This window comes from Triticum urartu, chromosome 7, assembly GCF_003073215.2.
Source record: "Triticum urartu cultivar G1812 chromosome 7, Tu2.1, whole genome shotgun sequence".
Taxonomy (NCBI): Eukaryota; Viridiplantae; Streptophyta; class Magnoliopsida; order Poales; family Poaceae; genus Triticum; species Triticum urartu.
In genome coordinates this window covers 501,948,940-502,021,028 of record NC_053028.1, presented here as the reverse complement: position 1 = coordinate 502,021,028, position 72,089 = coordinate 501,948,940, and the positions used below count along the sequence as shown (strand labels likewise).

At 45.1% G+C, this 72,089-nt stretch overlaps 2 protein-coding genes and 1 pseudogene across 2 annotated transcripts; 1 reads left to right on the top strand and 2 right to left on the bottom strand.

The window, feature by feature from the left end:
* The first annotated feature begins 31,708 nt into the window (after positions 1-31,708).
* LOC125522153 (protein trichome birefringence-like 23) lies at positions 31,709-34,990 on the top strand. Its single transcript, XM_048687232.1, has 3 exons — positions 31,709-32,178; positions 33,054-33,337; positions 34,164-34,990. The coding sequence occupies exons 1-3, from the start codon at positions 31,938-31,940 to the stop codon at positions 34,941-34,943; spliced, it is 1,305 nt and encodes a 434-aa protein (XP_048543189.1). The 5' UTR covers positions 31,709-31,937; the 3' UTR covers positions 34,944-34,990.
* Positions 34,991-37,997: 3,007 nt separating this feature from the next.
* LOC125520622 lies at positions 37,998-43,907 on the bottom strand. Its single transcript, XM_048685586.1, has 2 exons — positions 43,337-43,907; positions 37,998-38,262 (listed from the first exon to the last, which is right to left on the bottom strand). The coding sequence occupies exon 1, from the start codon at positions 43,688-43,690 to the stop codon at positions 43,340-43,342; it is 351 nt and encodes a 116-aa protein (XP_048541543.1). The 5' UTR covers positions 43,691-43,907; the 3' UTR covers positions 37,998-38,262; positions 43,337-43,339.
* A 19,053-nt stretch (positions 43,908-62,960) lies between these two features.
* LOC125523496 lies at positions 62,961-64,186 on the bottom strand (annotated as a pseudogene).
* Between the last annotated feature and the right edge of the window lie 7,903 nt (positions 64,187-72,089).

The window sequence follows — 72,089 nt, the reverse complement described above, 5'->3', positions numbered from 1 at the left end:
CCATAAATGTTGAAACCAATATTATTGAAACCGTAACCCCGGAGGAATACATAATGGACACTTTCCGGAGCGTTTCAGACTCCGAAAAGGAATAGGTATGTGGTACGGTAAGTAAACCGACTCCAAAACAATTTTAAGGCAATATTTCTCCGTTTTGGAATATTTAGAAAAATAGAAAAATAAGTAGCAGTCCGGGAAGGACGCGAGGGCCCCACGAAGGTGGTGGGAGCGCCCTACCCCTCTAGGTGCGCCCCTACCTCGTGAGCACCTCGTGTGCCTTCCGGACTCTATTTTCTTGCACATTACGTATTTTGGTCGGTAAAAATTCATTATATAACCTCCCGAAAGTTTTGACTCCCGTATCACGCAAACCTCCTCTGTTCTTGTTTCGAGCTGTTTTTCTGACAGATCTAGGTTATCATGACGGCCCCAAGCGCCTCCAAGGACAAGTTCTTCGAGAAGGTCATCAACCCTTACCTCGCGGAGGTGTTGCGACACCCTCAAACCATTGAGTTGCGTGATGGGTTGCTGCACATCCACGATGAAGAGGGACCAAAGGGGACCGGAAGCATGGAGACGAGGCTCGAAGCAGTGGAGCAACAAGTTTTCAAATGCCAAGGGATGGTGGAACGTGGACCCAACTCTAACCACGTGATGATCGCGGAGTTCACTAGCAACCACAAGTTGGATGCTGACAACATCGGGGAGACTATCTTCAAGCTTCATGAGAAGATCGAGCACCTCCAAGCCCAAATCTATGGCCTGCAAAACCTATGAATATAGATTCAAAAGGATGAGTTTGGCTGCAGATTTGAGGATCCCGGAGACTCGATCATCTTTCTATGATGGAGAACCTATGCCTTGGAAGGTGGACGCAAGGCCCGCATCATCTACAACACCTCCACCTTCTTCACCGACAAAGGAGACATAATCACATGGGTATGGGCACTCCCCTTGGCAACTGCCAAGCTTGGGGGAGGTGCCCCGGTATCGTATCACAATCACAACTCCTATCTTTATCATTTTTCTTAGTTCGATCCTATTAGTAGTATCTTGATCTAGTAGAATAAAGTTTATGGCATGATCTAGTTTTGAGTTTGCTTTATGATCTTTCTTTGTAATCGAGACCGTGAGCTATATATAATAAAGATTAGTGTTGAGTCAAGGGCTTGATTATTTTGCCATGATCTTGGGTGAATAAAACAAAAGAGAAAAAGAATAAAAAAACAAAAAGTTCATATTGATCTTATTGAGAGTAATGACTTCACATAGAAAGAGTATGATGATTAAAAGTTGTTGGGAGTTGGCAGACATAGCTTTGGTCATTGTTGCAATTAATAGGAAGTAATAAGGAAATAGAGGTTTCACATATAGATATATTATCATTGACATCTTTTATGATTGGGAGCACTCATTAAAATATGACATGCTAAAGAGTTGATGTTGGACAAGGAAGACAACGTAATGAGTTATGTCTTTCTTATATCCGAGATAAAGTATGTTATCATGGATCCTCTAACTTGTTGAGCTTGCCTTTCCCCCTCATGCTAGCCAAATTCTCAGCACCAAGTAGAAATACTACTTGTGCTCCCAAATACCCTTAAACCAGTTTTGCCATGAGAGTCCACCATATCTACCTATGGATTGAGTAAGATCCTTCAAGTAAGTTGTCATTGGTGCAAAGCAATAAAAATTGCTCTAAATATGTATGATTGATTGGTGTGGGAGAAATAAGCTTTATACGATCTTGTGATGTGGAAGTAATAAAAGCGACAGACTGCATAATAAAGGTTCATATCACAAGGGGCAATATAAAGTGATGTTCTTTCGCATTGAGATTTTATGCATCCAACCATAAAAGTGCATGGCAACCTTTGCTTCCCTCTGCGAAGGGCCTATCTTTTATTATTATCTTCTACCTTATGCAAGAGTCATGGTGATCTTCACCTTTTCTTTTTCATTCTATCCTTTGGCAAGCTCAGCATGTTGGAAAGAACATGATATATATATCTAATTGGATGTAGGGGAGCATGAACCATTATTGTTGACATTACCCTTGAGGTAAAAGGTTGTGGGGCAAAACTATAAGCCCCTATCTTTCTCTGTGTCCGATTAAAACTTCGTAACCACAAGTATTGCGTGAGTGTTAGCAATTATGGAGGACTAAATGATAGTTGAGTATGTGGACTTGCTTTTTAGCTCTGACATAGACTCTTTCCGATATGATAAATTGCAATTGCTTTAATGACTAAGATTATAGTTTGTCGGAGCCCAATAGGGTTTATGATTTATACTTTTGCATTGTGAATAGATCATCACTTGAACATAAATAATCATATGACAAAATCTATATATGTTGTTGTTGTGAGAATAATCATGATGCCTTCATGTCCGTATTTTATTTTTATCACCACCTCTACCTCTAACATATTTATTGTTATCGGCTTTTCGCTTGAGGACAAGCGAGGTCTAAGCTTGGGGGAGTTGATACGTCCATTTTGCATCATGCTTTTATATCAATATTTATTGCATTATGGACTGTTATTTCACTTTATGTTACAATACTTATGGCTATTCTCTCTTATTTTACAAGGTTTACATAAGGAGGGAGAATGCCGGCAGCTGGAATTCTGGGCTGGAAAAGGAGCAAATATTAGAGACCTATTCTGCGCAACTCCAAAAGTCCTGAAACTCCATGGAACATCTTAAAATAAATAAAGAAAAATCCTCGCCAAAGATGAAGGTCAGGGGGCCCACACCCTGCTCACGATGGTTCACCCTACTCTATCGCTGGGTCTATATGATCGTTGTTTCTTCCGAGGCGGGATTTGGGGCGGCGCTTACGCCGCCGCTTTGACTGCTTCTCAAGGGAACAACCCTTCGCTGCGTCCTTCCGTTCCTCGTCGTCGTTTTCTTTGGGTGTGTCCACCATGTATACATCATATGATGAAGTGGGCGTCCAGTGCCCTGTGGGCAGTGGTTCCTGTTCGTCTCATGCATCATCGTCCATACCGTCGATGTCTTCGGAGTCAAAGTCGAGCATGTCGGTCAAATCATCGACAGTGGCTACTAAGTGGGTGGTGGGTGGGCAGCGAACTTCTTCGTCATCCGCATCCCAATCCTGCCGAACATAGTTCGGCCAGGACTCTCCAGACAGGGAGAGAGACCTTAGTGAGTTCAGTATGTCGCCAAAGGGCGAGTGCTGAAAGATACCTGCGGAGGTGAACTCCATGAACGGCGCCCAGTCGGATTCGATAGGCACGGGCGCAGGCGGTTCGGAGTCCGTGGCCGGGGAAGAATCCGGCAGTTTGGCGTCACGGCTCTCATGAAGGGTAAGGTCGATACTCGGCTCGATCACCGATGAGAGTGCGGCCTCCGCGGCGGGGTCTATCCACCCGTCACTGGATGGCGCAATTGGCTCTGATTTGAGGGTCGGAGCGGTCGCCGGTGCGATCTCCCGAACACTGTCCGATGGTGGAGCTAAGTCATGCTTATCGTGACCATGTGGCGCGCTCGGCAAGGGCTCGAATCCATCGAAGATCAAGTCTCCGTGGATGTCAATTGTGTAGTTCAAGTTTCCAAATCTAACCTGACAGCCAGGGGCGTGGCTCTTGATCTGCTCCAGATGGCCAAGCAAGTTGGCCCGCAGTGCGGAGCCGTCGAATACAAAGATCTGTCCGGGAAGAAAAGTCTCACCCAGGACTGCATCGCTATCGATGATCGAAGGAGCCATCAAGCCTAATGGTGACAACACAGAGGAACTCTCAATGAAAGCACCAATGTCGGTGTCAAAACCGGCGGATCTCGGGTAGGGGGTCCCGAATTGTGCGTCTAAGGCGGATGGTAACAGGAGGCAGGGGATACGATGTTTTACCCAGGTTCGGGCCCTCTTGATGGAGGTAAAACCCTACGTCCTGCTTGATTATTCCTGATAATATGAGTAGTACAAGAGTTGATCTACCACGAGATCAGAGAGGCTAAACCCTAGAAGCTAGCCTATGGTATGATTGTATGTTGTCCTACGGACAAAAACCCTCCGGTTTATATAGACACCGGAAGGGGCTAGGGTTACACAGAGTCGGTTACAAGGAAGGAGATCTACATATCCATATTGCCAAGCTTACCTTCCACGCCAAGGAGAGTCCCATCCGGACACGGGACGAAGTCTTCAATCTTGTATCTTCATAGTCCAACAGTCTGGCCAAAGGATATAATCCGGCTATCCGGATACCCCCTAATCCAGGACGCCCTCACCTGCGATATTGAGGTTACAAGACTTCTTATTAGTGAGCATGTAAAATTTATTGCCTTGATTTACTACAAGACTTTTCGATGGCCTTTCCAGTGGCCCATTTCTGGACTTGTACATCTGCCAATTATCCTGGTCATAAATAGGGAACATTCATACTTGAATACTTATATTGCTTCTGACAGCTGAAGCATAAGTAACTAACATCATATGATCATTTCATAATGGTTCCTTACACAATAAGATGTCCCTTTTATCGCCCTTAACTTTAATAGCAGGTGAGACAGAGTAGTAGTACATAATCCTGTTTTTCTTTCGTACTCTATTGATGTATGGCATAATAATAAGACTTATACTCCTTTTGGACCAATATCTTGATGAAAGGCAATACAAGAAAAGTATGAGGCATCACCAAGACTCATACTTCCATAAGTAGAAGATAGAAATTTCTTGGCTTGCCAAAAATATTCCATCTTCACAAGGTAGTGAGCTTACTCCCCCTCGACTTCTGGTATGAGTGTCCAATGCTTGTCTTATTTCATAATTGTATTTCTTTGAAAAACATGCCTCATGTCAACTTTATCTTCATAAAGAAACCATAGGGTTGAGTCACACATACATTTTTTAACTAAGCCAACACAAGAGCATGTTATAACAATAACACAAGTGTCACAACAACTCACTGAGAAAACTCTATTGAGTTATGTCATTAGATCTCATAACTTTCATCCTATATGGCAACGAGGAGCTATGATGATCACTCACACACATTATCAATCGCAGGGAAATTGTTAAGGCTCAACACTAAGCGTTGCATTAGGAATTTTTTTCCTCAAATTGCCTGATGCATATGAACAAAGGTCGAATGGAGTTATCCTTAGTATTCCTATTCATACGCTCCAGGTTCCCTGATAATCACTTTGGAAGATGGAAAACATAAATCCAAAATTTTGATGACAATCATCTTAGCTCTAAACCACAACACCGTTGGGCACAAGATGGAAAAGAACTTCATGAGTTGCCACACATGATTATAAAATGTTGTTGGTCATAAGTATAAACATGAGCCACATGATACCGATAAACTTGCCACTTCAATGAAGTGTGACACATGATTATAAATGACGTTGGTAAAAAATATAACCACGAGTCACATCATAATCAAAATTAGATTAGCAAGCTTGCCACTTTAATATTCACGTGTGCTTAAATAATTATCATAAGGGAGCAAGTGCATATAATTCTCATAAAAGGAGTGAGGACATTCATGTGATTTTGCATTCACTATAATCATTTATTCTCCAAAATAAGACTTCTCTTTGGTTCCATCCTACACGGAGAATTAATATATTCATCATTTCTCATATTCAATGAGACATTCCATTCTCTACCTCGAAAGGTGGTAAGTATGACCATAATTTCGACGAGGTCTCATTATTCACTTACATCTTAAGAGTGACATGTCACATATCATTATTACAAACAATTAATCATAAATATTCTCATTACATGGTAATACTATCATCGGAAGGTTGAATTAAGAAGAACAAAAGGTTCATATGAATAAACAAAATATCTTCTAATGCTTATTCTTTATTGTCCTCGTAGCAAAAACCCCTTAAATCTCATTTTCAATGGGGTAATACATCTTTAAAATGTTCCTCAATAGAGGCCAAGTACTCTGTGGCATATACGGAGTCGGGAATTGTTTTTTATCTCAGAGGAGATGGCATGCTTCGTCATAAGAAGTGAAATAGGGTTCAATTTCTCCCACTCAATTGCTTTTAGGTCATACTTTTCATTCCCGTCATTAGAGTTCACAATAGAAACTCTAGGAGCTTCTTCATATAGTCCGCAGTGAAGGTCTAAAATCTCTATCATGAAGAGATCCCTTTCCTTACATTTGTGAAGATCAACTCCATTGTTCAAAGAATGAACTCAACTATGTGGCCCATTGCTAAACAAGGACGACAATTTTATGAGCATCATTATTAAACGTCAAACAAAATACTTGAACGATCTCAATCAAAACAAGTTAACATGTTCAAATCCGTATCATCGTTGGGTTGAAAACGTAAAAAGAGCACTTTTGATCCAAAAATGGGACATGACAATGATCAACGTTGGTCAGAATACTGTCATATACCATAAGACATATGCTCATAAATGAAATCTCCAGCTAAAACTTCCTGTTTTGACTCTAGAAACTTCGAAACATATAATAATAAACAAACTTATTTGCTAAATTAATAGCCAACATTAACATAAAGCACCAATACATGATTCAATCCAATGTGTTATCAAACACATGGATTCATAATTTATCACTGATCATCTTGCATTGAACTTTAACATTATAATGTGAGTAACATCAATAGAATATGTCAAGGTTTATCATTAAAAACTTCAATGACATGATAACAAAATATCATTCATTTTGAACATTCTCATGATGTCATTTCATAGAGCAAACAATAGATTGACATCCTCTGTGTAATGACATCATAAACATTCTCCCAACAAAATTTAGATATTACACCTTGCTTTCATTGAATAATAACATTTGGTAAACTTTTAATATTTAATAAATGACAACTTATCACCATGATATGACAGTTAAATTCTCTAAATATTCTTGTTTAGTGAATCATCATGTTGAGCCTCCATCACCTTCTGTCAGTGCATGCCAAAAGACATAAAATGCACATGACATAATAATTTAGCATTATGATCATCATCATTAGACTGCGTAGTCCGGTGCGGAAAATCTGAACCACACGGTCACTAACATTCCTTAAGATGGCATCAACCAATTTTAGATGATCACAACATAAACTTCATGCTCAAATAGAATCTCCAAACAAGATGTCCAGAAACTTTAGAATGTTAAGCATAATCATGCTAAAAAACAACATCATCTCATAACATCCATAATTCAATATTAAATGGCATCAATAGTGATCTTATAGCACAATACCCCTTTTAAAATTCAGAAATTTTCTGATATAAAAAATTCATAAAACATTATTTAAAAAACTCCATAAATTGCACCTAAAGACCCTAGAGAAGTCTGAATACTTCATATTACAAATGGGCCACATCATTCTCATTTTAAATATGAATTTAAAATACAATTCTCGGTATTTAAATGATTTCAACATAACATATTTTTTTATCATCATTAACATTAAAATCACATAAGTTTTCCAAGTAAAATTTCTCGGTGGTTCCATTTTACTTAAAAAACTCAAAGATAACTTCTAACATGATTTTCAGGCAATTTTAAATTTATTTAATAGGGCAAATCATTTTCAAAATAAACATATTTTTATAGAGAATGCACTGAAAAATAAATAAAATAACCAAAAACTTTCTGGCCCAATAATTTACAGCAATCCGTTAACTTTCTAGCCCAGCAAGATGAAAATTTCTCCAAAAGAAAAATATTACTGGATGGCTACCTTAACTTGGGCCTAAGCCCATGACCAAGTATGACCCATTAGTGCCCGAAGGTGTGCCATCCATTCAACACAACTACTAGCCACATTGCTAGAAATAATCCTTTAGGATTAATAGGATCTTGATCTCTACATTAGAACACCTCTTATGCCAAAACTTAGGGACTGGCCTTAACTTGCAGAAAACATAGTGGATAGTCCTGGCTGGCTGCCGTGAGTCTCCAGCGATGTGGAATCTGCCAGAGGAGAAAAGTAGTAGCAGGGTGTGACGCCCCGAGACCAATGCTCGAGAAGACTTCCATATGTTCCGGGTTTCGCCGTGTGTTTCATTTGTGCCTGCCCTTTTATTTTTGCATTGCATCATGTCATCATGCCATCTTCTCATAAATCTTTTGCAACTCAACTAAATAAATTGCATAGATCTTTGATCTATTTAAATTAAGGGAACTCACCTGGTGATTTCTCTATATAAATTATCCTCCCAATATTTTAGGGAGATATTATAAAGTATTCCATTAATTTGGAATTATCCGCAACCCACTTGCTAGATAAATCCTTGACCTTTCCTTCTTCCGGTTTTCGACTCTCAACTTTGTCGATAATTCTTTTACCTTATTCCGGAGCTCCACCAAAAACCTCAACATTTTTGGACCTCCCTATCACCTACTTCCTATGCAAAACCATTTGAATTAAATTCAAATGAGTTCGTTTCAAACTTCACCCATGTGTTCATTTCCATTTTTCTTGGATCAGGCTCATTTTTGTGACTCTGAGAAAATTTACTTCATGTCCAAACTCCACTGCAATCCCTCTCGCCCTTTCTTCAAGTTTATATAGTTTAAAAAAATAAGGGAGAGAGAGAGCTTAGCCAGCATGCCTCTCTAGGCCCAATCCTCCACCCAATCGGGCCTCCCGCGCCGGCCCACCAAGGCCTCCCGCAGCCTAGCCACCGAACCCTAGCGCTCCCTCACCCGATTCCCACTCCCCTCGTTCTCTCGATCCCTCTCGTCCTCCCACACCGCCGCCACACGCACGCCCTCACGCACCGTGCCAGAAGGCCGTGCTCGATCCCCTTCTCTCCCTCGCGGCCTCGATCCTCTCACTCATGCCCGATCCCTTACCTCCTCCCGTCGACCCTCTCCCTCTCGTCTCCTAGCGCCGTGCATCACGCCCGATCCCTCCTCTCACTCGTGTCATTCTCCAGCCACGGGACAGCGTCGCCGTCCTACTGCAGGAATTCCTCCGCCGCCCCTTGTCTCGTCCACACGTCGCCCGGCGACCTCCGCCACCAGTCGCGCCTTCTTCTGTGGCGTCGCCTCGCCATGGCACTGTGCCTCGCCGCCTCGGCCTCGCCAACCTCGCCGAGACCCTGCCTCTGTCTCTAGTCGCCACCAGCGAGCAACATCGCTGGAGCCACGCTCCCAGCGCCACCACGAGCGCCCGCATCCATCGTCCTCCGCGTCCAACAGGAGCCCCAGCAACAATCGCCATCGTCCTCGCCCTGTCGACCAGCCGGCTCCGCTTCCTGCATGTGACGCCTCTTGCCGAGCTCTCCGTCACCTACATCATCTACATGCTGCTGCCCCGCTGCCTTTTTTTATCGTTGTCAAGGTCACCGAATCCAGGGACGCAAGGCCGCCTCCAGAGATCCCTTTCGCCAAGTACCACTACGGCCGGAGACCTCGGACATGCCAAGTACCCCTTCGTTTCGACGAGACCAGCAAGTTCGAAGAACGCCAAGTTCGACGATGCTCTCCGCCCGAACGACTACCGCCGATTCGTACCTCTCCGTCACCGTGGGTTTCGTCAAGTTCAACGGTGAACCCCGAAGCCCTCGGATTCGTCAAGTCCGAAGATGCAAGTACCACTCCGAACCATGTACGACGACCGTCGCCGAAGACCCGTGTACCGCGAACGTCAAGTTCGACTACCGTCGCGTGAACCACTACTTCCACTATGAACGTGAACGACTATCGTCGCGGAACAACTACTTCCTCTACTTCCCTCAACGAACTCGAACCATCCCGTTTGCACGCTTCGAAGGTATAACCTCGAGACAACGTCTGTGTACGAATGCTTGCGTTGTTTGAGATGCTCATGTTTGCACCTTGTCCAATTTGTCACTCATTTTCCTTGTCGCCAACTCGTGGGACACCCGGTATCCGGGAGCGCCCCACCATCTTCGGCACGCAACCGCACACTTCTCCTTTGCATCGGTATCTCAATCGAGTTACCGGAACCGGAACGCTGTCGTGGCACCGTTTTCGTTATCGTTGCCGTGGCACCTCTTTCCTTTCCACCACGGTGACAAATGCTTCATAATGCTCTTATCAAGTCTTAATAAAAATTGCTTAAACTTGTTCATGTCATCTGCATCATGATAACAACAATTAAAATGTTAAAATTGTTGTTGCAATAAATTACTAAGGCATATGGGGATTTACCGGATTCGTTATTTGTTATATTCGGCCCCATTTAAATTGTTTAGATGGTGTAGTTTTGGTATGCCTCACTTCTTGCCATGTTTAACAACATTTAATATTGTTGGGTCCCTAAACGAGAGAGAACCAAATAATTGATGTGGTGTTCCGTCAATATGCAACCCGTTGCATATTGAGCTCCACTTAACTTGTAGTTTTGTTTGTGCACTTTGCCATGCCATGCATATTTAAACCGGACATGCATCATACTTGGTTGTGCATCATGCCATGTTTATGTGATGGTTGATTACTATGTTGTTTGCTTCTTTCCGGTGTTGCTTCTTCGGGTTAGTTCCGATAACGTCGCGTTTGTGAGGATTCGTTCAACTTCGTCCGTTTGTCTTCTTCATGGACTCGTTCTTCTTCCTTGCGGGATCTTAGGCAAGATGACCATCCCCTCGAAATCACTTCTATCTTTGCTTGCTTAGTTGCTCGCTCTTTTGCTATGCCTATGCTGCGGTACCTACCACTTGCTTATCATGCCTCCCATATTGTTGAACCAAGCCTCTAACCCACCTTGCCCTAGCAAACCGTTGTTTGGCTATGTTACCGCTTTGCTCAGCCCCTCGTATAGCGTTGTTAGTTGCAGGTGAAGATTGAAGTTTGTTCCTTGTTGGAACATGGAGATGTTGTTCCTTGTTGGAACATGTTTACTTGTTGGGATATCACAATATCTCTTATTTAATTAATGCATCTATATACTTGGTAAAGGTGGAAGGCTCGGCCTTATGCCTGGTGTTTTGTTCCACTCTTGCCGCCCTAGTTTCCGTCATATCGGTGTTATGTTCCCGGATTTTGCGTTCCTTACGCGGTTGGGTTATAGTGGGAACCCCTTGACAGTTAGCTTTGAATAAAACTCCTCCAGCAAGGCCCAACATTGGTTTTACCATTTGCCACCTAGCCTTTTTTCCCTTGGGTTAGGCCAGCCCAAGGGTCATCTTTATTTTAAACCCCCCGGGCCAGTGCTTGTCTAAGTGTTGGTCCAAACTAAAGCCCCTTGCAGCGCCACCTCGGGGAAACTCGAGGGCTGGTTTTAGTTGTACGGATTGCTTATCCGGTGTTGCCCTGAGAACGAGATATGTGCAGCTCCTATCGGGATGTCGGCGCATCGGGTGGTCTTGCTGGACTTGTTTTACCATTGTCGAGGATGTCTTGTAACAGGGATTCCGAGTCTGATCGGGTCTTCCCGCTAGAAGGAATATCCTTCGTTGACCGTGAGAGCTTGTGATGGGCTAAGTTGGGACACCCCTGTAGGGATTTGAACTTTTGAAAGCCGTGCCCGCGGTTATGGGCAGATGGGAATTTGTTAACGTCCGGTTGTAGAAAACCTGAAGTTGACCTTAATTAAAATGCATCAACCGCGTGTGTTACCGTGATGGTCTCTTTCCGGTGGAGTCCGGGAAGTGAACACGGTGTTGGAGTAATGCTTGACGTAGGTTGTTCTAGGATCACTTCTTGATCATAGTTGTTCGACCGTGCTTTTGCCTTCTCTTCTCGCTCTCTTTTGCGTATGTTAGCCACCATATATGCTAGTCGCTTGCTGCAGCTCCACTTCATACCTTTTACCTTACCCATAAGCTTAAATAGTCTTGATCGCGAGGGTGCGAGATTGCTGAGTCCCCGTGGCTCACAGATACTTCCAAACCAGCTTGCAGGTGCCGATGAGTCTGTGCAGATGACGCAACTAAGCTTAGGAGGAGCTCAATGAAGATCTTGTCCTTTGTGTTGTTTCGTTCTAGTTGATCAGTAGTGGAGCCCAGTTGGGGTCGATCGGGGACCTTGTCGCATTTGGGGTTCTTCTTTTATTTGGGTTCCATAGTCGGACCCTGATGGTATTTGGATGATGTAATGCTTTATTCATGTATTTGTGTGAAGTGGCGATTGTAAGCCAACTATGTATCTCTTTCCCTTATGTACTACATGGGTTGTGTGAAGATTACCTCACTTGCGACATTGCTTTCAATGCGGTTATGCCTTTAAGTCGTGCTTCGACACATGGGAGATATAGCCGCATCGAGGGCGTTACAAGTTGGTATCAGAGCCTTCCCCGACCTTAGGAGCCCCATTGCTTGATCGTTTTTAGCGGCCGAGTTGTGTCTAGAAAAATGTTTTGAGTCATTTAGGAATTATATATCAGAGAGTTTAGGAATTCTTTTTACTTCCCAGTCTCCTCATCGCTCTGGTAAGGCATCCTGACGTAGAGTTTTGACTCTTCTCTTCTCAAATTTCACTAAAAAAATTTAGGATCACGCGGGTATCTTGGAATCGTTCCGATGGTTTTGTGACGAGAACATTGTCTTGGTGCCTCCTATCAGGGGTTTTGTGGAAGTGTCCCTGGGAGTTGAGCTCCGAGGTGTTGTCGTCATAATTTTATCGCTGCAGTTCTGGAATACATGAGTTTAGTACGCCGACATCGAAAATCTCTTTTGTGCAGTTCGTTGGTGAGATAACCTCGACGCCACCCAGTACTGGGGCGGGAGTTCGGGAGTATTGCCATAACTTGTATAACGGATGCTTTTCGAAGGTTGAGGTAGACGATTTCTGAAGGTTTCTTGGTTATGTGTTGAAGGATGGATAAAGCTGGATGTAGGTTTTGCTAGTTTTGGGTGAGATATTATGCTTCCCCTGTATCCCCAACACCTGATTGCATAACCGGAAAATTTCGGGAGTTTATAAGTGGGAATTCAAGTAGCTCTTAGGATATCTTTCCGACAGATGTATGATATGAAATTGGGGTTCGACGTCTAGTGGTCTGCCTATTCACGGTTGGTTTTACAGTGGTCTCATTGTGTCTTAAAGAGTCCTTGGCTATGCCGACTCGGGGACGCTTCGTATGTCATGTGCACTGCTTTGTACATGATGGTGATGTACGATCGAGCCCGTGTAGGCCCCACCACGAAAACTTTGGACGAAATCTCTATCATATGTTTGTTCCGGCTTATTCCGCAAGCCAATCCTTTGTTTTGTTTTGAGTTGTGGTATTCAAGTTGCTTCAATGTCAAGTGTTGATTCCATACCTTCCCCAAATAGTGTTCTCATACTCCGATGTGAATACTAATCCTTCTCGATCATCGAGTTTGTCATTTCAATTTCGTTTCACCGGTGTGTTTCTCTTCAAGTGAAACCGATCACGTCAACATCCGCAAGATCAATTATCAGTTCTTCTCAACGGTGTTTGTTTCATCTTTCCCAAGGTGCCTTTGTTTTCCCACCCTCCCCCCCTTGGTTCTTCAATGACTTGGATTTCCTTATCGAGTATCCATCTTATTGATGCGAGGCCTCTTCATTCCTTTTTCGTTCAATGTTCTTATCCGGTGATTCTCATGAAGATTTTAACGGAGCCTCAAGGTCATCACCCTTAATTCTTTTCTTCTCCGGTGGATTCAATTCAAGCTTTCGGTGTTGATCATATTCTTTTCTGTATTTCAAATGCTTTTATCGTGCCGGTGCACCTCATAATCATTCATTTCTCGCTATTCAATTGTTCTGGAGTGCTCAAGAAATCCCGAAGATTCGTGCTTACACTCTGCTTTCGTTCAAGCTCTTTCAAGGATGTTATCTCATTCAAGCCATTTAAATTCAACCGGTGCAATCTCTCTTTGAAATCGTTCTACGGTGTATCTTTTCAGTGGGCCCTAACCCACAGGTCTTTTCCCAGGATCTTACCTGACTCTTCTTATTTCCCGGAGATATCCTCAAATTTCTTGTCAAAGTTTGACGTAAGAATGAATTATCATAAGTCTTATGTTTTCTCCAAGATCTGTCGAATTCTTTTCATCGTTGGCTCAACCTATTCATTTTGATTCTTCCGGAGTGCAAAAATGAGTCATGATGGTATTTCTCATCGTCATTCTCAGATTTTGAAGACCGAAGAAGATTTTTTCTCCCAATCTTGTTCTTGTCTCTTCAAGACTCGTCATTCTAGCTTGTTGCCATCCTCTCATAGTTGTTTTTGGATTGTGAGAATTTTTTCACCTATCTGGAGCAATTCAAGATTCTTTTCAGTTTGTTTCTCCAGAGCCCATCATCTCAGAATTTATTCATTCTCAGCTTTCAGCTATGGTTCTCCAAATCTTACCGGTGCTTCGTTCAAGTGATCTCTAATCAGTTCGTGATCCCTTCGTTCTCATGTATCTAGTTTCTCTCGAGCATCTTCGTTCATTTGCAAATTCTTCCCGGTGATTCGTTATCTTTTATTCGTTCTTTTTCAATTCTTACGGTGGTTCATTCAAGATTCTTCTTCCTTCATTTATCATATCAATTTATTCGTTGTTTCAATTCTTACGGTGGTTCGTTGAAGATCTTCCCAAGTTTGTGCTATATCTATCTTAATCCTTTCTACGAGAATAAGTAGTGTGCCAAATCCATTGTTTACCATCAATTTAATTGATGAAGGACAAGCATAACATAATTCTTATTCTTGTTCATCCAAGTGATCAATTCCTTATTCCGGAGGTTCATTTAAAAAATTCTTGGTTTCTTTTGCTCATCTTTCTTTTCCGGAGTTCCAAGTTTCCACTTTATCTTGTCGCGAAGCTCCATTTAAATCATCGCAAGGCTTCACCTTGTGTTTTCAACCTCTTTTTTTCTTCCATCTTCATCATCCTTTTTGTTACCAGAGTTCTTCATGGAGGCTATACATGATGGTTCATCAAGGATTTATTTCCTTCTCGAAGCGTTCATCAAGATTCTTTTCTAAGGAGCTTAAGTTTCTTCATCTTAGCCAGCAGGCCTCTCTAGGCCCAATCCTCCACCCAATCGGGCCTCCCGTGCCAGCCCACCAAGGCCTCCCGCATCCTAGCCACCGAACCCTAGCGCTCCCTCACCCGATTCCCACTCCCCTCGTTCTCTCGATCCCTCTCGTCCTCCCACGCCGCCGCCACACGCACGCCCTCACGCACTATGCCAGAAGGCCGTGCTCGATCCCCTTCTCTCCCTCGCGGCCTCGATCCTCTCACTCGTGCCCGATCCCTTACCTCCTCCCGTCGACCCTCTCCCTCTCATCTCCTAGTGCCGCGCATCACGCCCAATCCCTCCTCTCACTCGTGTCGTTCTCCAGCCACGGGACAGCATCGCCGTCCTACTGTAGGAACTCCTCCGCCGTCCCTTGTCTCGTCCACACGTCGCCCGGCGACCTCCGCCACCAGTCGCGCCTTCTTCTGTGGCATCGCCTGACCATGGCACCGTGCCTCGCCGCCTCGGCCTCGCCAACCTCGCCGAGACCCTGCCTCTGTCTCTAGTCGCCACCAGCGAGCAACATCGCTGGAGCCACGCTCCCAGCGCCACCACGAGCGCCCGCATCCGTCGTCCTCCGCGTCCAACAGGAGCCCCAGCAACAATCGTCATCGTCCTCGCCCTGTCGACCAGCCGGCTCCGCTTCCTGCATGTGACGCCTCTTGCCGAGCTCTCCATCACCTACGTCATCTACATGCTGCTGCCCCGCTGCCTTTTTTTTATCGTTGTCAAGGTCACCGAATCCAGGGACGCAAGGCCGCCTCCAGAGATCCCTTTCACCAAGTACCACTACGGCCGGAGACCTCGGACATGCCAAGTACCCCTTCGTTTCGACGAGACCAGCAAGTCCGAAGAATGCCAAGTTCGACGACGCTCTCCGCCCGAACGATTACCGCCCATTCGTACCTCTCCGTCACCGTGGGTTTCGTCAAGTTCAACGGTGAACCCCGAAGCCCTCGGATTCGTCAAGTCCGAAGATGCAAGTACCACTCCGAACCATGTACGACGACCGTCGCCGAAGACCCGTGTACCGCGAACGTCAAGTTCGACTACCGTCGCGTGAACCACTACTTCCACTATGAATGTGAACGACTACCGTCGCGGAACAACTACTTCCTCTACTTCCCTCGACAAACTCAAACCGTCCCGTTTGCACGCTTCGAAGGTATAACCTCGAGACGACGTCCGTGTACGAATGCTTGCGATGTTTGAGATGCTCATGTTTGCACCTTGTCCAATTTGTCACTCGTTTTCCTTGTCGCCAACTCGTGGGACACCCGGTATCCAGGAGCGCCCCACCATCTTCGGCACGCAACCGCACACTTCTCCTTTGCATCGGTATCTCAATCGAGTTACCGGAACCGGAACGCTGCCGTGGCACCGTTTTTGTTATCGTTGCCGTGGCAGCCCTTTCCTTTCCACCACGGTGACAAATGCTTCATAATGCTCTTATCAAGTCTTAATAAAAATTGCTTAAACTTGTTCATGTCATCCGCATCATGATAACAACAATTAAAATGTTAAAATTGTTGTTGCAATAAATTACTAAGGCATACGGGGATTTACCGGATTCGTTATTTGTTATATTCGGCCCCATTTAAATTGTTTAGATGGTGTAGTTTTGGTATACCTCACTTCTTGCCATGTTTAACAACATTTAATATTGTTGGGTCCCTAAACGAGAGAGAACCAAATAATTGATGTGGTGTTCCGTCAATATGCAACCCGTTGCATATTGAGCTCCACTTAACTTGTAGTTTTGTTTGTGCACTTTGCCATGCCATGCATATTTAAACCGGACATGCATCATACTTGGTTGTGAATCATGCCATGTTTATGTGATGGTTGATTACTATGTTGTTTGCTTCTTTCCGGTGTTGCTTCTTCGGGTTAGTTCCGATTGTAGGGGAACGTAGTAATTTCAAAAAAATTCCTACGCACACGCAAGATCATGGTGATGCATAGCAACGAGAGGGGAGAGTATGATCTACGTACCCTTGTAGATCGCAACGAAAGAGTTGACACAACGTAGAGGAAGTAGTCGTACGTCTTCTTCCCGATCCGACCGATCCAAGCACCGTTACTCCGGCACCTCCGAGTTCTTAGCACAGGTACAGCTCGATGACGCTCCCCGGGCTCCGATCCAGCAAAGCTTCGGGGATGAGTTCCGTCAGCACAACGGCGTGGTGACGATGATGATGTTCCACCGACGCAGGGCTTCGCCTAAGCACTACAACGATATGACTGAGGTGGAATATGGTGGCAGGGGGCACCGCACACGGCTAAGGAACGATCACGAGGATCAACTTGTGTGTTCTAGGGTGCCCCCTGCCTCCGTATATAAGGATCCAAGGTGGGTGGTGCGCCGGCCTAGAGGAGGGCGCAGGAGGAGTCCTACTCCTACCGGGAGTAGGACTCCCCTCCCCGTTCCTTGTCCAACTAGGAGAGGTGGAGGGAGAATAAGAAAGGGGGGGCGCCGCCCCTCCCTCCTTGTCCAATTCGGACTAGGGGGAGAGGGGGCACGCGGCCTGCCCTGGCAGCCCCTTCCTCTTCTCCACATTAGGCCCATAAGGCCCATTAACCCCCCGGGGGGTTCCGGTAACCCCTTCGGTACTCCGGTTTTATCCGAAACTTCTCCGGAACCCTTCCGGCGTCCGAATATAGTCATCCAATATATCAATCTTTATGTCTCGATCATTCCGAGACTCCTCGTCATGTCCGTGATCACATCCGGGACTCTGAACTATCTTCGGTACATCAAAATGCATAAACTCATAATAACTGTCATCGTAACTTTATGCGTGCGGACCCTACGGTTCGAGAACAATGCAGACATGACTGAGACAAATCTCCGGTCAATAACCAATAGCGGGACCTGGATGCCCATATTGGCTCCTACATATTCTACGAAGATCTTTATCGGTCAGACCGCATAACAACATACATTGTTCCTTTTGTCATCGGTATGTTACTTGCCCGAGATTCGATCGTCGGTATCCAATACCTAGTTCAATCTCGTTACCGGCAAGTCTCTTTACTCATTCCGTAACACATCATCTCACAACTAACATATTAGTTGTAATGCTTGCAAGGATTATGTGATGTGCATTACCGAGAGGGCCCAGAGATACCTCTCCGACAATCGAAGTGACAAATCCTAATCTCGAAATACGCCAACCCAACATGTACCGTTGGAGACACCTGTAATGCTCCTTTATAATCACCCAGTTACGTTGTGACGTTTGGTAGCACCCAAAGTGTTCCTCCGGTAGACGGGAGTTGCATAATCTCATAGTTATAGGAACATGTATAAGTCATTAAGAAAGCAATAGCAACATACTAAACGATCGGGTGCTAAGCTAATGGAATGGGTCATGTCAATCAGATCATTCACTTAATGATGTGATCCCATTAATCAAATAACAACTTATTGTTCATGGTTAGGAAACATAACCATTTTAGATTAACGAGCTAGTCAAGTAGAGGCATACTAGTGACACTTTGTTTATCTATGTATTCACACATGTATTATGTTTCCGGTTAATACAATTCTAGCATGAATAATAAACATTTATCATGATATATAAGGAAATAAATAATAACTTTATTATTGCCTCTAGGGCATATTTCCTTCAGTCTCCCACTTGCACTAGAGTCAATAATCTAGATTACACAGTAATGATTCTCACACCCATGGAGCCTTGGTGCTGATCATGTTTTGCTCGTGGAAGAGGCTTAGTCAACGGGTCTGCGACATTCAGATCCTTATGTATCTTACAAATCTCTATGTCTCCCACCTAGACTAGATCCCGGATGGAATTGAAGCGTCTCTTGATGTGCTTGGTTCTCTTGTGAAATCTGGATTCCTTTGCCAAGGCAATTGCACCAGTATTGTCACAAAAGATTTTCATTGGACCCGATGCACTAGGTATGACACCTAGATCGGATATGAACTCCTTCATCCAGACTCCTTCGTTTGCTGCTTCCGAAGCAGCTATGTACTCCGCTTCACATGTAGATCCCGCCACAACGCTTTGTTTACAACTGCACCAACTGACAGCTCCACCATTTAATGTAAACACGTATCCGGTTTGCGATTTAGAATCGTCCGGATCAGTGTCAAAGCTTGCATCAACGTAACCGTTTACAATGAGCTCTTTGTCACCTCCATACACGAGAAACATATCCTTTGTCCTTTTTAGGTACTTCAGGATGTTCTTGACCGCTGTCCAGTGATCCACTCCTGGATTACTTTGGTACCTCCCTGCTAGACTTATAGCAAGGCACACATCAGGTCTGGTACACAGCATTGCATACATGATAGAGCCTATGGCTGAAGCATAGGGAACATCTTTCGTATTCTCTCTATCTTATGCAGTGGTCGGGCATTGAGTCTTACTCAACTTCACACCTTGTAACACAGGCAAGAACCCTTTCTTTGCTTGATCCATTTTGAACTTCTTCAAAATCTTGTCAAGGTATGTGCTTTGTGAAAGTCCAATTAAGCGTCTTGATCTATCTCTATAGATCTTAATGCCTAATATGTAAGCAGCTTCACTGAGGTCTTTCATTGAAAAACTCTTATTCAAGTATCCCTTTATGCTATCCAGAAATTCTATATCATTTCCAATTAGTAATATGTCATCTACATACAATATCAGAAATGCTACAGAGCTCCCACTCACTTTCTTGTAAATACAGGCTTCTCCAAAAGTCTGTATAAAACCAAATGCCTTGATCACACTATCAAAACGTTTATTCCAACTCCGAGAGGCTTGCACCAGTCCATAAATGGATCGCTGGAGCTTGCACACTTTGTTAGCTCCCTTTGGATCGACAAAACCTTCTGGTTGCATCATATACAACTCTTCTTCCAGAAATCCATTCAGGAATGCAGTTTTGACATCCATCTGCCACATTTCATAATCACAAAATGCGGCAATTTCTAACATGATTCGGACAGACTTAAGCATCGCTACGGGTGAGAAGGTCTCATCGTAGTCAATCCCTTGAACTTGCCGAAAACCTTTTGCGACAAGTCGAGCTTTGTAGACAGTAATATTACCGTCAGCGTCAGTCTTCTTCTTGAAGATCCATTTATTCTCAATTGCTTGCCGATCATCGGGCAAGTCAACCAAAGTCCATACTTTGTTCTCATACATGGATCCCATCTCAGATTTCATGGCTTCAAGCCATTTTGCGGAATCTGGGCTCACCATCGCTTCTTCATAGTTCGTAGGTTCATCATGATCTAGTAGCATGACTTCCAAAACAGGATTACCGTACCACTCTGGTGCAGATCTCACTCTGGTTGATCTACGAGGTTCAGCAGTATCTTGATCCATAGTTTCATGATCATCATCATTAGCTTCCTCACTAACTGGTGTAGGTGTCACTGAAACAGTTTTCTGTGATGTACTACTTTCCAATAAGGGAGCAGGTACAGTTACCTCGTCAAGTTCTACCTTCCTCCCACTCACTTCTTTCGAGAGAAAATCCTTCTCCAGAAAGGATCCATTCTTAGCAACGAATGTCTTGCCTTCGGATCTGTGATAGAAGGTGTACCCAACAGTCTCTTTTGGGTATCCTATGAAGACACATTTCTCCGATTTGGGTTCGAGCTTATCAGGTTGAAGCTTTTTCACATAAGCATCGCAGCCCCAAACTTTAAGAAACGACAACTTTGGTTTCTTGCCAAACCATAGTTCATAAGGCGTCGTCTCAACGGATTTTGATGGTGCCCTATTTAACGTGAATGCGGCCGTCTCTAAAGCATAACCCCAAAACGATAGCAGTAAATCAGTAAGAGACATCATAGATCGCACCATATCTAGTAAAGTACGATTACGACGTTCCGACACACCATTACGCTGTGGTGTTCCGGGTGGTGTGAGTTGCGAAACTATTCCGCATTGTTTCAAATGTACACCAAACTCGTAACTCAAATATTCTCCTCCACGATCAGATCGTAGAAATTTTATTTTCTTGTTACGATGATTTTCAACTTCACTCTGAAATTCTTTGAACTTTTCAAATGTTTCAGACTTGTGTTTCATTAAGTAGATATACCCATATCTGCTTAAGTCATCTGTGAAGGTGAGAAAATAATGATATCCGCCACGAGCCTCAATATTCATCGGACCACATACATCTGTATGTATGGTTTCCAACAAATCTGTTGCTCTCTCCATAGTACCGGAGAACGGTGTTTTAGTCATCTTGCCCATGAGGCACGGTTCGCAAGTACCAAGTGATTCATAATCAAGTGGTTCCAAAAGTCCATCAGTATGGAGTTTCTTCATGCGTTTTACACCGATATGACCTAAACGGCAGTGCCACAAATAAGTTGCACTATCATTATCAACTATGCATCTTTTGGCTTCAACATTATGAATATGTGTGTTACTACTATCGAGATTCAACAAGAATAGACCACTCTTCAAGGGTGCATGACCATAAAAGATATTACTCATATAAATAGAACAACCATTATTCTCTGATTTAAATGAATAACCGTCTCGCATCAAACAAGATCCAGATATAATGTTCATGCTCAACGCTGGCACCAAATAACAATTATTTAGGTCTAATACTAATCCCGAAGGTAGATGTAGAGGTAGCGTGCCGACCGCGATCACATCGACTTTGGAACCGTTTCCCACGCGCATCGTCACCTCGTCCTTTGCCAGTGTTCGCTTAATCCGTAGTCCCTGTTTCGAGTTGCAAATATTAGCAACAGAACCAGTATCAAATACCCAGGTGCTACTGCGAGCTCTAGTAAGGTACACATCAATAACATGTATATCACATATACCTTTGTTCACCTTGCCATCCTTCTTATCCACCAAATACTTGGGGCAGTTCCGCTTCCAGTGACCAGTCTGCTTGCAGTAGAAGCACTCAGTTTCAGGCTTAGGTCCAGACTTGGGTTTCTTCTCTTGATTAGCAACTTGCTTGCCGTTCTTTTTGAATTTCCCCTTCTTCTTTCCTTTGCCCTTTTTCTTGAAACTAGTGGTCTTGTTGACCATCAACACTTGATGCTCCTTCTTGATTTCTACCTCCGCAGCTTTCAGCATTGTGAAGAGCTCGGGAATAGTCTTATTCATCCCTTGCATATTATAGTTCATCACGAAGCTCTTGTAGCTTGGTGGCAGTGATTGGAGAATTCTGTCAATGACGCAATCATCTAGAAGATTAACTCCCAATTGAATCAAGTGATTATTATACCCAGACATTTTGAGTATATGCTCACTGACAGAACTGTTCTCCTCCATCTTGCAGCTATAGAACTTATTGGAGACTTCATATCTCTCAATCTGGGCATTTGCTTGAAATATTAACTTCAACTCCTGGAACATCTCATATGCTCCATGACGTTCAAAACATCGTTGAAGTCCCGATTCTAAGCCGTAAAGCATGGCACACTGAACTATCGAGTAGTCATCAGCTTTGCTCTGCCAGACATTCATAACATCTGGTGTTGCTCCTGCAGCAGGCCTGGCACCCAGCGGTGCTTCCAGGACGTAATTCTTCTGTGCAGCAATGAGGATAATCCTCAAGTTACGGACCCAATCCGTGTAATTGCTACCATCATCTTTCAACTTTGCTTTCTCAAGGAACGCATTAAAATTCAACGGAACAACAACACGGGCCATCTATCTACAATCAAACATACATAAGCAAGATACTATCAGGTACTAAGTTCATGATAAATTTAAGTTCAATTAATCATATTACTTAAGAACTCCCACTTAGATAGACATCCCTCTAATCTTCTAAGTGATCACGTGATCCAAATTAACTAAACCATAACCGATCATCACGTGAAATGGATTAGTTTTCAATGGTGAACATCATTATGTTGATCATATCTACTATATGATTCACGCTCGACCTTTCGGTCTCCGTGTTCCGAGGCCATATCTGCATATGCTAGGCTCGTCAAGTTTAACCTGAGTATTCTGCGTGTGCAAAACTGGCTTGCACCCGTTGTAGATGGACGTAGAGCTTATCACACCCGATCATCACGTGGTGTCTGGGCACGACGAACTTTGGCAACGGTGCATACTCAGGGAGAACACTTCTTGATAATTTAGTGAGAGATCATCTTATAATGCTACCGTCAATCAAAGCAAGATAAGATGCATAAAGGATAAACATCACATGCAATCAATATAAGTGATATGATATGGCCATCATCATCTTGTGCCTGTGATCTTCATCTCCGAAGCACTGTCATGATCACCATCGTCACCGGCGCGACACCTTGATCTCCATCGTAGCATCGTTGTCATCTCGCCAATCTTATGCTTCCACGACTATCACTACCGCTTAGTAATAAAGTAAAGCATTACATCGCGATTTCATTGCATACAATAAAGCGACAACCATATGGCTCCTGCCAGTTGCCGATAACTCGGTTACAAAACATGATCATCTCATACAATAAAATTTAGCATCAATGTCTTGGCCATATCACATCACAACATGCCCTGCAAAAACAAGTTAGACGTCCTCTACTTTGTTGTTGCAAGTTTTACGTGGCTGCTACGGGCTTAAGGAAGAACCAATCTCACCTACGCATCAAAACCACAACGATAGTTTGTCAATTTGACTCCGTTTTAACCTTCGCAAGGACCGGGCGTAGCCACACTTGGTTCAACTAAAGTTGGAGAGACAGTCGCCCGCAAGCCACCTATGTGCAAAGCACGTCGGGAGAACCGGTCTCGCGTAAGCGTACGCGTAATGTTGGTCCGGGTCATCTCGTCCAACAATGCCGCCGAATCAAAGTATGACATGCTGGTAGGCAGTATGACTTATATCGCCCACAACTCACTTGTGTTCTACTCGTACAAATAACATCAAACCATAAAACCTAGGCTCTGATACCACTGTAGGGGAACGCAGTAATTTTAAAAAATTTCCTACGCACACGCAAGATCATGGTGATGCATAGCAACGAGAGGGGAGAGTATGATCTACGTACCCTTGTAGATCGCAACGGAAGCGTTGACACAACGTAGAGGAAGTAGTCGTACGTCTTCTTCCCGATCCGACCGATCCAAGCACCGTTACTCCGGCACCTCCGAGTTCTTAGCACACGTACAGCTTGATGACGCTCCCCGGGCTCCGATCCAGCAAAGCTTCGGGGATGAGTTCCGTCAGCACAACGGCGTGGTGACGATGATGATGTTCCACCGACGCAGGGCTTCGCCTAAGCACTACAACGATATGACCGAGGTGGAATATGGTGGCAGGGGGCACCGCACACGGCTAAGGAACGATCACGAGGATCAACTTGTGTGTTCTAGGGTGCCCCCTGCCTCCATATATAAAGGATCCAATGGGGGGTGCGCCGGCCTAGAGGAGGGCGCAGGAGGAGTCCTACTCCTACCGGGAGTAGGACTCCCCTCCCCGTTCCTTGTCCAACTAGGAGAGGTGGAGGGAGAATAGGAAAGGGGGGGCGCCGCCCCTCCCTCCTTGTCCAATTCGGACTAGGGGGAGAGGGGGCGCGCGGCCTGCCCTGGCAGCCCCTTCCTCTTCTCCACATTAGGCCCATAAGGCCCATTAACCCCCCGGGGGGTTCCGGTAACCCCTCCGGTACTCCGGTTTTATCCGAAACTTCTCCGGAACCCTTCCGGCGTCCGAATATAGTCATCCAATATATCAATCTTTATGTCTCGATCATTCCGAGACTCCTCGTCATGTCCGTGATCACATCCGGGACTCCGAACTATCTTCGGTACATCAAAATGCATAAACTCATAATAACTGTCATCGTAACTTTAAGCGTGCGGACCCTACGGTTTGAGAACAATGCAGACATGACTGAGACAAATCTCCGGTCAATAACCAATAGCGGGACCTGGATGCCCATATTGGCTCCTACATATTCTATGAAGATCTTTATCGGTCAGACCGCATAACAACATACTTGTTCCTTTTGTCATCGGTATGTTACTTGCCCGAGATTCGATCGTCGATATCCAATACCTAGTTCAATCTCGTTACCGGCAAGTCTCTTTACTCGTTCTGTAATACATCATCTCACAACTAACATATTAGTTGTAATGCTTGCAAGGCTTATGTGATGTGCATTACCGAGAGGGCCCAGAGATACCTCTCCGACAATCGGAGTGACAAATCCTAATCTCGAAATACGCCAACCCAACATGTACCGTTGGAGACACCTGTAATGCTCCTTTATAATCACCCAGTTACGTTGTGACGTTTGGTAGCACCCAAAGTGTTCCTCCGGTAAACGGGAGTTGCATAATCTCATAGTTATAGGAACATGTATAAGTCATGAAGAAAGCAATAGCAACATACTAAACGATCGGGTGCTAAGCTAATGGAATGGGTCATGTTAATCAGATCATTCACTTAATGATGTGATCCCGTTAATCAAATAACAACTCATTGTTCATGGTTAGGAAACATAACCATTTTTGATTAACGAGCTAGTCAAGTAGAGGCATACTAGTGACACTTTGTTTGTCTATGTATTCACACATGTATTATGTTTCCGGTTAATACAATTCTAGCATGAATAATAAACATTTATCATGATATATAAGGAAATAAATAATAACTTTATTATTGCCTCTAGGGCATATTTCCTTCACCGATAACGTCGCGTTTGTGAGGATCCGTTCAACTTCGTCCGTTTGTTTTCTTCATGGACTCGTTCTTCTTCCTTGCGGGATCTCAGGCAAGATGACCATACCCTCGAAATCACTTCTATCTTTGCTTGCTTAGTTGCTCGCTCTTTTGCTATGCCTATGCTGCGATACTACCACTTGCTTATCATGCCTCCCAATATTGTTGAACCAAGCCTCTAACCCACCTTGTCCTAGCAAACCGTTGTTTGGCTATGTTACCGCTTTGCTCAGCCCCTCTTATAGCGTTGTTAGTTGCAGGTGAAGATTGAAGTTTGTTCCTTGTTGGAACATGGAGATGTTGTTCCTTGTTGGAACATGTTTACTTGTTGGGATATCACAATATATCTTATTTAATTAATGCATCTATATACTTGGTAAAGGGTGGAAGGCTCGGCCTTATGCCTGGTGTTTTTCCACTTTTGCCGCCCTAGTTTCCGTCATATCGGTGTTATGTTCCCGGATTTTGCGTTCCTTACGCGGTTGGGTTATAATGGGAACCCCTTGACAGTTCGCTTTGAATAAAACTCCTCCAGCAAGGCCCAACATTGGTTTTACCATTTGCCACCTAGCCTTTTTTCCCTTGGGTTAGGCCAGCCCAAGGGTCATCTTTATTTTAAACCCCCCGGGCTAGTGCTTGTCTAAGTGTTGGTCCAAACTAGAGCCCCTTGCAGCGCCACCTCGGGGAAACTCGAGGGCTGGTTTTAGTTGTACGGATTGCTTATCCGGTGTTGCCCTGAGAACGAGATATGTGCAGCTCCTATCGGGATGTTGGCGCATCGGGTGGTCTTGCTGGACTTGTTTTACCATTGTCGAGGATGTCTTGTAACCGGGATTCCGAGTCTGATCGGGTCTTCCCGCTAGAAGGAATATCCTTCGTTGACCGTGAGAGCTTGTGATGGGCTAAGTTGGGACAACCCTGCAAGGATTTGAACTTTCGAAAGTCGTGCCCGCGGTTATGGGCAGATGGGAATTTGTTAACGTCCGGTTGTAGAAAACCTGAAGTTGACCTTAATTAAAATGCATCAACCGCGTGTGTTACCGTGATGGTCTCTTTCTGGCGGAGTCCGGGAAGTGAACACGGTGTTGGAGTAATGCTTGACGTAGGTTGTTCTAGGATCACTTCTTGATCATAGTTGTTCGACCATGCTTTTTCCTTCTCTTCTCGCTCTCTTTTGCGTATGTTAGCCACCATATATGCTAGTCGCTTGCTGCAGCTCCACTTCATACCTTTTACCTTACCCATAAGCTTAAATAGTCTTGATCGCGAGGGTGCGAGATTCCTGAGTCCCCGTGGCTCACAGATACTTCCAAACCAGCTTGCAGGTGCCGATGAGTCTGTGCAGATGACGCAACTAAGCTTAGGAGGAGCTCAATGAAGATCTTGTCCTTTGTGTTGTTTCGTTCTAGTTGATCAGTAGTGGAGCCCAGTTGGGGTCGATCGGGGACCTTGTCGCATTTGGGGTTCTTCTTTTATTTTGGTTCCGTAGTCGGACCCTGATGGTATTTGGATGATGTAATGCTTTATTCATGTATTTGTGTGAAGTGGCGATTGTAAGCCAACTATGTATCTCTTTCCCTTATGTATTACATGGGTTGTGTGAAGATTACCTCACTTGCGACATTGCTTTCAATGCGGTTATGCCTCTAAGTCGTGCTTCGACACGTGGGAGATATAGCCGCATCGAGGGCGTTACACAGGGTAGACGACAGCAGGGACGCAGGAGCGCTGTAGTCGAAGAGGAAGCCCATGGATGCCAGCAACACTCCTCTCCCAGTGGTCATCGGTAGACATCGGTCTTCCAGCCCCTTAGCACAACTTTAGGATCGGGCAGTTTTGTTAATAGCCACTGTTTCTATTAGTATCTCTTATGTGCTATCGTTTTTCTTTTATATCAAGTGGTGGGGCCGGGGGCCAGGTCCAAAACTGTTTGTTTGGAGGCCTTCGATCAAGGCTCCTACATGAAAGGTATGGGGTCAAAATCTCCTGCTTTCTCATGGGTTATCACCTTCGATCAAATTCCAACACGACCCATAGTGTGAGATGTTGGGAATGGCGAGTGGCAGTGCTGGAACCAACCATGTGAGTGCGTCAGTCACCGCAACCTAGTCGTTATGGTCTTGCACACCCATCCCTCGCTCCTTCACCAGCCATGATCAAAGCTACAACCGATGAGCCCTGGTGCTGCAACCCACATTGGCGCTTGCTACGACCGTGAGGGCAATTACTACTACCATTCATGGCGATGCTGCGATCCGTGATGATGATTTTCCTGCAACTGTCATCTACTTTTGCTATGATCGACAACGACAATTGCTACAAAAATTTATGGCAATGTTGCAACCCATGATGGCGACGTCGGTGTTTTGCTGCAACCGTCCTCGGCTTTTGCTACGATTGGTGGCGACAGTTGCTACAACCATTCGTAGCGATGTTACTGTTGGGGAACGTAGTAATTTCAAAAAAATTCCTACGCACACGCAAGATCATGGTGATGCATAGCAACGAGGGGGAGAGTCTGATCTACATACCCTTGTAGATTGCAACGGAAGCGTTGACACAACGTAGAGGAAGTAGTCGTACGTCTTCTTCCTGATCCGACCGATCCAAGCACCGTTACTCCGGCACCTCCGAGTTCTTAGCACACGTACAGCTCGATGACGATCCCCGGGCTCCGATCCAGCAAAGCTTCGGGGAGGAGTTCCGTCAGCACGACGGCGTGGTGACGATCTTGATGTTCTACCGTCGCAGGGCTTCGCCTAAGCACTGCTATGATATGACCGAGGTGGAATATGGTGGAAGGGGGCACCGCACACGGCTAAGGAACGATCACGAGGATCAACTTGTGTGTCTATGGGGTGCCCCTTTCCTCAGTATATAAAGGATGGAGGAGGAGGAGGCCGGCCAAGGCCATTGGTGCGGCCAGGATGGGAGTCCTACTGGGACTCCAAGTCCTAGTAGGAGTCCATCAAGAGGGGAGGAAGGGAGAAGGAAGTGGAGGAGTAGGAAAGGTGGCCGGCCCCCTTTTCCCTAGTCCAATTCGGACTAGAGGGGAGGGGGGGCGCAGCAGGCCTTTTCTCCTCTTCCCACTAAAGCCCATCAAGGCCCAATACTTCTCCCAGCGAATTCCCGTAACTCTCCGGTACTCCGAAAAATACCCGAATCACTCGGAACCTTTCCGAAGTACGAATATAGTCATCCAATATATCGATCTTTACGTCTCGACCATTTCGAGACTCCTCGTCATGTCCCCGATCTCATCTGGGACTCCGAACTCCTTCGATACATCAAAACTCATAAACTCATAATATAACTGTCATCGAAACCTTAAGCGTGCGGACCCTACGGTTCGAGAACAATGTAGACATGACCGAGACACGTCTCCGGTCAATAACCAATAGCGGGACCTGGATGCCCATATTGGCTCCTACATATTCTACGAAGATCTTTATCGGTCAGACCGCATAACAACATACGTTGTTCCCTTTGTCATCAGTATGTTACTTGCCCGAGATTCGATCGTCGGTATCCAATACCTAGTTCAATCTCGTTACCGGCAAGTCTCTTTACTCGTTCCATAATACATCATCTTGCAACTAACTCATTAGTTGCAATGCTTGCAAGGCTTATGTGATGTGCATTACCGAGAGGGCCCAGAGATACCTCTCCGACAATCGGAGTGACAAATCCTAATCTCGAAATACGCCAACCCAACATCTACCTTTGGAGACACCTGTAATGCTCCTTTATAATCACCCAGTTACGTTGTGACGTTTGGTAGCACCCAAAGTGTTCCTCCGGCAAACGGGAGTTGCATAATCTCATAGTCATAGGAACATGTATAAGTCATGAAGAAAGCAATAGCAACATACTAAACGATCGGGTGCTAAGCTAATGGAATGGGTCATGTCAATCAGATCATTCAACTAATGATGTGACCTCGTTAATCAAATAACAACACTTTGTTCATGGTTAGGAAACATAACCATCTTTGATTAACGAGCTAGTCAAGTAGAGGCATACTAGTGACACTCTGTTTGTCTATGTATTCACACATGTATTATGTTTCCGGTTAATACAATTCTAGCATGAATAATAAACATTTATCATGAAATAAGGAAATAAATAATAACTTTATTATTGTCTCTAGGGCATATTTCCTTCAGTTACGACCCATGACGACGGTGGCGACGATTTACTGCAACCGTCGTTGGCTTTTGCTACGACCGGTGGTGACAGTTGGTACAACCATTCATAGCGATGTTGCGACCCACTACAGGAACCATGAGATTTTGCTACAACTGTCATCGGCTTTTTCTACGACAATTGCTATAACCTTTCATAGCGATGTTGCGACCCGTGATGGCAGCGACGACGATTTTGCTGCAACTATCATGGACGAGTGATGCTACAACCAAGTGTACATGGTGCTACCATGGGGAGCACTGCGAAAATGACGATGAGCTCAAGCTTCAACAGAGGATGGCAGGGGGTGCTACGACGCGGGAGCTACAAAGAGCGCTGGCGTGAGAAGGGGAGCGGGTGCTGGTTCCCTCACCGAATGGGCACACACATGAGGGTCGGGGCACAGATTATCATGTCACGGGGGGGGGGGGGGGGTTTTCCGGGTGCGGTGACCAACGGGGGAAGAGACAGTTGGGGATAAGGGTCATCCAACGGCTACAATAGGCCAAATCGGACGGCTCGCCAGTCCATCGATCGGGATCTGGCGTTGGTCAGGCGGGCGCCTAATGATGCCATGTGTGTAATGCATATTTGGCACACAATGCTGCAAACAAATGTCTGCATCTGGCTAGTTTTGTGCATGACAATGTCAATTGTGGTGCATGCGCCATAACGTGACGTTTTTGGAAGCTTCTGCGATTGTCGGGACTCCCCTCGATCATAAATACGTCGGGTGGAGGGCTCTTTCCTAGCTACTCTCACACTGGATTTTGTTTTGTCGAGAGGAAAGTCCATGCTATCAAACTAGTTGCCCCTAGTAATGCCGAGTGCATTGCCTACTTGTGATGTATTTCAGGATTTTTGGACTCCTAGTTTCCTGTATTTTCTCTAACATTGTCTTGTCTAGGACCCTCGTTCCACTAGCAGTAGTACAGTGTAAGGAGTTTAGTAAGATCACATCGCTAGTGGACCCCTTTTCACTAGTAGTTCAAGGGTATCATAACCAATGACTTGCTTGTCGAGTGTGAAAGCCGACAAAATAAACAAAAAACTTGTCAAGTGCGATATGTAGCCACACAATCCCGATTCTAGGATTTCAGGACTCCCAATCCCTTATAGTTTCTCTGTATTGTTTCAAAATTGTTTGCCAGGCTTTATTGGCTTTCATCTATCTCTAGTCTCAAGTGTCCTACCACGATCTTATATCTCTATTTTATGAGTAATGCATATTTGGCACACAAATACCATGGTACAACTAAATAGTGTCGCAAATCACACATCTGCATCTGGCTAGTTTTGTGCATGGTAGTGTCAATTGTAGTACATACTCCATATCCGTGATGTTTTTGGTGCCTTCTGCGATTGTCAGGACTTTCCTCGGTCATAAAACGTTTGGTCGAGGGCTCTTCCTAGCTACTCTCAAATTTGATTTTGTTTTGTCACGAGAAAAAGTATGCGCTATCAATCTAGTTGTCCCTAGTGGTTGAGAGCATGGCCTCCTCTTGGTGTATTCCATGATATTCGGACTCCTCGTTTCTCGTAGTTTCTCTATCATTGTCTTGCCCAGGCCCCACTTCCACTACTAGTGCGTAAGGACTTTAGTATCATTGTCGCCAAGCGTGAGAGCGACAAAAGAAAAGAAAAAGAGAAGAAAATAAAGCTTGTCAAGTACTACCTCCGTCTCAAAATGTAAGACGTCTTTGTAGGCTAGCCCACAATTCCAACACTTGTTCGCATGCTTATTGTTTTTCTTTCCTAATGAAAGAACAAGCGCCGGATAGAAAGGAAAACAAATCACATAGACACAAGTGGAAAGCAAATAAAACACCAAAAGGGAGCCTCCACAAACGACCATCTTTCAGCGAAAACCTGAGGTGGTTCGTGCAAATTGCAAGATCACCGGTCCAACGCCGACAGTCACCTGATGACCCGAGCACCACGGCGTCATTTCCCCCCACCCATCCGCGTATATATTTTCGCCCGTCGTCTCCCCGGAGGGCCGCGGATACACAGCGGTAACACACCCGCCCGCCGCGATTCACCGTGGCATCAAGATCGGCTCAGCAGCTCCTGCCCTACCCAGCACCCACCAACCACCGGCGCAGCACCACTCCACTTCACTGCGCGAGCGCGCGTGCCGAGTGTCGGCGGCGTTCGGAAGAATTCGAGGGCATGGGGATGGAGTACGAGCCGGCACCGGGGCAGAAGAAGCCGGCGGCGGGCGGGCGGGCGGCCCTGAAGCTGCTGCTGGCCCTGCTCCTCGTCGGCCTCGCGATGCGGCTGCTCGCGGACCGCTGCGCCTCCCGCCTCCTGCCGCCCCCCGCCCCGAAGGAGGAGGCCGCGGAGCTCGCCGTGACGGCGCCGCCGGCGCAGGAGGCCGACGGCGGGGACGGGGTGCCCGTAACTCCCAACGGTGAGCTGGTTCTTGGCGTGTTCTTCGTTCGTAGCCATTTTCTACTTTCCGTTTCTGCCCCCCTCGGAAAAATACCTCCCGTTTCTGTTTTGCTCTTCACTACCGACAGATAGATGGATGGAATGGACAGCGGCAGCCTTTACTGGAGAATTAACATTGCTTCCAGTACAATTAATTCCGGGTTTAGCATGTAGTGACCGCAATTTATACTCGGACTTGCAGCATAATAAAAGGGTGTGCCTTTTGTTCGTTGCTGAAAATCAGCAGTTGATTGGAAGCTGGATAATGGGGGGATATTTGCATACATATATTTTTTTTATGTGGGAGAAGATTTGCCTTTTCCAGTGAGGGATGATTTGAACCTCCAATGTGATAGTATATGATTCACATATGATCGAGTTCTTGGTTAACAAAAAGGAAAACAATGCATGAGAAAGAAAAATAGTAAAATTTACTCGGGTGAAATGATCTAACTTTCCAAGCTCAGAAAGTTCTGCAGTGTGGTTATCAGGTTCAGAAATCTCAACTTAAAATAGTGCAGTTTATTGCTACGTGGGGGGCGTGTGGATCTCGTCTCGTTCCATGAGCTTATTATTTTGTTCTGTGTTTTGACCCCAGATGCATGTTTGCTACAGTATCGCTTGATCTCCGCCATGTGGCACCTGCATTAATTTTTTGGGGGGAAGTGAAAGAAGATTGTGATTCATTCCTTCATTGATCCCTATCATTAGTTTAAGTGAAACAAACGATGCGATTGGACTAATATGGATCCTCTGTGAACTGTCGGCGTTGCCTTCAGAACAGTGTGTCAGTGGTACCAAAGGGTACTACCAGTGACTTGATTGGTAATGGTGTTCTCTTTTGTTCCTTCACAGGTGCAGGGAGGTGTGATCTGTTCCATGGGGAATGGGTCCATGATTCCACTGGCCCAGCTTACACCAATGCAACCTGCCGGTTCATCGAGACTCCACAGAACTGTATGTCGAATGGAAGGCCTGACGATGGTTATCTTTACTGGAAATGGAAGCCGTATGGCTGTGACGTGCCGCGGTTTGAGAGCAAGACGTTCTTGGAGGACATGAGGGGCAAACACTGGGCACTAGTCGGCGATTCGATCCTCCGCAACCATGTCCAATCGTTGCTCTGCCTTCTTTCCAAGGTAATTCCATGAGATTTTCTTAAGGGTGTTGCATGATTAATTCTTCGTATTGTGCACATTTAGTATGAAGAAAGGATTGCCATCTTGCATATTACCTCTGTTTGGAAATAAGTGACGCTGGTTTAGTTCAAATTTGAACTAAAACATCGTCACTTATTTCTGAACGGAGGGGGTACTAATATGAACATTTTAATTTAATATAATTGCGCGTGTTTATTTTAGTCATTGTTTCTGCTTTAGTAGTATGTGTAACTAACGGTATCAAGCTTTAGAGAACTTGAGAAGGATATAAAATGCCCAAGAATGATGTGTTTATTTTGTCGTCGTTAATAAGATGGAATACTTTGTTCTTCCGTTACCATCAGTTAGGAAGGGGCATGAGGCGACATATTAGCATACTACCCTCGCAAAAAAAAAAACTAAAGGTTCTTAGAGGTGGCATTTTTTGCTGCAGCTTTGACAGGCCTTGCGCATTGTGAATTTATCGCCTTTTGATCGGACATTTGACCTTGTTTCTTTAATTGTGTCTGTTCTTATACTTGATGAAGATCCACTGATAATTCTGGAGAATCTTTGATGAAACATGTTCTTGTTAAGGATGATGGATCAGCTATCGATGTGTCGTTTTAATACCTAGCAAGAACTACAGTTTCTAAAATCCATCATGCCATCTCCCACATTCAGATTTGTGTGGTACAATACTCTGTCTGGGGATGCTATCAGTCGTGCTTGGCTGAATTTTGTAACAACATAACAGGATTTATCAGAAGCCAAAAATCTTTCAGCAAGTAGATTGTAGATAAACAATTCTGTTACGTTTCTTCAGGTTGAAGATCCTACAGAGGTGTACCACGACAAAACCTACCAGTCCAGGCGATGGCACTTCCCGTCGCACAACTTCACGCTGTCCCTGGTGTGGGCGCCGTTCCTCGTCAAGGCGGAGATATTCGAGGACGAGAACGGGGTCTCGTCGGCGGAGCCGCGGCTGACCTTCGACGTCCTGGACGCGACCTGGGTGAGCCAGTGGGCCAGCTTCGACTACGTGATCATCTCGACGGGGCAGTGGTTCTTCAAGAAGGCGGTGTACCTGGAGCATGGGGCGGTGATCGGCTGCCACTTCTGCCAGGACAAGAGCCTGAAGGAGGTGAGCATCGACTACTCCTTCCGCAGGGGGCTCCGGGAGGCCTTCCGGTTCATCACGGCGTCGCCGCACCGGCCGGTGGTGTTCTACCGGACGTGGTCGCCGTCGCACTTCGAGGGCGGCGAGTGGTTCAGCGGCGGGCGGTGCGACCGGAAGGCGCCGTTCAAGCCGCGGGAGGCCGGCGACCGCGCGCTGGACAACCTCATGTGGCGGGTGGAGCGCGCCGAGTTCGCCAAGGCCGCCGCGGACGACGGCGGGGCGGGGCGCCTGAGGCTGCTGGACACGTACGAGATGTCGCTGCAGCGGCCCGACGCGCACGCCGGGCCGTACCGGACGTACCAGCCGTTCGCCAAGGGCGGCGGCGTCGCCGCCGGCAAGGTGCAGAACGACTGCCTGCACTGGTGCCTGCCCGGGCCGATCGAGGCGTGGAACGACATCATCATGCGGATGCTGGCCGAGGACTGACCTCGCCAGCGGGTTTTTTGACGTGCCGCGGGATTGGGTGGGGGGGGGGGGGGGGGGGGGGGGGGGGGGGGGGGGGGGGGGGGGGGGGGGGGGGGGGGGGGGGGGGGGGGGGGGGGGGGGGGGGGTGTCAGTCAGAGGCTTGAGTGATGTTGTTACCAGGGGTACGTTGTGGCTTGTGAAACTGCATGTGTTGTCAGTCACCGGTTACGGCACGAGTGCGCCTGGTTTGTGCTTGGACTTCAAAATGCCGGCCTTTCTATGGACATTTTGTGGCAAGCATACATACTAGAATAATGACGCAAGAAAGAAAATCTTAGAGCATCTCTAACAGACTCCTTAAATCGCCGACCCATATCGCCTATTTACAGTTTACAGAAAACGCATTTTGCGAGCTCGCGCGGGCTGCGGCCGAGCAGACCTCGCATGGCGGAACCATAAATATGTTTTGCGGTTCCGCTATGTGGGGTTTGTTCGTCCGTAGCCCAGGCGAACCCATAAAACGCGTGGTTTTTCAGAATTTGACACATATCTCGCATACGATAGTAATATGAATTCAAATAACATAAAATGTGAATATTATGAATCCAAATTATAATGATTATTCAAGTCACTGAATTAAACTAATAATTCAATACAACAATTAGTCCAAATACAACAATGACACCGATCACACATGAATTAAATGAAATGAATGTAAGGCCTTTGCCAATGGTGCTCAATGCCTTTGGCCATGCCTCTGCCAATGATGCTCAATGAGATCCTTCTGGAGCTGATGGTGGGTGTTTGCATTTTCAATCTGCCGGTATGTCTGAAGGAATGCTTGTATGCGGTCAGGGTCTCTGGCTGGCTTCACATGGCTACCGACATTGTCATAGAAGAACTCCAAGTTCAAGTCCCCCTCATCTTCGAAGATCATGTGAAGAATCACACAACATGTCATGATGTTGCTCAGGGTTTTCTTGTCCTAAAAAACGAGCAGGACCACGACAATGGCAAATCTAGATTGCAAAACCCCGAAGGCTCTTTCTATATCTTTTCGGGCAGCCTCTTGCACCTTTGCAAATTCAATATGCTTTCTAGTTTTGGGCTTCTCGATGCTCTTCACAAATGTACACCAAGAAGGGTAAATACCATCTGCTAAATAGTACCCCTTTGTGTACTCATGCTCATTCACAGTGAAGTTGCAAGCTGGAGCATCACCACTAGCAAGTCTAGCAAACAAATGAGACCGTTGCAACACATTGATATCATTGAGAGTACCCAGCATACCAAAAAAACAATGACAAATCCATAAATCCTCGGATGCTACGGCCTTTAGCATAATTGTTGCATCGTGAGACTTGTCACAATACTGCCCGTGCCATGCCTTCGGGCAGTTTTTCCAAGTCCAATGCATGCAATCAACGCTTCCTAGAATGTTAAGCCAACCTCGCTTCTCATGCTGCCATAAATTTTATTGTGTCTTTCTTGTTGGGTGCACGAAGATAGACAGGACCGAAGACTCGGATCATCACTTTGGCAAACCTACGCACTAACTCAATTGTAGTATCTTCACAATTGCGAAGATACTCGTCGGCATAGTCAGTCGGAATACGATATGCAATCACACGCATAGCTGCGGAGATTTTTTGGTAGGCGCTAAAACCCAACAAGCCCGCGGTGTTTCTCCTTTGATTGAAAAACCGGCAATTGGCCTCGCAAGCTTGCACAATTTTTACGAAGAGTGATTGGCACATTTGATACCTTCTCCGAAAGAGGTGCGGCGGATAGGTTGGACTATTCGCGAAGTAGTCTTGCATCAACATCATATTCCCGAGATGGCAGTTGCGAGAGATGCAAAGACGGCCGACGGTCGAACCTCGTCGTCTCTTGCGGTTTCGATCCTCCACCTCCTTCACGGCTAGGACCGCCACGACCATCTGCTGACGACGGCGCTCGAGCATTCCATGTTCGAGTCATCGGACGAGGATGAATCCTCGAGCAAAAATTGCTTGCACCGCCTCAAAACCATCTACAAAGAAACCGCATTGACGCTCGCATCAACGAAATTTTTGCGACCGAGCTACAAGGGAAAGGAAAGAGGCTCACCGGGGCGGCGATGACCGGTGGCGGCTCGGTGAATCCGGGGCTGGAGCCGACCGGTGGCAGCTCGGCGAATCCAGGGCGGGTGGCGGCTCGAAGCGGTCGATCCGGGACGGCGACGACGTCGCAGTGGCTCCGCTGGGCGGATTCGGGGCGGGCGGCGCGATTCCGCTGGCGGGAATGGTCAGAATCACAGGCGGCGGGTGGCTGCGGGAGGGGATGCAGGGAGCGGGCACGCTGAAATGTTCCTCCCGCTAACCGCTTTCACAGAATACAGGGCACCCTCGGGGCAGAGGGGGGCTATGTTTTCTCGAGTCGAAGGGAAGATTTTACCGCGCCCCTTAAAAAAATTACGGGTCAGACGCTTTTAGGGTTTCTATTCGGACGCTTTTACAGTTAGGGGCATTTTAAAGGGGTGTACTAGAGAGATGCTTTTACACCCCAGTTACCTCTAGCCTTGTCCTCTTACCTAGAGATGCTCTTACACCTGAGTTGCCTCTAGCCTTGTCCTCTTAACTGAGTTTGTCGGGTTGGCAAGGAGTTTCTCTCAGTTTTTTGTTGATAAAAGGGGTTCTTTATCCCGGTTACATTAGGGAAACCATGGGAATCCTTCCACAGAAAACAGACAACAGAAGAACAGATATAACAAGAAAACAGGTGAGCTGATGGAGAAACAGAGATACTGCCGACGTCGAGGGGCTTGCAGCATGCTCCTCGACCATCATGGGGCCGATGATTCTTCTGCCCACCGGCGCGGCGGCGCCCATCCACGCTCTCTACTATACAGCTTCTGTCTAGAGTATGAATATACTCCAGTTAATTTTACTAGCTTCATATCAGCACAGTTTTGTGGCAAGTTGGATGATAACTGTAGCAATTTTCTTGTTTTACCAGCAGATCCATCGCTTATGCAAAGATGCATTGCTTAGAAAAAATCCCATAAGCCTAATGAACAGTACGTACACCAAATCATATATCATGCGCTCCACGTATTATTATTTTTAACTCAAAACACACATATATGTACAACATATGAAAATTCCCAGAGAAATAAAACTTTGAAAAAGAACTCTTCTATTGCATGAAATCATCCACATCTCATCATATTTACATGATACTCCTGAGCTTGGAGTACGAAACGCACCATTATTTTGCAGACTTGATCAAAATATACTACAGCGTATGAGCACATAGCTGGTCAGTTTGGAACATGCAGAATTTCTTTTCCAGCTATCTTCTGCACAAATGGGAAAAAAGTATTGGCAGTAAAAAAAACTTTATCAATGAGATGTCAATAGAACGAAATTTATAGAATTTCAATGAGCATGCAATACAAAAATTACAGTATATGTGACAAAATGCAAAAGATAAATACATTTTTAATCATGCTTCGGACCAATTTTGACCATCCTACACAGGTCCACACACATCCATAGGGAAAAAAAACATAGCCGTGTGAAGACATCAGTTCAATATCTACATAGGAAAAAAAAATAGCCGTGTGAAGACATCAGTTCAATATCTACATACTCTTGCTGTCTACAGACTACAGATATAGCTAGTTTCCTTTTTTATCTTAATAAGCTCAAGCAGTCTATGTTAGAAAAAATATATCTAAATTAAATAATTCCCACTGCTTTCACATGTTATAGCAGAGTCTTTTTCGCTTTGGCATAATTTATTTGGTTAATTCCTTGGCTAATATAGTGTTACCTCTTGCAGAAAAACCTTGGTATGAGAGCTCAGAGCAAGGAGCTCAGTTTTTGAATTTACTTTGGTTATTACTGACTTACTACTGAAATATATTTTTGCAGTTAACCATATGCCTCACTTTTGGTGTGAAGTCTGTATAATTGTAAGTAACTTATTCTAGTGTCTAATGTATGTGCTCATTTAGTGCTAAATTTTCAGTTATATAGAGTTTCCATGTCCATTGATAAAAGACTGATTTCAAAATAGTACAGACAGTTAGTTCAATAAGTAGCATAAGCAAACAGTACAAAATAACTTCACTAACAAATTGATTCTCATCTACCAAGAAAACCTAGTTGGTTGTTTTCCACTCCCTCCGTTTCTTTATGCAAGACATCATGCATCACAAGATTCAAGTTTGACCAACAATTAGATCAATAAAACGTGGGTTATATGACAAAGAGATAATACCATTGGAAAACGCTTTTGAGTACGAACCCAATGATATCATTTTCTTTGTCAAATAAACGACATTTCATTAATCTAATTGTCAGCCAAACTTGAATCATGAAATGCTAAATATCTCACAGAAAGAAAACCGAGTGAGTGTATCTTTGCGTTCTATATTACTAAACACTTTTGAGTACGAACCCAAGGATATCATTTCTTTCACAAATAAACAACATTTCATTAATCTAATTATCAGCCAAACTTAAATCCTGAAATACAGATGTCTCAAAATCAAACAGAGTGTGTTTTTCACTTAGTATTCAAATGTATCGAAGCTTGTTATACCATGGTGTATCTCTATGTTCCTAAGCATTAGAATAATACTAACTACACAAAGTATCATCTCTCATCTTCAGATTTAATGACAATCTGGAAAGATGAGAGATAATATTTTGTGATGTTAGCCATGCATAAACTCTCAAGGAAGAGAACAAAAAGTGATGTGCTAGTCTTCACCTCTATTGTAGACAATCTAGTCTCCTTTGCCAGACAATCTACTCTATCTGATAGTTTTGTGAAGTTATTAGAATTCACTATTAGTTGAATATGCATCTTTGGCCTAAGTCTCACCTAGAATAAACATCTCACATCTTACTGAATTATTTTCTCATTAACACATTACATGTACTAAAATGTTTTGATATTTCATCTTGGACTTGCCTATGAGATGCATCTTTGCACAAACTTTTGATAGTATGGATAGTTGTGAGAATAACAGGAAAGCTAAGGTACGCTATGTTATTTTCTTTAATGAATATATTGTGCAGACCTGGCTTTAACCAGATAAAATCTAGTACAGCAGTTAGGAAGAGAACCTAAAATAAGAATTGAAGAAAGGCTAACAACAAGGTATTCCTTCTCATTTTTCCAAGAAAAAAGTGCTTCGGAAAGATGAGGTAGATAGTACTTTGTGTACTTAGTGATACACTAAGAGCAACTCTAGCAGATACTGTAAAAGAGGCATACTGTAAAAATAACTGCTGTTTTTAGGTTTTGAGGCAAAAAAAAAGACCAGAACAGATACCATAAACAAGGGCGTGCTGTAACTTTTTTTGCAGTATACTGTAAAATGAGCCGCCTGAACATCATATATGCAGTTCCTATGACAAAATTTACAGCATACTGTATCCAGAAAAATTCTGGCACTGCCGCCGCCTCCGGCTCATGATTCCGGCCGTCCCACTGCTTTCATATGTTATAGCAAAGACTTTTTCGCTTTGGCATAATTTATTTGGTTAATTCCTTGGCTAATATAGTGTTACCTCTTGCAGAAAAAACAGGGCAACTAGGTATGAGAGCACGGAGCAAGGAGCTACCTTTTTAATTTACTTGGTTACTAACTCACTACTGAAATATTTTTGCAGCTAACCACATGCCTCGCTTTTAATGTTTAGTCTGTATAATTGTAAACGTAGTATGTTAAATAACTTATTCTACTTTCTGCTCCTTTAGTGTTAAACTTCCACAGTTATAGAGTTTCTACATGTCAGTTGATAAAATGACTGATTTCAAAATAGTGTGGACAGTTAGTTCGATAAGTAGCATCTCCTCTACCTGGCTTCAAGTTAATAAACAAAGTAATGTCTTAAATATATGTTTTATCTTGTTACCTCAATTGAACATTTAGAGCAATGAATTAATATTTCTTAATCATAACAAACAAAAGAAACTATCAGGATAGGATTTGCTCTTGGGCAGCAAACCTAGTTGGTTGTTTTCCACTCCGTTCGTTTCTTTATGCAAGACATCATGCATCACAAGATTCAAGTTTGACCAACAATTAGATCGATAAAATGTGGGTTATATGACAAAGAGATAATACCATTGGAAAACGCTTTTGAGTACGAACCTAATGATATCATTTTCTTTGTCAAATAATCGACATTTCATTAATCTAATTGTCAGCCAAACTTGAATCGTGAAATGCTAAATATCTCGCAAAAAGAAAACCGAGTGGGTGTTATTCACTTGATATACAAATCACAAATGTATCTCGTAGCATGTTATACCATGGTGTATTTTTGTGTTCTTACGCATTAGTATCTTACTAACCACACAAAGTATCATCTCTCGCCTTCAGATTTAATGACCATTTGGAAATATGAGACATAATATTTTGTGATGTTAGCCATGAATAAACTCTTAATTTTTGTTTGTAAGGAACAAGAAAAATATTGTGATTTGTTTTGAAAAACAACCAAACTAGTTTGTTATTTTTCACTCGCTCCATTTCTGTATGCAGACGCCATGCATCACAAGATTTAAGTTTGACCAACAATTAAATCAATACACATAACTTACATGACGAAAAGGTAATATCATTGGAAAACACTTAAGAAAATGAACCAATGATATCATTTCTTTGTCAAGTAAAAAGTATTTCATTAATATAATTGGCAGCCAAACTTCAACCCTGAAATACTTGACATCTCACAAAATCAAACAGGGAGTGTTTTACACATAGTATTCAAATGTATCTCAAAGCTTGGCATACCATGTGTATCTCTGTGTTCTTAAGCATTAGTATAATACTAACTACAAAGTATCATCTCCCGTCTTCAGATTTAATGACAATCTGGAAAGATGAGATAATATTTTGTGATGTTAGCCATGCATAAACTCTTAAGGAAGAAAACAAAAAGAAGTGAAGTGCTAGTGTGCACTTTTGTTGTCCTTCTTTTTCGCATCACATAGTTTCACGTAAACTGAAATGTTAACTACTACCTTTCATGTGCTAGACAATCTAGTCAATCTGATAGTTTTGTGAAGTTATTAGAATTCACTATTACTTGAAATTGCATCTAAATCTCACATCATACTGAATTATTTTCTCATTCACACATTACACGTACTGAAATGTTTTGATATTTCATACTGGACTTGCCTATGGGATGCCTATTTGCACAAATTTTTTATAGTATGGATAGTTGTGAGAATAACAGGAAAGCTAGGGTACACAGTGCACTCTGTACTATGTTGTTCTCTTTCTAAAGAATTGAAGCAAGGCTAACAACAAGTATTCTTTCATTTTTCCAAGAAAAATGTGCTTCAGAAGATGAGAGATAGATAGTACTTTGTGTACTTAGTGATACACCAATGCTCAAGAACAGAGAAAAACGCCATGGTCTAACAAAGCTACATTATAAACCAAAATATGTACTGAAAATAATAAGAATCTAGGTAAAATCTTAACTAACCAAGAGGTCACATTAAACAATATATCACCATTGCTTTGGCTATACTAACCACTCCAAACCTCAAGACACAACTCAAGATTCAATTACAGCACCTCCCCTTCGAAGCTTTCAGATGCTCAAATTAACTGGAAGTTGAAATATTTTTTTCATTTAACACTCAAAATAATTAAGTTCAAGAATACAAGTTCATGGTTGAACACAAGGTACTGGCAGCTAAACGTTCCCAATGGACTTATCAAACAACTGCTGATGTGCGACATTCCAATCATCAACAACTCAATACATTGAAACAAATATTTACAATTAAATTAGCAGATTTAACTAACTATTTCATTTAAGATCACACTTACATGTTTCCTCTATCAGATATCCATTTCACCGCCTGAATTATTTGCTCAAAATATTAAATAAATAATAAATGTCTGAATAATGAGTTGTTTCTTTATGTTTCATCTAAAGGAAGGAATTTTAATATGACATAATTTTCGGATTTTCTGCCAGACGAAAGCACAACCTTATGCAATGCATAACTGCATGACTCGAGGAGGCATCAAGTACTTGAGCAGCAGGCCTACACTCTTTGCCTACCCATGTAAGCTCATTAAAATTTGGTTGAGAACAGGGATCATAATCTCTACAGAAACATAATTATTTGTAAACAAAATACTTAAGTTTCTGCAAAAAGGATTTTTAAGTTGCACTACTAGGTAGGAACTAGAACCCTACACTTCCCTTCTACGGTTTTACACAACCAAACACCCAAACCCTGCATAAATTTTGCCCTTTACCAGTTCAATCATGATGTCTCATTCCAGCGTCAACTTTGCATTTACAATATCTACCAACAGTTAAGAGCCTGAACTCTTCTTTAAGAAAATCGAGCGGTCAATCAGAAGTAGCGTGAGATCTCACCAGTCACTTTTTCTCCTCGGCCGCGTTGGCATCGTTGGGGGAATGGGATTCGGCGCGGGAGGGAAGGGGGTTGGAACCCTTGACGAGCCAGCCCAGGGCGAAGAAGGCGCCGCCAGCGAGGATGGCGGTGCCCCAGGCTTGGGAGTACCACCGGCTGTACTGGCGCACCGCGAACCGCCACTGGTCCCGCAGCGTAGCCGCGTCGGGCAGCGCCGCGTCCGGAGGGTTAGGGTACCCGCCGCCCGCCGCGCCTCTGCCCGGCCCACGGATGCGGGGGACTCCCTCAGGCGCCGGTGGTTGCGGCGGCGGAGGAGGAGATGGCGACGGCGCGACGGGCTTCTCTTGGCTCGCCATTCCAAGAGGGATCTGTGTGTGCTTTAGGGGCCCGAGGATTGGGTGAGGCGGCCGGCGGCGAAGGTCGGCTTGTGCGACGGTGGCGGGCGAAGCGGCGGTCGAGATCGTAGCCAGGAAATGAACAGGCGTGGCGGCGACCCCCGAGTTCCGGCTAGAGAGGGGAGGGCCGGAAGAGGAAGAGTGGTAGCAGAGGAACCGCCGGGAGGAGTGTGTGAGGGGGATCATGGGAATTTATGCTTTCCTTGCCGCGATGGGATTTTGGTGGGCCAGGCTTCCGTGCCGCGATGGGCTACAAGGCTTCGATCCAGCACGGTGCGATCAAAGGCCCGCCGTTGCTCTCCTCGGTTATGGAAGGAATAGAAGTGTTATCTCTTTTTTTCTTGTCTAAAAAAAAATATTTTTTTTCTCACAAAAGAAAAGAAGTGTTATTCCTTGGCCTTATCAAAAGGACCGGCAATGATGCTAGCACCAATATTTGACAGGATAATTGGCTACCTATTTGTGCGCGGTCTAGGTTACTCAAAAAAATAAATTGTGTGCGGGTTTTTTTCTTTATTAGTAGCCAATTCAATTGATCCGGTGACCTGATTGTGGGACACGCAGATGCACGCAGAATATCTCATTACTCCCAATGTTGGTGTTGTTTTTAATATTTCTCCTAGCTCACGAATACAGGAGGATTTTTGGGCATGGCATTATGACGAACGTGTCATCTTTTCATTAACAGATACTAGAGAATCTGGAGATTGCTACCACCCATCATTTGAACTCTCATACTACTCCAGCTTCTCATCAAAAAGAATGTAAATGGGTACCTCCTATAGGTGAGGCAGCAAAATTAAATGTTGACGGGGGACTAACTCGAAGGTGTGAGACTGTCTTATGCAGGGACAATACAAGTTGTTATTTGAGACCTTCTGCTATTTTGTTCGATGGCCTTGTTGATCCATCATCCTTAGAGGTGCGTGCATGCAATGAGGGATTGGCCTTAGCTCAAGACCTCAATATCCAGCGTTTGGTTATCGCATCAGACTGCCTTGAAGTCATTACAAGTATATATCAAGAAGGGTGCAGCTTCTGCGTATGCTTTGGTGCTCAGTGAGATTAAGCATAGGAGTAATGAGTTTGCTAATGTAAGTTTTTGTTTCGAGTCTAGGAAGTGCAATTTTGAAGCCCATGCTTTAGTTAAGACAACTTCTTTAACTGCTTGCTCAAGGACCTTGGGGGTTGTGCTCTTCCAGTCAATCAAGTATGAAATTTGATTTGGACTTTCTGTTTCCATATTTAAATGGAGACATGACCCTCTTCGTTGGATTCTTGGCTAGTAGATCTTCGTTTTGCGTTGAGTTACCGTACTTGTTCAATATTTGCTCAAACCTGGTGTTGTTGGTTTCCTCAGCCGCCCACAAAGGGAATTGGAATGTACCGATAAAACATTGCTTGGCCCGACCTTCGGGGGACCCTCACGTCAGGATATCCACACGTCATATCTTTTTTTTGAGGAAAAAGAGTAACACTCCATTACTCTTGAGCCGATTCCATGTCAGCTCTCATCTCTTCCACTAAATCATCCGGGACACCTGCAACTTTGTACGCATCTCCTTTTTTTCTCGCCCGGGCCGCCAAGCAGTGAGCCAATTTGTTCTGATTCCTCTTGACATAGTCCACCCGAGCATTTCTGAATTTTGATAGTTCAATCTTGGCATCATGTATGACTGAAAAACAGGCAGAACGATTGCTGGCTTCAGATTGGATTTCTTTTGCTAAAAAGGAGCAGTCTGTTTCCGCAATGATGGGCCCTCTGAACAGAGCCGCTAAAGATTGGAGCCCCGATAAGAGAGCTCGGGCCTCCGCTTCCTCGACCAACGAGCAACACTCGATACTTTTAGACTGCGAGAAGACCACCAGGCCCCTGTGGTCGCGAGCTACTGCACCAATACATGCCTGCCCACTGTTAGCCAAGAAAGAGGCATCAGTATTCAGTTTCACCAGGCCATTACTTGGGGGGCACCAAGCACCAGAGGACGCCAAGTTGCAGCCCGATCTCACCTCCATAGCTCCTCTCGCTGACTCCTTTCCAACAGAAGCATTCCTGAGCTGCCCCAGACCTTGCTTGTCTTTCATATCTGAAATAGATACATAGCTGTTGTCGTTTATCTCCTCTACGTATTGCTGCAGGAATAAAGCCGATCTACTAACCAACTCTTTCCCTGTACTATGAAAATAGTCGTCCCGAAGAAACCAGCAATGCCACAGCAGCAACAATACTTTTGTTCTTGTTTTCATATTGCATAGCCCTAATAAATTTTGTAACCAGTCCTCCCCAGTAAACTGAAAGAGCGTTTCGCTGGGGATGTTCCAGACCTTTCTCATCTCCGTTCTTAGGGCTCTGCTCTTGGTACAAGAGACTACAGCATGGTGTTCGTTTTCCTCTCCCATTCCACAAATATTGCAGGTACTGTCCATATCCAAAGTACGCTTCCATTTGTTCAGCTTGGTCGGCAGCGTATTGGTGGCCGTCCTCCACCCGAAGATTTTGATCTTTTCTGGTACCTTGGCCTTCCAGATGATGTCCCAAATGCTACGGTTGTGTGATGTGTTCGTAGAACTCGATGCCGCACCCTCAGACTGATCTTGAAGAGAGGCCGCCAGCTTATATGCACTCCGGACAATGAAAACTCCAGACTTCTCATAATTCCACGCCAAAGTATCCTCCGCAGCCGAATTCGGGATCCTGATGCTACATATCGCATCCGCATCAAAACCATAAAATAGCTGGTGAATCAGTTCCGAATTCCATCCACTTCCATCTGCAAGCATCAATTGATTCACCCAACGCAATCTGGATCGACGAATGAGGTTAGCAGGTTTCAGACCACTCTCACGAGGGATCCACCGGTCCCGCTGGATATTAACCTTTCTCCCATTTCCGATCCTCCAGACAATGCCCTCCTTCAGGAGCTCGAGACCATGCTCAATGCCTCGCCAAACCGGAGAAGCATCAGAAGCAAAAACCGTGTCCAGCAGCTCCCCCTTAGGATAGTATTTTGATTTCAGCACTCTCGCGCACAGACTATCGGGCCACTGAATAAGTCTCCAAGCTTGTCTCGCTAACAAAGCTTGGTTGAAGAGTTTCATATCTCTAAAACCGATACCCCCTCCTCTTTTAGGCTTGATCATTCTCTCCCAAGACATCCAGTGGACTTTCCTTTGCCCATTTTCTTCTCCCCGCCAGAAGTTCCGGATAAGTTTCTCATATTTATCGCAAAAACCTTGTGTCATCTTAAACACCCCCATGCAGTACGTTGGGAGGGCTTGAAGAACAGACTTGATGAGGACCTCTTTTGCTGCATGGGACATGAATCTTTCAGACCAATCCGAGCATCTCTTGATGAACCTCTCCATGATTGGTTGAAAAGATGACTCTTTCATATGCCCCTCTGCCGTAGGTAGCCCCAAATACTTACTCTCGAATGTAGAAGCCGTTATCTCAAGTACACTTTTGATTTCCTCCTGGACATCACTTGGGTACACTTCACTGAACATGATTGAGCACTTGTTGTAGCTTAGGAGTTGACCCGAACCCCTTTGAAACTTATCCAACACTTGCTTCACACCCTCGGCCTCCTCTTTGGAAGCTTTGAAAAAGAGTAGGCTGTCGTCGGCGAACAGGAGGTTTGACACACCCGGGCTGCCTCTAGCGATCTTAAGAGGAGTTAACCTTCCCCGCCGAATCTCTTTGTCCAGCAGGCAGGACAGGCCATCGGCGACGAAGAGGAAAAGGTAGGGACTCAGCGGGTCACCCTGGTGAAGTCCTCCCGAGGGAAGGAAAAAGTCGAGCAGCTCCCCATTATATTTGACTGCATATCTGTGACGCCCGGATAATTAAGCTACAGTGAACCTCCGCTAATGAAGCCACGTCACCTCGGTTACTGTTGATAAACTCACGTCAGTTCGAAACCTAGTTCGAATTTCAAATTTAAAACAAATGCAAACAATCAAAGTTTTCAAACGTTAAAACTAAAATGTTCGGAATGTGCCAATTAATGCCTAGATAATTATGGTGAAGAGACCACGCTTTTACAGAATGCCTAAGTACTTCAAAATGAATTAAAACAGAAAAGAAAATCAATGAAAAAAAAGAGGAAAACAAAAACCGAAAACTAACAAAAAGGAAAAGGACCCCCCCCCACTTGGCCGTGGCCCAGCTTGGCCAAACGGCCTTGGCCCACGAGGCCACCACCTAGGCCGGCCCACCCCGTCCCGTATATGGCCTCCCTTGGCCAAACCCTAACCCCCTCCCCCACTTCCCCCCCCCCACGATCCCCTCCCATTCCCCTCCCCCCTTATCTGGATCGGGGGGCAACGGCCCCGACGCCCTGGTCGCCCGACGCCGCCCCGCCGCCCGTCGCCGGCGCTCCCTCGCCGGTCTGCCTCTCCTACGTCGACGCCGTCGCCTCCCCGTCTCGCTCCACCAAGCCTCCCCGAGCCCGCGTTCGCACATCTGCAGGGCCCGGTGAGCCCCTCAGATCCACCTCGCCCGCGTCTCCCCGCTGCTGCTACCTTCGTCCTGCGTGCTCGCCCCGCCAGCCGCGCGCAACGCTTACGTGCGCCGCACTGCCCATGGCCATGCCCTCCCCGCTCTCCCCTGTTCCGTGCGCGCACCGGCGCCGACCTTCGCCGTGCCCAGCCCGTGTCCACCGCGCCATCTCCGGCCGCGCCCGATGCGCGCTCACCGTGCCCCCATCCGCGCACCGCCCCGATGCCGCACTGCTCCTGCTGCACTCGCCGCGCCGTCCCGCCTCCGCCGCTCTGCCTAGTGCGCCGCTGCTCCGTTGCGCCGCGCCGTCCACCGCCCGCGTCCACGGCACCGTCAACGCCCGCGCCGGCCGGCTGCATCGGTTCCCGCTGCCGGCGCTCGCTCCCGCATCGGCGCCCATTCGAACTGGGGGCTAGCGCCCCTGCGCCCGCACGCCCGACCCGCTAGGCCCCCAGGGGCCTATGACAAGGGGGCCCCGCACCAGAACGATTAAAAAAAAGGAACTTAAAAATAAATAATTAACTAAATAAGTAAATAAAAATGTTAATTAATTAATTGACTTAATTAACTTAATTAATCCTGTTTAATTAAACTAATTAAACATTAGGTACCTAATTAACTAATTAAACTGATTAATAGATTAATTAGGTTATTGTAACTATGACATACGGGACCCATCTGAAGGTTGACCTAGTCAACCTTTAGTCCTGCTGACATCATGCTGATGTCACGCTGACATCATAATTGCAATTTCTAAATTAATTTAATTATGCTAATTTCTAGAAAATGATTTAAAATCCTTAAAAATTAATATAAAATAATCCGTAGCTCGGATGAAAATACTTTGTACATGAAAGTTGCTCAGAACGACGAGACGATTTCGGTTACGCAGCCCGTTTATCCACCACACATTCCTAGCATAGCGAACACGCAACTTTCCCCCTCCGGTTCACCGGTCCGAAAACGCGAAACACCGGGGATACTTTCCCGGATGTCATCCCCCTTCACCGGTATCACCTACTACCGCGTTAGGGCACCTCTGACGCCGTTACTTGTCATGTCATGCATCACTATGCATATGCTTGCATTATATTTATTGTTTCTTCCCCCTCATCTCTCGCTAGCCACCGAGACCGACGCCGCTGCTACCCAGTACGACTACGGAGTTGACGACCCCTCTCTCTTGCCAGAGCAACCAGGCAAGCCCCCCCTTTTTGATCACCAGATATCGCCTACTCTTCTCTATACTGCTTGCATTAGAGTAGGGTAGCATGTTACTGCTTCCCGTTAATCCTATACTGATGCATAGCCTGTCCTTGCTACTACTCTTGTTACCTTTACCTGCAATCCTAATGCTTAGTATAGGATGCTAGTTTATCATCAGTGGCCCTACATCCTTGTCCATCTGCCATGCTATACTATCGGGCCGTGATCACTCGGGAGTTGATCACGGGTATATACTATATACTTTATACATGATACATGTGGTGACTAAAGACGGGTCGGCTTGAGGAGCACCCGCGAGTGGATCTTTGAGGCGGAGCGACAGGGCAGGTTCCGACCACCTAGGAGAGAGGTGGGCCTGGCCCTGGTCGACGTTCGCGGATACTTAACACGCTTAACGATATCTGGATATTTAATCTGAGTCTGGCCATTTGGTCTATACGCACTAACCATCTACGCGGGAGTAGTTATGGGTATCCCGGCGTCGTGGTATCAGCCGAAGCCTTCGTGACGTCAGCGACTGAGTGGCGCGCGCCGGATTGGACTGGAACGCCACTAGGCTAGGTCTGCTTTCGGCCGCGTACGCAACGTGCAGGTGTGCTAAGGGCGATGGGCCCAGACCCCTGTGCGCATAGGTTTAGACCGGCGTGCTGACCTCTCTGTTGTGCCTAGGTGGGGCTGCGACGTGTTGATCTTCCGAGGCCGGGCATGACCCAGGAAAGTGTGTCCGGCCAAATGGGATCGAGCGTGTTGGGGAATGTGGTGCACCCCTGCAGGGAAGTTAATCTATTCGAATAGCCGTGATCTTCGGTAACAGGATGACTTGGAGTTGTACCTTGACCTTATGACAACTAGAACCGGATACTTAATAAAACACACCCTTCCAAGTGCCAGATACAACCGGTGGTCGCTCTCTCACAGGGCGACGAGGGGAGGATCATTGGTTAGGGTTATGCTATGCGATGCTACTTGGAGGTCTTCAGTCTACTCTCTTCTACATGCTGCAAGACGGAGGCTGCCAGAAGCGTAGTCTTCGAAAGGATTAGCTATCCCCCCTCTTATTCTGGCTTTCTGCAGTTCAGTCCACCGATATGGCCCTTTACACATTTACCCATGCATATGTAGTGTAGCTCCTTGCTTGCGAGTATTTTGGATGAGTACTCACGGTTGCTTTCTCCTTCTTTCCCTCTATCCCTTCTACCTGGTTGTCGCAACCAGATGTTGGAGCCCAGGAGCCAGACGCCACCGTCGACGACGACCCCTACTACACCGGAGGTGCCTACTACTATGTGATGCCCGTTGACGACGACCAGGAGTAGTTAGGAGGATCCCAGGCAGGAGGCCTGCGCCTCTTTCGATCTGTATCCCAGTTTGTGCTAGCCTTCTTAAGGCAAACTTGTTTAACTTATGTCTGTACTCAGATATTGTTGCTTCCGCCGACTCGTCTATGATCGAGCTCTTGTATTCGAGCCCTCGAGGCCCCTGGCTTGTAATATGATGCTTGTATGACTTATTTTATTTGTAGAGTTGTGTTGTGATATCTTCCCGTGAGTCCCTGATCTTGATCGTACACGTTTGCGTGTATGATTAGTGTACGATTGAATCGGGGGCGTCACAATATCGCACTGACGTAACACATCACATAACCCACTGAACCCATTTGTGATCAAAACCCAACTTCAATAGAGCCTCTTCCAGGAAGCCCCAATCCACACGATCGTAAGCTTTCGCCAAATCCAATTTAAAGGCGCAATGAGTATTCCTAGGCAATTTGCTATTCTGGATCTTATGAAAACACTCAAAAGCGATTGTAGCATTATCCGTAATTAGACGCCCTGGGATGAAGGCACTTTGGGTTTCCGAAATGAGCTCATCCAGGAAGGGTCTTAGGCGATTCACCATACACTTAGAGATTACCTTGTATATCACATTGCATAGACTGATAGGGCGAAAGTCCTTCAATTGCTCCGGCCTGTTTCCTTTGGGTATGAGAGCTATGACTGTATCGTTGGTACCCTCCGGCATAACTCCCTCTTGAAAAAACTTCAGGACCGCGTTCACCACATCTCTCTTAACTGTGCCCCAATTCCTTTGGTAGAATCTGGCGGGAAAACCATCGGGTCCGGGAGCCTTTAAATGGCCGATCTGAAAAAGTGCGTCACTAACTTCCTTCTCTGAGAACTCTTTAACCAGTGCGGAATTCATGTCACTTGACACTCTGTTAGTCAAGCAATCTACAATGACTTTAGGGTCCACTCCACTTTCTTTAGTGTACAGATTTTTGAAAAAGTTTGTTGTCATCTCCTGAAGCTTGGCCCCATCCTCTACCCAATTCCCATCTCCATCCTTTAATTTACTGATGTTGTTTTTCTTCCTCCTCCACGTAGCTTTGCGCTGAAAGTACTTTGTATTTTTGTCTCCCTCCTGCAACCAAAGAGCTCTCAACCTTTGCTTCCACATCATTTCTTCGCGATGCAACAGTTCGTCCAAGTTCTTAGCCGCCACTTTAATTTCTTTATCTCTGGATGCTGAAGCAGGTCTAGACCAAAGATACTCCAGCTGCTTCCTCATGGCCGCGGTTTGCTTAATTATGGACCCAAAATTTCGTTTTGCCCAATCATTCAGAGTCTTTTGCAAGACTGACAGTTTTTGTGATATCTCAGACAAATTTTCAGCCGGTTTATCCTCATTCGACTTGCTCACTATAGCTTCAGTCAACGAGTCCATTCTTTCCCACATGTACTCGTATCGGAAGGTTTTGTTAATAGGACGCCATTCCTCTCTCTGACCAAATCTGAGCAATAAAGGAAGGTGGTCTGATCTGGACGTACATAAGTGCTCGATTGAAGCATTTGGAAAAATTGCATTCCACTCTTGATCAGCCACCCCTCTGTCTATCCTTGCCTTCACATTGTCCGCTCCGCTCTGTTTATTGTCATATGTCCATTTCGGGCCTTTGAAGTCAAGATCCAACAAATTATAGTCAGCAAGCACCTCCCTGAAATTTGCCATGTTCCTTTCGTTTCGCTGAGATTGGGAAAAGTGCTCATGTTGCCAAGCTGTCTCGTTAAAATCTCCTATCATGAACCAAGGTTCATTAGACCTCGGTTTGATTCTACGCAGGAGATCCCACATGTGGTGCCTCTCACTAGCTTTAGGTTCTCCATACACAAATGTACCCCGCCATAGCCGGCCATGGGGATTTAGACGAACCAACACATCAATATACCGCGGGCCAACAGCGAGTTTCTTTATTTCAACTTGCTCATTATAGAAGAGAGCTATACCTGCACCTTTTCCTATTCCGTCATGGGAGATGCAGTGCTTGAGACCTAGTCTCCTACGCAGTTTATTGACATAATCCTCGCTCTTTCTAGTTTCCGAGATAAAGACTAGAAATGGGCGGTACGTGCGCACCAAGCACACAAGCTCTTGAATTGTCCGGGGCTGCCCGAGACCCCGACAGTTCCAACTTATGACCGTCATGACTCCTGGTGGGTGCTAGCCATTGCACCCACCAGTACACCGGGAGCCCCAGGCCCGGTTACTTCCTGTCCGCCATCTTTGCCAGTATTGCTCTTGCCCTCTGGATTCCCCACACGTCATATCTTGAAGCTAAATCCCTTCAGGTCTATTCTTTGTTAGCTTGGCATACCGTATCCTATATCGTATGCCGACTCTCGCATGGACTACGTCTTTTTGAAAAGCACCTCTACCTTGGAAGATCAAAGATCTTCGTGTAGCGGCTTCTGCATGATCGATACTAGAAATCAAATCTGTACAACAAAGGTGTCTATCCGCCCCGACGAATGAAAATCAAATACAACTTCTTTGTACGACCACACCTTTTTCCTGCAAACATTTTCATATATAGTAGTGTAATATCACTAGCCCTCGTACTACTCCCTTCTATTCAAAATAAGACACTTTTTTAACACGGTCCAGACGCAAAGCGCCTCATATGCGCATACACTCACCTCTACTAACATACACAAGCGCATTAATCCAAAACAACACACTTTTTTAAACACGATACAGACGCAGATGCTCATATATACGCACATACACTCGTCCCTACTAACATAAGCACGCGCACCCTACACCTATGAGTACATTCGAAAGACCAAACCGGCATATCATATTGAGATTTTACGAAGTCACCATAGATGCCTCATAGTTAACAAAACGCCTCTTTCCACTGAATGTGCATCGCGAAAATCCTGAAATAAATCCAGGATAAATACGAGCACCGGGGCTTGAACCCTGGTGAGCCGGGAATAACACTGTCCACCTAATCATTCAACCAACGTTTGGTTTACAAAATAAAACATTTTTCTGCAGACACGTACGTGGCGCTTCACAGGAGATCTCACCGCCGGGTCTCTGCCTCCTGCCGCGAATCACCGGACGCAGCCAGAGTAATCTCGCCGCGGGGCCTCCGCCTCTCACCGGGAATCATCGGGCGGCACTGTGGGTGTCGAGGTGCTATGGGAGGTGTGGCTGCGAGTGTTGGGGGAGGTGGGGGAAAAAGTCCATTTTAAACCTTGAATTCGTACGGGGTCGGCGAAATGAACCCCAAGTCGAAATCCCGGCCGATTGCACCCTCAACTATGCAATCCCAGTCTAAATCAAACCTTCGGGTCGTTTGGATGGCCGGGATTGGAACATTTCGCTGAGGGCGCACACCAGCTCCCTGCTAGGCCAGCCCGCTTTAGTATTTTTTTTGTTAAGAAACAAAATTTTGCAAAGGGCGCTACACCCTGCTCCCTGGTGGGCCGGCCCGCATAATTTTTTCATTAAAAAACAAAAACATAAGCGCCTGGTCTGGCTCAAAAACAAAAAAAGTTCACAAATTTTGAAAAAAAAGGTTCACAGATTTAGAAAAGGTTCAACAATTTTGAAAATAAGTTCACGGATTTTCAAAAGAAAAGTCCACGGATTTGGGAAAAAATCCATAGATTTTGAAAAAGAAACTGTAAATGAAAAAGAGTTCGTGGACATTTTTCTTTATTATGTCTTTTCTATCTTTTCTTTTTTTTCTTTTTCATGTATATATACAAAGTTCATTGCGTATATTAAGGAAATCTTCATGCTAATTTCCAAACTTTTCACTCATTTATAAAAATGTTCATCTTGTATTAGAAATTTGTTTAGTGTATATCACACAATTGTTGAATATTTAATCAGAAATTGTTCAACATATATTACAAAAAAAATATTATATTCATATTTTATTCAATAGTGCTATCACATATTTTCCGCGAGTTTGAATTATCTTCCACGCACCTTTTTCATTTTTTCTTGAATTCGTGAAGTTGCATATTTTCAAAAAATGGACGTACAAATAAGAACCACGTGAACCAGATTTTGAAAATAATATAAAGTTGTTCATGGACCAGATTATAAAATTGTTCAGAATGTTTCCGTTTCAAAATTGTTTGTGAATTTTAAAAACTTTTATGTTTTCAATTTTTTTCAGGAGTTTTATAAAATGTGCATGTTCCAAAAGTTTGCTTGAATTTCCTAAATTTAGTTTCGTAAATTTGTTCACAAATTTGAAAGGTGGTCGCTTTTCATAAACACTAAAAAAATAGCAGTCGAAATTTAAAAAATATTCGAATCTGGTATTGATTCTTATTGCTTTTGTGTTGCTAAATGAACAGAGTTGGTCGCTAGTTCTACTGGTTGTACCAGCGCATTTGTTTGTTGCAGATCTCGGTTTGAAACTTGTAGAGTGCATATTATTTTCAGCATTTTCTGCCTATGCGTGCAAGAGAAAAATAAAGACACTTTTTTTAGCTTCGAAACTAAAAGCGTATTTTTTTAGCGTTTTCCGCCTATGCATGCGAGAGAAAAATAAAGACACATCTTTTTAGCAAATAAAAAAACAAATGGGTTGCGTGCACACGCCATGGTCAATATGCCGCTCCTTGGCCCACCATTTAGACAAATCCCAGTTGACTCTTGCCAGGGTTTGATTTAGACCGCAATTACAGAGTTTGGGATGTAATTGATCGGGATTTCATTTAGAGCAACTTTAGCAGTCTCCACATCCAACCAACTTGCAAAACGCGTTTGCAAGTTGTGAAAAACTATTTTTACGGGTTAACTCGGACGTCCATAGATACAAACTCCTAAACGGACCTGTAAGTGAACAGATTTGGTCGCTAGTTCTACTGGTTGTACCAGCTTATTCTTGTAAAGTGCATATTATTTTCAGTGTTTTCCGCCTATGCGTGTCAGAGAAAAATAAAGACACTTTTTATAGCTTCGAAACTAAGTGCGTATTTTTTTTGCGTTTTCCGCCTATGCGTGCGAGAGAAAAATAAAGACACACTTTTTTAACAAATAAAAAAACAAATGGGTTGGGTGCACATGCCATGGTCAACATGCCGCTCCTTGGCCCACTATCTAGACAAATCTCGGTTGACTTTTTGTCAAGGTTTGATTTAGGCCGCAATTGCAGTGTTTAGGGTGCAATCGACCAGGATTTCACTAGAGCAATTCTAGCGGATCCCACATCCGGCTGGCCTGCAAAACACATTTGCAGGTTGTGAAAACCCGATTTTAGGGCTGATTTGGACGGCCACAAATGCAGACCTCCAAACGGACGCGCAAAAAAGTATATTGCGCGAATATACTTTTTTACGGGTCGGCTTCTGCGGGTCCTGTTCGAACACCGCCATGACAATCCGCAAACAGAAAACAACAATTATCACATTTGACATAGGTTTTCACAAATAAGTTCAAATTCAAATGAAATAACACAATTTTACGCGTAAATAAAAGCCAAGTTCACTACGACAGCAAAAGAGGACCCAACAAAAGTTTATGCCCATGTCCGGCACCATCTTGATCGATCTTCACTCCGCACCATTTTGGTCGAGTCCATCTTAAAGTTCATCGCCACCAACGAATCCACCTCCGACGCTTGTTCCAACTCCCACACCCAAATCATCGACATTGCCACCATATGGAGCAGAGAAAACATCTCCGGAACTGTAGCACGCACCGGCCGACGCAACCATTCTCCTCTTCAAGAATTCTCTTCTTGCCATATCATGCCATGTTTGGGTGAGATCTTCCATGTCATTGCGGTTCATTGACATGATCTTGTTCTCTTCGGCGAGCAGTTTGGACATGGCTTTATTTTCTGCAGCGCGTGCTCTTCTCTCCTCAATGGCAGCTTTGCGCAACCCATCTTCCTTGAGCAATTGCCACTTTTCTTGCTTCTCCTTTGCCTTCTTCTCGGCCAACTCTTTCTTGATCTCCAATGACTTCAAAAACATCGACTCGTTTGATTGCACCATGGCATCAATCTTCTTCCTCAAGTTCGGTGCTTCTTGCTCTCTTTTCATCTTCTCTTTAGTCTTCTTGTCGCCATCGGGCTTGTGCAAATTTCTTGGACCATAATCATCCTCATCTTCATCCATGTTTGTAAGTGAGCCTCTCTTTGGTGGGTATTTTTTGTCAATCAACTTCCACTTCTCGCACTTTTGAAGCAACTCCCAACAATGCTCTAGTTTGAAGAATTTGTCTTCCGAAGCTTTCATCTCCTTGTATCTATGTTGAGCAATCTTGTCCTACACAATATGAACAAAGTGATGCAATCATTTCCCATGATGCAAATATGATGATGCACAACTTGAACAAGGGCAAAACAAACTCACATAATCGGATTCCACGGTTCCACTTGGAGGTGCATTGCGTACTTGCTCCAAGCAAGCTGCCCAACGACTGCACATAGGCTTGATATTCTCCCAACGCCCATGAAGCGACCGAAATGTGTGTGGAGTCCTATTGGGATGGTTTACCATAATGCGGAAGTATTGATCTTCGATCCTTTGCTTTTCCCAGTTCTTGTTTGCGATTGCTCATACGCTTCCGCTTCGATCTCCTCCAATTCTTCCTCACAATTATGATCGTCCACGCCGCCCTCCGTTTCATTGTAGTCGAATGCGGTGAACGGGGCTTGATCAATGTCAACGGCGTTGGTGTCCAACAAGTTCACGAACTCGGCAGTTGCATTGTTTAAACCACCGCTATAGTGAACGATAACAAGTCACGAGCTATCGCAAAAAAGGCGAAAAATGAAAGGAAATCGCCATGACCGAAGACGCATACCTTCCGGCCATTTCGTCGAGCACCTCGCTTGCGGGGGAAGCAACACTGTTGAACAACATCGCTGGGGCACCTCTTTCCGGGATGGTGTGAGAGGATGAAGAAGGCGGCTTCTTTGTAGCAGGAATCTTCCTCCGCTTTACGTCGGCGACCTTGCCGACCTCCTCCGCCGCCGGCCGGGATTGCGCTGCGGCGTTGGCGCCTAGAGCGCATGCCTTCGCGGCGGGGGCAGCCGGATTCCCGCCCTGCACGACCATGTTGCCCTGCCGCTTGCGGGCAGGCGCGGCGTTAGCTTGGGCGGCGGTGGGGCCAACATGGCCGGCGACGAGATCCGCCCGAGGGGAAGGAGCGTGCGCGACCTCGACGGTGACGGGGGACAGTAGGGAGTCGTCCATGGCGGCGAGGGACGACCGGGGAGAAAGCACCGGAGCATGGGAAGGCGGGGCAATGGTGATGAAGGGTGAGGGGAGCGGGAAAAGGCGCGCGGAAATGACCCTCCCGCCAAATCTCGCTACGGATAGGGGCTGAGCTCGGGTCGGCCTCCCAGCCCGTGAAACTAGAGGTTGGGGGAAAAGATTTCCCGCGTCCCACAAAAAAATTTGCGGGCCGGGGCAGAATGCGGGGTTTGATCGGGCAGGTTTTTCCGTCCCGACCCGCACTTTGACGGTTATTTTATGATCCGGGACGGGATGCGGAGTTCATTCCGCCTGATTTTTATGAGTTTAAGGTTTAAAATGGACCTTTTTCGGGAGGTGGGACTGCGAGTGGATAAGGCGTGGTCCTTTTCGTTCGGTCAGTCGCAATCCAGTCCGAACGCTTGCAAACAATGACGTGTCAGCCTACGTTCAGTGATTCGTGCAGGAACAAAATAAACGGTGATGAAGCAGTTCGGCCCGAGTTGATATGGGAATCCCGTCGCCGCCGAACCCGACCTGATTTGGTATTGGAAGCACGGCCTACCGATGGAATCCATCAACATAAATAGCAACGAGGTGCCATACAGAAAAATTGCACAAACAAGGGTCGACCACCGATCGACTAGTCGCGACACAACGATGGCAGATCAAGCGATCACAGAGATGTCCGTCGAGGCCAAGCGAGCGGAATTCGAGTCTGGCACGGCGGCCGACCCGGGGAACGATGAGCTGTGGCGCCGCTTCGTCAAGTTCGAGCTGGAGGAGGGCGGCGGAATCGAGGCCGCCCGCGCCGTCTACGAGCGAACTCTCGCCGCACTTCCCGACGGAGAGGCGCACATGTGGGGCTGGTTCCGGACGGAGCGCGAGTTCGGCGACGTCGACAGCCAGCGGCGCGCGCTCCAGCGGTGGGCGCGGTGGGCGCAGGCCCCCTCAGGTCCAAGTTAGGCTGGAGGGCTTACATGGAGTTCGAGATCAAGAACGGCGGCGAGGTGGAGCGCGTCCGGGCCGTCGGGGAGGCGCTCCTCGCCACCTTTCCCATGGATCCTTTTGCGTACCTGATCTACATCAGGGCTCTGGCCGCTCTATCCCGGCACGTTGAAGCCGACGCGCTGGCACGCCGCGGCGTCAAGGAGCTGTCCGCCTGCTGTCGTGCGCATGATGGGTATATTAGGATGTTTATGCCCAAGTATTTGAAGAGGCTCAGGGAGGGGCGGAGCACCGCGTGGGAGGAAGATATGCTTAACGATTAGCTTTTCTTGTTGTTGAGATATGTTGAATGGTTATTTCTTTTAGGAAACTCTTGAATAATTAGCTGTTGCATAAGTACGTACTATCTTTAAAAAAAAAGCTGTTGCATAAGTACGTACTATTATATTGTTGCTTGTCACTTCTTTTTCTTCACGATCTCAATGTATCGCTATTGACAGACTGAAGCAATTGGAGTCGAGAAAACATTTCTTTTCTCAACCTTTCACACCATGAAACATAACTCGATTTGATTCCATGTTTTGATCGCCCATGTTTTGATCAGTATTGGCAAGCAAACTTAACTTGAGTAATAAGTTGTGTAAAGAACATATGCATGGCCAACCGCAAGAGCGAAGTTTGAGTCATGACAAAAAACAATAGCATTCGTTTTCGTCATCAACCGAACATACGCTTTGCCATCACTAGTTCACCTCTTCGTCCTCACCGTATCAAAAAAAACCCAGAGATGAAAGGAAGGAGAAAATAAGCTTAGAGCATTATGCGTTTCTAAAGTATAGGAAAATAAAAGTGCGGTATGCTGCTCTTCACTCGTTAAATTTGGATTTCAAACTTGGAAGTATCTCTGCTATTAAAAGGGATCTGCCGTCGTCGTGATGGTTCAACCAGCATCCTTTTCACCTCGTGCGACCCCGCAAAAATAATGCCCTACGATTTCGTAAGAGAAAAAAGATCTGGCCCTGCGCATGCTGTTGAGCGGAATACGGACGAGAGAAAAGAAAATCGTAAAACAAGCCCACTTACGGATGCACGACTCTGCCAAAGGGCAACTGCCGATTTGCCGCGATCCACTCACGCACGCATAGACGCCCCTCGCGGCATCTCCTCCCAATTCTCTATCCGGATCCTGTCTCTCTGACGAGAATGTCGCCGCCGCATGTGCGCCCGCCACTCCGGCGCATCCACCGCAACCTCCCCTCCTCTCTTTGCATGATGCCGCCGCCACCCGCGCCCTAGCCTGCCCCATCTTCCTCCACCACGGCGCCACCTCGCACCTATGCCCGCCGCCAGGGGCTGCGCTCGGATGCCCCGATGGCGACCACGACGACGGCCTATGCCCTTGGCAAGCTCAACCCGGAGCACTCCTCCGCCATGACGTCTCTGGGATGGCAACCCCGTGGCCAGTTCCCCTCGCCGACTACCACATCGCCCCCTTTCACCCGCGGCAGAGACAATGACACCGATGTCAGGATCAGGATCTATGCTTGCGACCGCGTCCGTCATGACCCACAATGCTCACATGGGACAATTGAGCCGGTGGTGTCAAGGAAAAAAGGTGAACTCCGTTCTGGTCCAGACGTCCAGTTCAATGACGATCAGCCCCTCAATCTCTTCTCCCCAGCAAATTAATATCCACGAGGTTTTGAACCCCAGCAAATTAGTATTGCGTATGTATAGTAAAAGACAATCTCAGACTGGACTCATAGTTAGTGAAAAAGAAGTATTCGTCATTTTCAGGAAGGGAAATCCATAAAAAAATACACCATATCAATCAATCTCCCGGTCAAATGTAAGATGTTTCTTTTCCTTCGAGAGATGTGTTTTCGAATGATCATGGTATTTCAGCCGTAAACTTTGATCATGGTGTAGTGAGGCAAGTCACAACATAAGGCTTGATGTTCATCTTGGGATGGTGCTTGACCTGACGCTAATTGTTTAATGCTGGATTATGTGCAGGACAAGGAGCATACTGATTTTTCTTTACACCCCGGCTTCTTCTGCGAGGAATTTGTGTTCACTTTATGGCTGGTCGTTGGGGTGCTGGATGATGCGCAGGCGTAGGTGAACGAAGAATTTGCAAGATAGTTAGTGTAGATCCTTTTCTCAATCACTTATACACGAGCAGCCTACATATCCAATATTGTGTAGTTTTGATTTTTGTGTGCTAACAAATTAGGATGAAAATTCCTCCATTGAAAGTGTACATTGGTCGAATACTAATTTCGACCAATAATTTGTAGCATATATTATTGAAAATACAACGGCAAACATATTATGAAGGTTACGTAGTTTGGTGAGGCATGTATCATTAGTACTAAATTGTCAGTGAGAGCTACCTCTGTACTGTAGTATTTTTAACCAAGATATACTTTTTGTTCCATTACCAACTAAACATGGGTTCATATGTTACTAGAAAACAAAGATGCAGCTGAAAAAATCAGGAAACAAATATGTGTTGATGAGATATCGTGACACATATATAAATATATTGCTTCTGTATTATCTCCAAATAGTTTTATGATTTCAATGTATGCCTATGCCTATTTCTACCAGTGCCCTTCGAAGTTCTATCCATAGCTGAATCTAAAGGATACATGAAATGAGAGTGCTGGTGCCTGGTAACTAACAGTGATGCATGAAGTTACTTGATAAAACCATAAATAGGTGTGTAATCCTTCCCTGTATCCATGCATTTCCATGCTGAAACCAGCTTCGAACGGGTACATTTAAATTCACAGTATCCATGCATGTCTCAGCTGAATCCAGTGTCATTAATTGGTTTGGACTTGGCCATATAATTGGATGTCAGGAAATATCCTTCCCATCGATCGGAATACTTATTGTTGACATGACTGTTAATATTACCGGTTTCTATTGTTTCTAGGAGCTGCAAGGCGGCGGTCATTCTGAAATATCTAGGATGTTTGTACTCTTTGTAAAGAGGCAATACCTGACAGTGTTTCGATAATTCATTTTGGCCTGACCATGTATCCTGCTACCTGTTTTCTGCAGGTAAGACAATAATCTGAAGATGCGTTCTCGCCTTTTGCCTAGGTCAGGCTTACGTTTTTGTCCCTATGACTCAAGATTGTTGGAGTAGCCATCTGTAGATAAGAATGTAAAATGAATGTGCTGTACATGAAGGCGAAGCTAATGTTTGCTTGCTACTTTTTTTTTTGCGAATGTTTTCTTGCTACTTCAACAATGTGTTATGTAGCATTCTATTTGTTGTGTATTCATTGAAAAAATTTGATGGCACAATTTTTGTATTTTGATCCTTATCATACCGGACCAAATTATCTCGTCAATGCTCCACAATTCAGAACTTGTGATATGACATCAAATTGGAAAATGCTCAGCAAATTTATGATCTCCTTTTCCTTGTCTTGATTGGCAACAAAACATTTGTGTGTTTCTTGTGATACTGCACACAGGTTCATCCTTCCAGTTTAACCAAAAATAGATTCCTCTCTAGATGTACAATTCTGTCCGATGAATAAAATGTGAGATGACGAGGGTAGTGGAGCACAATTGTAAGATTTAAATGCTGCCTACGGGTGTGGTGTAGCGGCTCATTGCCGTTAAATGTCATAGTGTCAATCTTGTTATCGTATAATGCTCATCTCATCGAATTGTATTTGTTTTCATTATATTGATGCGTTAGGGCATTGCTAATTGTTGCCAAGTGACATCTATGGTGCCAAAAGGCACTTGTAGTTTGAGAAACGAAACAAATAAGGTTGGACGAAGAAGGGACACATCAGAGAGAAATGCGAACATGCACAGCGGGATGGAGATATATAGGATGTGATGAATAATTGCTTGCTATAGCGGAGAGACGTGGAGTGGAGCGGAGCCAAGTGATGAGCTGAGATGAGATGTGAAAGAAAGATGAAGATTTGCAACCGAAAATAACATGGCATGATTTGAACTGCACGTGCATGCACTGCAAAATGTAAACAACGAACTGATTATATGTTGCACTGCAAAATGTAAACAACGAATTGATTATATATTTTTATTGTCCGTGGCAACGTACGGGTATTGGACTAGTATAACATAAAAACAGAGTAGCTTGCAGACAGACGTCTACACGCACATGCCAAGCCTGTGTAGACTATTGCTTGGGTTCCACATCGCGCGCCCGTCGCCTCGATACAAAGGAGCACACTACCAGGGAGACGATGGCGGCGGCGGCGGCCACGGACCCGATCACCGCGATCAGTATCACCCACCACGGCGTCCCCTTCTTCTTGCCGTCGGTGTCGAGCCTGTCCACCGTGAGGTCCCAATCACGAACACCGACGAGATGTCGCGGACTCTGGCGGCGAAGAAGCCGACCAACGCGGTTTGCGTGGTGCCTTGGCCAGCGAGGGAGAGCCGCGCGTCGAGGAGCGCTCTGGCTGGCCTCGGTTCCCCACCGGCGGCGACGTACACGCGCACTACGTGCTCGACGGCGTTGTACTCGACCCACACGGCGCGGCGGCCAGGCGCCGCGGTGCCGTTGGGCGTGACGGTGACGTTGAGGCCGACGCTCGGAGACTCTGGCGCGTACGACCTCACCGTGCCGACCTCGACCGCGGCGAGGCCGTCCGTGGCGTTCGGCGCGGCACCGGCGGCCGAGCCGTTAGCGCCACGGAGGCCCAGGGGGTTGTTGAGCGTCGGGAACCTGTCGAGGAGGAGGACGAAGGAGACGGGAGGGGCGGCGCTTTCCACCGTGAAGCTCGTGTTGAAGGACGCCTCCCGTGTCGGCAACCCGCCGGCGCCGGCGCGCCAGACGTCGACCATCTTGGGGAGCAGCAGAAACCCCTCGGACACGTTGACCTCCGGAAACAGCTGCTCTGGCCTGAAGAGGAGCGCTGCCGGCGTGACGACGGACATGTTCGTTGCCACCCAGAGGCTCTCGGTCGTGGTGGCGTTGAAGACGGGGAAGCTGTGGGACTCCACGTCCGCCGCCGCCGGCGCCGCCATGATCGTGGCCGAGCAGAGCAGTACTAGTACTAGAGCTAGAGCTGACATATTTGCAGCTTATGGTGATACGTGTACGTCTGTTGTTTGTGATTGGGTACTTGGGTATTCGGGTAGAAGCATGCACGTTGACGTTGTGAGGGGTTTTATACAGGTTAGGCCTAAATGCTGACAAAGTCAAGAAAGGACAACAGGAGCAGTATACTGGTCAAACATAAAGAAGAAAGGTCATGTGTTTCCAGCTGAAACGCAGGCGATGTACACAGGCGTTAAGAAATCATCAATCAAGATAGGAGTACACTAGTGGACTAGCTACAATAATTTTACAGTTTTACTATTTTTCAGTCATCTGTTTTTAAATTCGTCTCATGTCGTTTTTCTGTCCGTCCGATCCACGCGAATCTCCGCGCGTCGTACGCCCTCAGTCTCGCGTGAACCGGGTCGATGTGTCGTGAATTTTATTGTTGTTGTTGGGTTTTCGGGTTCACTGGTTTTCCGCCCTCAGTCTCGCATAAGTGTTTTTTGAATTTTCTATTCAGTCGATGGGGCGAAGGGCGGCGGCCTTTGTCCTAGCCGGGGAGGGGATTGGAAGGGGTTGGCCGAGGCGGGCGGAGACGGCGGAGGGAAGGGGCCTCCTCACCGGTGATTAGCGGTTGGTCGGCCAAGCGGAGATGGAGCGTGGGGCTTGATTGCTGGAGGTGTGCGTCACAGAGATGGCCGCGGGCTGGAGAGGAACTCAGCGGAGCTCCCCGTCATGCTCGCCGCCAACAAGCACCCATGCTGGGGGAGGTAGTATTTGCCGGCGTCGGTGGGGCGCAAGGTATACTTCCGTCTCCCTGTTGTCCTAGGTTTGTCCAATTTTTTGTTTGTTCTATCTGATCTGCCTCTTTCTGTGTTTGATTTAGTTCATCGTCGTGGTCGCCGGGCATAGAGCCATGTCGCAGGGGTTGTTCAATTAGCTGGTTTTTGGGTAGGAACGTTTTGCGATAGCTTAGTTCACATCTGCGATTTTGAGTGGTTCATGAGAAACGATCCTAAATATTTTGCAGCCACCTATGCGTGTGTGTCAGTCAATCCCCAAATTTCATCGCCAAGTCTGGCTCGTTGTTTTTCTAGATCTAGATCTCCGGTTCAAAGAAGTATTGAGTGTCAATTTCACCACTAAACAAAATATTCCACTAAGGGCATCTTCAACAGTTTGTATGTTAGTCTGTTGGCAAAATATTCCATGTCATCAACCAACACCTTAATATACAACAACTCCAATGAGTTGTATGTAGTTTGCCCAATAGGATGTGAAATAACAAATAAGGTGCTCTCTCATTCTACATTGGAGCTTGTGCAAAGGGTGTTAGTTCATGTACATACAATATTTCTCTCTTCCCTCATTTATTGTATGACACATCATCAAAAATCATATGTGGCAAAATCTACCAACAACTATCTTACAACCATTGAAGATGCCCTAAGTTGACTACGAAGTGTTGGATGTAGATCTGCGGTTCGGCTCCTCTGCATCTTTTAAAAACTGCACAGGTGTTGCATGTGTGGAAGTAGGTATTTGAGTTTTTTAGGCATTTGCTGGTGATTTTATTTTTTTGTGGGAGGGTCTATGCAATGTTCAGTAATGGTTCAGGCAGCATTTTCGTCTGCTTTCTGTTGATGTAAGCATGGACGAAGGAATGTTCTGAATCCTATTTTCTTCGGTAGCATCTTCCATGATGAAAACATGTTACATGCGCACAATCTATATTTTCTGTACTTATCATTTTTCAGTTTAGTGAATGAGAGCTAGCTTTTGGTACTATATTATTCATTTTTTTACCATGTTCTATACATTATTCAGCTTAAATATTTCCTTCATTATGGAGATGGTTTTGCTTCTCACGCCCGATTTTCGTGAGCAAGCTCACGGTTATTTTATGGCGTGATTTATTCACGCTAAAACAAACAGATCTGAATTTTCCCCGTTACCTGTTATGTATTGGCTATTATAATTTTTCAGTATGCTTTTTGTAGGTTTAGGCCTTTTTCCTGCATGAACACTGGTTGCTTTTCGGTGTAGGTTTCTTTTTTGCTGTAGTGCAGGTTCATGGGTGTTCATTTTTCAGTAGACAACGATTTTTCTTTCATTGCAGTGCCTCCAATTAAGGTGTGTTCGAAGTCAATTTTTTCAGGGGTCAGCCTAACAGTAAAAAAACCAGAGCACCCCTAAATTAGTTTCTTTGAACACACGCGAAGAAATCAACATCTACCAGGAGACGGGTCGGCTAGGTTGCGCGCCAGTTGTGAAAGATCGATGTGTCTCAAAGGCGAAAGGGCCTACTTTTTTGTTTAGTTCTTCTGGCAATGGCTATTGTTTAAAATGAATTTCAACTGCTGCAAACTTCACTTCATATTTTTCTTAACTACAATGCCTGAAAATCACTTATCCAATCAGGAAGGTTAGACAAATTGTCAGGCTATAGCAGGATTCAATAGCTCGACAGTCAAACTGTCACCTCCACTCTGCGCCATATAGTGGTCAGGGTCCCTATTGTCCTGTTGGAATTGCTTCATTCCTCTGTTTGCATACCTTGCCCATTACATCTCTTCTTCATCCTGTCATCAGTAACTATTTCATATATATTTTCAGTCATCTTTCTTCAGTCTTTAGTAATTGTTTATTTATTCAGATTTCTTTTCTCTGTCTTCAATCCTTCACTTTTCAGTGTTTCTTGAGTCACCTTACTATTCAACCACCTTTTTTGTCTTGTTTATTCAGCCCTCTTTTCTCTCTATCTCTAGTTCTTCAGTTTTCTGTGTCTTTAGAATCTTTGTTTTCAGTGTTTTTGTAGTCTAGTCTTCCGTTTTCAGTACCTTTCTATAATTTTGTTCCAACCATTGGTGTTTTGTTCCTCAGTTTGTAAGCTTGCCTTTTCAGTCTTATGTTAGTTTTGGTAATAGTATCAGTCCTCATTTTTATCATATTTAGTTATCATTTGCATCTTTATTCACTCCTCTCTCTCATGAGTCTTGTCTTTTAGTAGATGATTATTTCTGTTTTGAACCTTATGTTCCTGTAAGTCCTATGTTTTTAGTTTTCGGTTTTCAGTTTTTTGCACTGGTTTTTTTGCTAGATTATTTTTAGTTTTTAGTCATCAGTACTCTAAAGTATCAGTTTTAGTTATCTTCAACTATATATTAAGTGATTAGTTATTTGGTCGGTGTTTGTTTAGTATCTTAAGTGTCTCATTTTAGTTCTCTTCAGTTATTTGGTCAGTGTTTGTTCTAGTCTATCAGTTTTAAGTTAAGTCATTTATTATTCTAACTAGTTAGTTTCCATTCAGCTTATTATTTTCAGTTTATGATGTTATTCCTGTATTTTCAGCATTCATTTTAAATTTGTTAGACTTGATATGTGTTTATAATTCCTGTAGTTTAAATTAGTTATCTGGTGAGTCTCTGTTCTTAGTTTTTCAGTCATCTTTTTGCTAACAAATAGTTTTTTTCTCTGCTACATATGTAACAGGGATGGCGTACCCAATCTGCAGGTCCGACTGCGCTGACCGTCACTCATCGCGTCTAAATTTTGGGGTTTGGTTGTCTAAGGATTTTGAAAGCTGAGTGGTAACTTAGTTTTGAATATGTTCAATTTATCACTATAGTTCTGTTTCAAAAAAAAATTATCACTATAGTCTAGTTCACTGTCATGGTCAGCTATTCAATTATCACTACAATCTAGTTCTTGTTATGTTTCATTTTTCATTCATCACTCATTTTTACAAGGCTATGATGTGGATATTACCAACACCTCCATGTATGTTTTATGATAACATGATAGTTGTCCTGTTGTTAAACATTTCATTTCTTCTTTAGTTTGTGTATGAATTCAGTTTTTCCTACTTCAGATACAAACTTAGTCCTTTTAGCTGATAGAATTATATAAACTTTAGCTTTTTCTTAGATTTCTTTTTCTCATTTAGTCATTACTTGTTGCATTCATTTCCTTTTTTAGTCTATCAGTTTTTAGTCAATCAGTCTGAGTCCCTAGTGCTTACTCACTCTGTCATTTTCCAATGAGTCCTGATCATTTTCTTACCTTTATTTTTGTACCTGTATGTTATATTTCACATCTCCGAGCCAAAGTTGTCCCACACTTACTCAACAAGTTCTCCCACACTAGTGTCATTTTAAGTACTCTCAGGGGTTAGTGTCATTTTTAGTTATGTTATTAGTTTCAGTGTTAGGTGTCATTTTGTTCAGTTTTGTGTGTTACCACATAGGTAGGTTAGTTAGTATTCACTGTTCAGTCTTAATTTACTATTCATTGTTTCAAACCTAAGTCCACCACAGCCTACAACCACGAAAAATTTGTTCTGCTTATCTAGATTGTTTTCTTATTTATGAGTATTCAGACCTTCAGCTACTTCAGTCCTTGTTCGATCTTCTCGAATAAAACCGTCCATCCTAGTTGCTTAGTTTGTCAAGAAATCCCAGGTAGGTTCGCAAGTTTGTTCATACAGTTTTCAGTTTATCTGCATTTTGTCATCTTATTAATTTGGCCTTCATATTTATTGCTTCACTTCATTTTTTACAGATCAGATACACGTTGGAAATGGACCAAATGGGGCGTCAGTGGTGTCGAATCCTATCACAACAGATACATGCTTTTGACGCTCAAAGATACAACTCTCGGAGGAAGATCATTTTTTGTGGGTCTACGCTAATAAGCCTACTGACACCTGTGTCGCTTCCAGCGGCTGTAGCAGCCAAGGAGTGGTTGTTTTACGAGGGCGGAGTTTAAGAAACAACTTTTCGAAGATCATTGTTGTCGTATGCTATTCTGGCAAGATCTCTGTTCCCATCATTGTTTTTTATTGAAGGTATTGTCAGGTTTTATGTGCGTTTTCATCAGTCTTCAGCACAAGTAGCATCAGTCTTCAGAGTTGTTTCTTCATCCTAATTTTTGACTTTTTTCTACATTTTCCTATAGGGGAACGACAAGATGTTTCTTCTTCAGTCTTATTTTTAAGGTATCTAATTCTTCCTTACGGCAAATGTATGGTCAAGTTCTTTTTTTTTCAGTTTTTGTTTTGTAGTCTTAGACAGTACATTTTTTCTAGGTAAAATATGTACACAGCAGCAGGATATTTCTCTGAATTCAGTTTTTATTCACAACATGGGAAAATTGTAGTATGTGGAATATTTTAGTGTGGGAAAGTATGCAGCTGGGGTTTAGTTTGAGCCAGGGCAGTAAGCTACGGCTCCAAGTCGCCCCAATCTGGGTAAGATCGAGGGCTACCCCAGCGTTTTTGTGTGTTAACGGGTTGGCCAGGCGGCCCGATTAGGGGAAAGGAAGGATGATGCGCAAACCATCAGAAGGGCCAAAGAGGCTGGCGCATAGTTTTTGACCTGAACCCAGCGAGAAAACAGATGTTTTTTTGTTACTAACATTTTTAGACTGAGTAGTCACTGCGGCAAGACGCGTGTCAACCCTCCATTGGAATAAAAAACAGCCTGAAGCAAATTAAAAAACAGACGTCTGATGATTAGTCACTCCCTAATTTTATTATTATTACGAGGTTGAAGACTTGACACGTATGCATTCTGCTCTGCTTGCGTTCTTTCGAGTTGCATCGTCGTGAGCTAGTTCGTGTACGAAACGTGCGTGCTGCTCTAGCTTCTAGGTCGGCGGAACTGATCAACGATTATGTTCCGTAGCTGATTAAATTACAATAACTTTTTGTTTGATAAGAGCATCTTCTTGGCTAGGGTCTGGTCCAGTAGAGGTTTTGGAACTAGCTCACGGTGATTGTAAGGACATTGTAATTGAGTAATACAAGTTTTGTTGCCGCAAAAAAGAAAAAGAAAAAAAAAGATAAGAGCATCTTCAACGCTGACCCCGAACCGCTCTTATCCATTGAGACACAATTTGTCTTCAACGGAATACATCATCGATCCAAAGACTTGTCGGACATCTGTTTTTCAAAAACCAAAGACAAACCATGGGGATTTGAGAGCGTTTGGACTACCCGCGCACGTCCGACACCCTGGACCCAGCCAAAACCTCTCTCACGCACGCGTCCGTGCACAGTCATGCCAGCCGGCGCTGCACTGATGCCGGCTCAAAACGGATGCGACTTCTCACTGGAGCCGACATTAACATGCTGCGCCGACCGAGAGCGCCACCTGGTCTCAGTGCTTGTTTTCAATGCGGGAGACACGTGAACAAACGGGACTAGATGGCTCTGTACCGCATTCAATCCCGCTCCCGTCCGTCCGGTTGCCGACATTAAATAGGTGCGGCAGACGAGAAACCGACTCCCATGCCCGTATTGACACAGCCCATCGCTTGGCCTGGCCGTCACTCACTATTTAAATGGTGTCTCCTCAGACTAGCACCGCACCATATTCACCATGACCGTCCTAGAGATGCGGGAGACGGTCTCGACAAAGCAGAGGCAAGTTTGTCGGCATAGAGGTTGACGTGTCGATGACCCCGCTGGAGGGAAGTGACGCGGATGAGAAGACGGACGAGGCGACGCCACCATCCTCGTCGGTCCATGCCGACATCACCTTGGAACTAGTGCACGTGCACTTCGTTGCCATAAAATGGCGGAAAAGCTGCAGGCGCTTGAAAGGACATGCGGTGCCCCCATGTGTGGTTTTGGTAATTGATGACATTCTCTATGGACTAATGGTTGCATTGAGTTATATTTAAAGGATTTTTTCACAGGCATTTCTTGAAGTCCATGTGTTGGTTTTAAGGAGTTTATGGGTTGACCAAGGTGCTATTAAGGAATTATTCAAAGATTGGTCATGTGAGTGTTGAGCTTATTGTAGTCATGTCTTGAAGAAGAAGATTGTGTGATCATTCATGTTTACCTTCAAGACATCATCCAAACGAAAAGAGTTGGAAAGATTCAAGATTGATCAAGACTAAGTCAAGAGTGAATCAAATTGATCAACTCACAAAGAGTAGAAGATGTACCGAGAGGGATCAAGTGATCCCATAGTATGGTAAACATTGTCCATTGCACTTTGTGTACTAACCCATGGTCTATGTGAGAGTCTATGTGGGGTTAGGTACGTGTCCATGGGCTTGCGTTAAGAGGATGATATCATACAACCCATGGGAAGGATGACATCAAGTGGTGATCGTCATCAAGATTGCCGTGTGCAAGTTCAAGTGGAGAATCACGAAGAGGTCAAGTGCTTGAAGCTTGCCATCCATTGTGGTGTCAATGGACTTGTGAAGATGTGCTGAAGAGTGGCTCATCCATAGTGGAGTATGGGGGAGCAATCATCTAGTCTCCATCGACCCAACGCAATCAAGAAAGGTGGTCCATCTTGAGGAGGACAAGATCGTCATCATCTATAGCTCAAGTGGATCATGTGCAAGGCAAAGGTTTGCCCTTGATAGGTTTTTTATTTTACCGGTCTCATGGTGGTAGTTGGGAGACCGGGTTATAGGATCGATAGCCGTAATATCAAGGGGGGCTCTCAAGTGAGTAGCTTGATCGTATCGTTCGTCGAGAGCTCAAACCATTGCATCCTTGCATCATGTTTCTTAGTTCTTATTTGGTTCTCTTTGTGAGTCTTAGAGCTTATGGTCATCTTGATGACAAGCTTGGGTTCATCGAAAATGGAGTTTGCATGCGTCTTCTATGATGTTTTCGGTGTTGGAGGTTTTACCGGTCTTATCCGAGGAAGGTTTCTCACCATTTTCTTTTGGGCCTTTTCTCATTTGCTTCATATTGGTATTTCTATCAAGATTGTGTTAGCCCTTGTCGCTAGCTTTCCAACAAACTTGGTTTCGTCGAATTCGGAGTCCGTTTGCAAAAGTTGTGGCAGTTTTGGTGTTCTGAAAAGGCTGCGGCGGTATTACCATGAATTGGAGCGATGTAATTTTTTACTACCGCTCCAGAGCGGTACTACCGCGGCTCCTACAGCAGTAGTACCGCTCCGGACCAAAAACTCGTCCCAAATCCTGCGGTGATAGGCCCAGATGTATTTTTTTAGTACCGCTCGCTAGCAGTAGTACTGCTACCCTTTGCGGTAGTACCGTGATCCCTAGCGGTAGTACCGTGAGGACGAGCGGTAGTACCGCTCCGGCGGTTCTATTGACCTTTTGCCTCCTCGCTGTTGTTTTTCAAAGGGG

Bases quoted from the DNA above. Each gene is read 5' to 3' on its own strand.
- LOC125522153 (XM_048687232.1), top strand. From the start codon at position 31,938: ATGGGGATGGAGTACGAGCCGGCACCGGGGCAGAAGAAGCCGGCGGCG. The intron at 32,179-33,053 runs GTGAGCTGGTTC...GTTCCTTCACAG, and splicing joins GGTGCCCGTAACTCCCAACG to GTGCAGGGAGGTGTGATCTG. The intron at 33,338-34,163 runs GTAATTCCATGA...ACGTTTCTTCAG, and splicing joins TGCTCTGCCTTCTTTCCAAG to GTTGAAGATCCTACAGAGGT.
- LOC125520622 (XM_048685586.1), bottom strand. From the start codon at position 43,690: ATGGCGAGCCAAGAGAAGCCCGTCGCGCCGTCGCCATCTCCTCCTCCG.